General features: G+C 39.6%; 1 long non-coding RNA gene across 1 annotated transcript; it reads left to right on the plus strand.

Annotated features, from left to right (window-relative positions):
- Positions 1-41,859: 41,859 nt before the first annotated feature.
- Positions 41,860-45,301, plus strand: LOC110916608. The gene is made up of 5 exons (XR_002579870.2): positions 41,860-41,948; positions 42,549-42,603; positions 44,794-44,881; positions 44,987-45,086; positions 45,169-45,301. It is a non-coding gene; the product is annotated as an uncharacterized LOC110916608 (long non-coding RNA).
- The last annotated feature ends 16,129 nt before the right edge of the window (positions 45,302-61,430 follow it).

A 61,430-nucleotide genomic window follows, 5' to 3' on the forward strand; every position in this document is an offset into this window, starting at 1 on the left:
CCAGGAAAACCAGTGAACAGTACAGTTTACCTAGCTTCCTCAGTGAGTGCATACCAAATTTCGGGACGAAATTTCCAATTAGTTGGGGATAATGTGACAACTCGAACTTTAGACTCGCTTTGTGTAACGCTACGTGCATATGTGAACTGGATTATATGTTTGGATTTAATAAACGTTTTGTTATTGTGTGCTTTGTATATATATAAATGTTAATAACTCGAACCGCACATCATACACACCACTCGCACAAGGCCGTTTGGGCCTCATTCTTGTACACGGACCCATAGGGCGGTCCATAAGGGGTTCGGCCCACTCCCCTTTCACGTGAACAAACAAAGGGTAAGGGGGTTTTGTTTCTCATTGTGGTTACAAACATATCACACACACACAAGTTCTCGAAACCCTAGCTATCTTTCTCTCTTCTTCGAACCCGACGGCAAGCAACCGAAGATCACTCTCTCTCGACTTGATTCTATCTCACGGTTAGTGTTTGGTTAATTGTTGTAGATGTTTTGATGTGTGTTACAATAGTCATGATGATGATGGGATAGGATTCTTGTTAAACATGATTGATTATGTGGATCGATTGATACATGTTTACTTGTCATGAAACCGGCTCGTATGTACCATATTATAGATTGATTTAGATTGTTAATCACGTGTTGTTTGAAGTAATCGGCTGTATGTGCATGATCGGATCGAACAATAGGAATTGATAGGTTGTTGGCCGTGTTTTGATTATGTGAATCATTGGATTATTGTTCATGTCTTGTTAGGGTTCATATGGATTTAGGAATGATTGCCTTGTTTGATCGAGATTTAGCATGTGTGGTAACTGATTTGGTTGTTGATTGATTAATCATATGGAAACTATTAATTGTTGTAACTGATAGCATAATTCATGGGATTTTGTTAAATGATCGCACAAGACTTCTTGGTGTACAAGAAGTCCAATCACACAAGGTGGTCCACTCGCACAAAGCTGCCTGTCGCACAAGATCCCTCGGATCACACAATGGCAGCTGGATCGTACAAGCCTTCATTGGATCGCACAGGCTCTTTTGGGCCACACATATTCACACGATTTATTAAGATACTTGACTGATTGGGCCGGACAGCCCAAATACCCACTCGCACAAGCACACACTGATCGCACAAGGTCTTGGGCCGATCAAGCTTTTGGACTGTATTTCTGTTTGGGCCGGATAGTCCTTTGGGCTGGGCAGCCCGATCGCACAACCCACATAAGTCGCACAAGCTAGCTGAATCGCACAATGATTGTTAATTGGTTAGTGTTTTGGGCTGTTATGTGTTTAACTGTGGGCCGTAAATGTTTAAACTGATTGTATATGTCTTTGAGGGGCCGGGTATGGTTTGGGCCTAGACTCACCTCGCACAAGATGGTTGGGCTCACACAAGCTCTTTGGCCCAACCATCCGAATAGCACAAGTGGTGTACCTAATGTGTTACGTGCTTACGTGATTGCCATGATGTATACGTGTACTATTTGAACCAAACCTGACTTGTGTGGTAACCCTGTTAGGACGTGGTTGACCACCCTTAGTTCAAGAGTCTTATATTGTGTATCTGCCGAGCAAACCAAGGTGAGTTCACACAGCCAAGGCATGGGATTCCCGGGTTGGGAATTTGGGTTGGATATATTGGATATGGAATGATTACTCGTACTTACGCATATACCAGACTATAGACCATCGTCCTCAGGTTAGTCAGGACACGTTACGTAAAGCCTACGTAACCCCGTATGTTTGCCATTTGTCTCCCGGGTCGGGAGGACACGTTACGTAAAGCCTACGTAACCCAATACCATCCACTGGCTTCCAGGTCGGAAGGCCACGCTGCGTAAAGCCTACGTAGCCCCCACGCGTACCACTGTCCTCGGGGAAGGGCACGTCACGTAAAGCCTACGTGACCCTGTACGTTTTCCTGTTCTCGGTAAAGAAGAACACATGGTCGGAATTAGTCTAGTAAGTACCATAATGAGAAGCCCGTTATAAAGGATAAACGTGAGAATTCCTCACCAATAGAATACACTTGCTTGGGAAGCCTTATTAGATGAACTTACGCATGATTATTACAAACTTATTTCCTGTGAACTCGCTCAACTAGTTTGTTGATTATTTGCTGCATGCCTTGCAGGGCCTTAGGTATACTTGGAGCTTGCACCAGAGGAGAGGCGGGTCGTTGTGGACAAGAACTCGTGAATGCCTATTAAACACTTTTACATTCACACATTGATACTTATGTTTTGGGTTTTACATTTAATGCTTCCGCTACTTAAACAGTGTTTGGTTTTGGAACATCAATCGTATCTTTGATTATTACTAAATACTATGTTTGATATGATTGGTGGCTTGATCCTGGTCAGTCACGCCTCCAAGCGGTGGTACTCCGCATGGTGGATTTTGGGGGTGTGACATCCTCTGCTTGTTACACATTGAACTGAGTCCTTAGAGTCAAAAGACACAACAAGACCTGCTTTGAGCTTCTACACAAACGGAAACCAGATTTGTCATATCTTGAACCATTTGGAGCTCCTTGCACAATGATCGATCGTAATGGATGTTTGAGGACGACGACTTTTTCAATTTGATCAATGTTGAAGCAGTTGAAGAAACTGTTGTGGCAAGGATGTTTTTCGAGAGTGACAACGCAACAGATTCACCATTGGTTCGTCCAATTATTGTCAATCAAGAACCATCTTCAGTGAACAATAATGCTCTCGACAATGATGATTTTCATGATGCAACCGAACTGAACGAATTTTCTGAGGAGGATGAATTTCTAGATGCAGATCAAGAAGCTCCTACATCTGCTGCTCGTGGTACTTCAGAGGCTACACCTCTAGTGGACGCCCCTATATCACCTGAAGCTACTGCGTCATCCTCTTCGTCAGTTCCGGGTATGGTTGTTGATCTCAATCTCAACAATCTGGGTACAAATATTCCGGTTCCGGAAAATCCAGAAACAAGGTTTCACAATACCCATCCTCAACTAAACATCGTCGGTAATGTACAGAGTGGCATTCAAACAAGAAACATGTTGCAAAACAACAACAATGCAGGCCTGTATGCGGCGATTCGAGAATCTGGTCAATAAAACGATTGGTCTTTCGCGTGTTATGTCTCACAGGAAGAGCCAAGAACTTGGAAAGAAGCTTTGAAAGATAACTCTTGGGTTGAAGCAATGCAGGAAGAACTGCAACAATTCCAGAAACTTGGTGTCTAGAAGCTCGTAGAGAAACCTGCTGATTACAAGAAGATTGGTACCCGTTGGGTTTTTAAATGCAAAAAGGATGACCGTGGAATCCTTATTCGCAAAAAAGCAAGATTGGTCGTTCAAGGTTTTCGTCAGATTGAAGGTATAGACTACAACGAAGTCTATGCACCTATTGCACGTCTGGAAGCAATTCAGATCTTTCTGGCTTATGCCTCATTCAAAGGATTCAAGGTTTACCAGATGGATGTCAAAAGTGCATTCTTAGATGGTCTAGTTGAAGAAGAGGTATATGGCGAACAACCTCCAGGTTTTGAAGATCCTTCTATCCCGATAGGGTTTGGTTGCTGAACAAAGCTCTCTATGGTCTACATCAAGCACCGCGAGCTTGGTACGCAACCTTATCTAATTACCTGTTGGAGAATGGATTTCATAGAGGTCTTATCGATTGCACTCTCTTCATAAAAGAACAAGATGGAGATCTTCTACTGGTACAGGTATATGTGGATGATATTATATTTGGTTCTACTAATAATGTTATGTGTAGGGATTTCGAGCATGTAATGCAGGATAAATTCGAGATGAGCGCTATGGGGGAGATGACCTTCTTTTTGGGCTTGCAAGTGCAACAAACAAAGTCTGGGATTTTCATCCATCAGACTAAGTATGTTCAAGATATCTTGAGCTGATTCAAGATGTCTGACACATCGCCCATTGGTACCCCACTGCAGCAAAATCACTGAATCAATCCAGACTTGAAGTGTGAAGTTGTTAGCTCTTCATACTACCGCGCGATGATTGGATCCCTTATGTACCTCACAGCTTCAAGACCAGATATAATGTATCCAACATGCCTGCTAGCCAGATATCAAGTGAACCCGAAGGCCTCACATCTTGCAGCTGTAAAAAGGATTTTTCGTTATTTGAAGGGTTTCCCAGACACCGGTCTATGGTACCCTAAGGATGATAACTTTGATTTAGTCGCTTTCAGTGATTCTGATTTTGGCGGATGCAAAATAGATGTCACACCCCGACCACGTAAAACAACAAAACGTGGCGGAAACATCGGGGAGTGTTGTAACAGAATCATTGTTTCACAACCATGGAATGAACAAATTTTGTTTTATTGAATTAAATGAGTTACAATGTCTTAACAATAAAGAAACATAACAAAATTAACTAGTCTTGCATCTTTTAATGTCACTAAGGCCTCGTCCAATCCTATGTGAGCAGACATCAATATCATCATCAAATATCATCAACTATTGTACCTGAAACACATGTGAAAATACATCAGCATAAAAATGCCGGCGAGTACATAGGTTTTATTGATTTAGGATTCATGACTTATGAGTTTGGAAAAAGAAAGTTGTTTAACAAAAGTCAGTCATGATCCTTGTAAAATGTTTTGTTTTATAAAATCATTTGAAAATCGGTAATAGATATGTATAGTTAAAAAGAATGATGTAAGGTTAAATGAATAACCAAGTAAAAATGAGTTTGTATATAACAAACTGTTTTGTAAAACAATGTCTTGTGAAAAAATATGTTATTTGTGTAAAAATGTATAAATCCAAATGAATGATTCAAATAACGCTACGATATGTAATATAATACAAGCACTTATATATAGGAAGTACCATCGGCGTATCCACCATGCTTGTATCATATTACACACATATCGTTACTTAAATCACTTAAACAAACCACCAAAGCATATAGTTCATGTTCAAACCAATCATCAAATGTTCTTGTCTAAACCATTGTCAATGTTTAAAACCCAAAATGTAGTTATGTAGTTATGTGTAAACAAAAGTTATGTATGGTAAGTAACAAAATGAGAATACTTAACCATAAGTAAAAATGAACCAAAACAAAGTATTTTGAGTAAATCAAAAAGTTATGTTTTGCAAAGTAGAAAACTTGTTTTATTGATACAACATTTATGTGGTAAGTTAAACGCATTACATTCAAGCCTTCAGACAGCAGGATAACCTTAGAGCAAGGATTATCAAAGTAAAATGTTCACGGATTCAGTCATTCCTTACATCCACACCAACCCAGGATGTCAGGAACGGGATTTGTCAAGTCCTATGGTACCATTACTTACTACCGAGCGGCGTAGCTAATGTTAATGAATGTAGTAAAGAACCGTTTATGCATACCAAATGTCATACCAAATGTAAACTAGTTACGTGAAAACAATGTGCTAAGTGTGCTAAGTAACATACAAAGCAGAAAAGTCATGTAGATCAATGTACTAATAGTGTACTAATGAACATAGCAAGTATATGATATGAAAACAAGAAAAGCACGAAAGTAACGAGTAGGCACATGTGTTTCACCCCAAAATGTTTGGAAAACAGTAAAAGAGGGGTCTATGTACTCACTTGAGGGTGCTTAGAAGTCTTGAACAACAACCAAGCAAAGGTAGAGGGATCACGGAATCAAACGGCACCCTATATAGATAACTACATAATTAACCGGACCTAAATCGGGGAATTGGATAGTATGAGGTTTCGTAAACCAAATGAGTATGGGAACTCATATGATATGGTTTAACAAGGCCTACATACTAAAAGGAAACCTAACCTTAGTGCTTTCGACCCATTACGACCCGTTTAGGTAGCTTATGCTACTTTAACGCGTCGTTTGCGTAAAACGCGTTCGGACCGTTTAACTAGTCCTATGACAAGTATTATATGCCTAAACATGCTTAATTATGTTGCTTAATCAGTTAAGTGACAAAAGTTTGGGTTACATATGCTTAATTACCAATTATGTATGAAAATGGCGTTTTGGTAATTTACCTAAGGCATATAAACTACTTATCATACAACTACCTAAACTAGGTTACCATAAGATATAACCTTGGAAGGTTATTCCCTATGCAACTATGGTCCCTAAATATGTTTGGTCGGATCCTAATGATCGACCAAACGGGTCGTGTTCGAAAGTCTAAGCGGGTGTTTAGTCCGCTTGACTTACGACTCTACACAAGCACTAAACTAAAAGTGACGAGCTAAACATGTCGAAACATGTTTAACAAAGTTAGAAAACAGGTTTGGTATCAAAACAAACGGTTTTGACACCTAAAAGTAGCTTGGTTACAGAATACGCGAGAATACGCATTCTGGCCGAAGCTACGGCTCGTCACTGAGCCTAGATAACGTGGTAATCAGTAGGTATAGTCACTAGGGACTATAACCATCGTGATTACGCTCACGTTATGAAGTTCAAACGAACTTCGCATTGACCATAAACTGGTCAATGCAGAAAGTCAAACAAAGTTTGACTTTCGGACTCGAAAAGCAATAAAAGAACGAAAGAATACTTACAACGGGTCCCCGCAAGATTGAATTCCGAGTACTCTCAGGTATGAAGTGTCAAAGCACCCCAACTTAGAGAGCAACCTCAGAATTCAAGTGGGTTTTGCAATGGGGGTGGATGGGTATTTATAGGAAAACCAAGACCGTTAGGATCGTTCCTCGATAAACGTGCTTCGATCTTGGCCATACAACACACACCCACTGAAAATATAAACCCATGGGAGCCCCTAGTATTGATAAAAACCATTTGCAAGTGGTTTGGAGGTGCAAGACAGCTGCAACCAGCTGTTAAAAATATTTTTGCAGAACTGGGGACCTCACGCGGCCCGCCTAAGGAATGCATGAATCTTCACGCGGGCCGCCTGGGCAAAGTTTGACAGATTTGTCACTTTTGGTCCCTGCAGCTTAGAAACATGCGTTTCGGCCCATTTTTGACACGTTTAAGCCCCGTTAACCTCATTTCAAGGCTCTAAAATGAAGTTAAAGTATAGGGAACTCAAAACATGCTCAAAAATATCTCGGATGTCGGTTCGTTTGGTCATACGATCGCGGTGTTCGCTTAATTACGACAGAATGCGCATAAGCGCGAAAAACGATCCAAATTGCGCGACGAATGGATTTTTCTCATGCCAAACACTAATACATAATATTTTAATGCTTACATAAATTTTTGGATGTCCGGAAGTATTCAGAACGTAAGTTATGCGCGAAAGTGCAAACTTATGCACTTTTTGACGCTTTTAGTCCCTGAATGACCAAAAAGTTTATTTTAGCACACCGAATACCTCAAAGCCTATTTCTAAGCTATGCAAAGGATATTTAGGGTATGTTTAACTTATGGTCAAGTTCCGGAATGTTCGTTACAGTTCAAATTGGCATACTTTCGCAGTTTGTCATATTTAGTCCCTGTAAGTGAATAAACTTGATTTTGGCATACCAAATCATCCAAAACTTATTTCTAAGTTATGTAAGGGTTATTTAAGGTATGTTAAGCCAATGTCACTATTCCGGAGTGTTTGTTGCATTAAACTGGTTATATTTACGAATCAGATCGCGTATAACCTTCCAGAAAGTGTTTTAAAGCCCGAAATCGAACAAGAATCAATATGTGCAAACGATACACATATTTATACAAATCCCAAGTATGAAATACACTATTTCATTGGGTTGGTATTTGTTTGATGGCTGAAGTGACACAGGTGTCACAGTCTCCCCTACTTCAGGAAATTTCGTCCCGAAATTTATTTGGAGGAAACTTGTGAGAGCTTGAGACATGAAGTTGAAAAGATCGAACAATCACTGGTTAGAGTCCTGAACTTTTAGTAACTTTAATTAACATCATGCTTGCAATGTGAGAGGGTCACTTATATACAAGTATATAAAGCGTTGTTGGTGCGTCCACCGTACCTCTATCACATTGTTCACATTTCGTTATGGTTGTCACTATCGGTTCTTACACATAATAAGTCTTACCGCGGTTTCCATGCACTGAACTTCATAATTATGTATGCATCCATAATTACGTAATTCCTTGCATAGTCACGTGGTGCATCTTATAATGTGTAGGGGAGGAAAACGATGAACGAGCCTGTGATGATTGTGATTAGACCGTAATGGGGTCCTTTTTAATTGAGTCAATAAATGATCTCCAGACCGCCAAGGAGTCTTTTCAGCTTATATCATCGCATGTCATTCTCAACCAGAATTTGAATCAATCTTTTGACCTAGACCACTAAAAGGGGTCTCTATGAATGATGGAGTGGCACTTATAAAATCCATGGGTCTTAACTATCGCGTAGAAGCCCAATTAAGGATTCGAGATAGTACCTTCGAATATCCCACTACGAATCTCTCATATAAAAATACGAAAGGTTCTATGAGGATTTGGATAACGAATTATCCAGAGTATACAAAATCACAAAATGTATAAAAGAAAACGCAAGATGCATAAACACATAGTCACATAACCACAAAATTGTTTATCTTGATTTTAAACTTATCACGATTTTGTTAATTTGTTCTGCTAATTGAGCACATGCATTTAAAGCACACCAGGCATCCAATCAGTGGATTTTGATTGGTGCTTTAAACATTATCAAGAATCTAACTATGAAGTTAGAAAAGATCTTAAAGAGAAAATTCGATTTCGATTATAAGGAACCGAAATGTTCGAATTAAGGTACACAAAGAATCCAATTAAGGACTCTGATTTGAATGATAATTATGCACAAGGATCTAATTGTAATGATAAGAAGATCCCATATGGATTTTAGAAGTTGAAGATGTTTTGAAACCTTGCATTGGATGTGCTTAAGTCAAAACATGAAGTAAAAATGCTTATGAAGTTGAGATGCTAGATATGCCAAGGCGACACATGAAGCGGAATTTGAAGGTCAAGTCAATGTATGAGGAAAATATTTTGAAAACTATGCATGGGGTTCTAAATGTGTTTAATGTTTTTGAAACCTTATATATAATACTTTTTGAAATCATAAAGTAGATGTATTAGGTAGGTATATTTATAAAAATGTTTAAAAATCATGCAGGATGAATTTGAAATTATGTATAAGGTTTTTGAAAACATGAATGATGCTTTTGAAATCATGCACTTGATATAAGTAATTATACTGTATTAATAACATTTTGAAATCATGAAGGTTGTTTTTGAAAACGTAGACATTGTTTTTGAAATCATGGAGGTTGTTTTTGAAAATACAGACAATGTTTTTGAAATTATGCATATGATATGTTAAGTAAATGCACTATATAAAAAAAACGTTTTTGAACTATATATGAAGATTGTTTTGAAAACTTATGTTATGCATGATGAAAAATCAGAACGTAAAGAGTATGAGATTTGAAATTACCCTTAGTTATCTAACCAAGGATTCAAAGGCTCATGTGCAGAAGCACGATTACTCATAATTTTGCTTTATTTCTTGTACTTTGTCTCCTAGAATGAAACGAGTACTTAAAATTTTGAGGAAATCATGAGCGATCACTTGAAAGGGAGAATCACAAGAGTAGTTCGTAAAGAACAAGGTTCCTTGATGTAGGTATTTATAGAGAAATGCCATACACACATGTAACTACATTTGTACATCAGAATTGTAAATAACAATTTATTTATAAACAAAACGGATTGTTTCACATTACAAGAAAACAAAAGAAACAGAAGCATGAGACAACAATAGCTTCTAATCAGCCAACTGCTTATTCGTGGGTTGAATTTGCCTTAGCAAGCTTTGGGCATTTGTTCCTGAAATGGCTTGTCTCGCCACAGTTGTAGCACGATCCACGGGGAAAGCGAGCTTGAGCAGAATTGACTTGTGGTTGATTTGGACCACCTTGGTTTGGGTTGATTCGACAAACACTCGCCAGGTGACCAACTCGCCCACATGATTCACACAGACGACACTGTAAGTGAGCTTGGTGATGCCCATTACATTTGTCGCATAGTGGTGCCGTTCCCTTGTATTGCTTCTTAGCAGGTGGTGTTGCCTTTTGGCTAGGTCCTGCTGGATTAGGTGCAACTGCTGCGGGTTTCTTTGAAGCCTTACGTTTTCTTGATTTTGGTGCAGGCTTGACTTCTACTTTCCTCAGTGGTTCTTGAGTGGCTCCATTTTTGAGGCGGGACATGGCAATACCTAAGTCCACGGTCTTCAGAACTACTTCACCTATTTGCTGGGCAAGTTTGGCTGCTTGCTTGGACATCTGACCGTTGCTGAGATAAAGGGACATTCTAGAAGAAAATGAAAGACATAGGAAGAAACAAGTGAAAGGTTATCGGGTGATCAAAACAAAATGACAACGCATAGAAATTGCGATCATTTGTTTGTTACCCAAGGCAAACAAATGAGATGGTGAAGAATCAAAGTAAGCAGGTCATAATAATGCATCGCTGAAGACATGCTCGCCTATAAGTGAACACTCACCCAAGAGTTCCCAGGTAAGAGTGACTGGTCCGATATTGCGGATTTGTACGAACACTCTAGCCTTAGACAGAAAACTCAGAGTACAGGCATTCACTCTTCCAGTTTGCACGTGTTCACATTATTTAGACCCAAACTTTGACGAGATTTTGAAAATTCGAAAGGCACTAAGCCAAATATGAGTTAAACTGGTAGGGTTCAAAACCTTATAACAAAGGGTTCAAAACCTGGTAATCAATCATCCTAGAACAGATGATTAGTTTTCAAAGCGGATCAAATTTATGTTCTTGTTGTGGTTGTCACCTAAGGATAAGTGACGGCATTGTTTTATGACTAAACGCAAGTAAACTCGCGTTAGGGTCCTAGGAAGGTTATAGTCTGGGTCAAAGCTTTACTAATAACCTAATTCCCTATAACCATGGGCTCTGATACCAACTTTTTTGTCACACCCCGACCACGTAAAACAACAAAATGTGGCGGAAACGTCGGGGAGTGTTGTAACAGAATCATTGTTTCACAACCATGGAATGAACAAATTTTGTTTTATTGAATTAAATGAGTTACAATGTCTTAACAATAAAGAAACATAACAAAATTAACTAGTCTTGCATCTTTTAATGTCACTAAGGCCTCGTCCAATCCTATGTGAGCAGACATCAATATCATCATCAAATATCATCAACTATTGTACCTGAAACACATGTGAAAATACATCAGCATAAAAATGCCGGCGAGTACATAGGTTTTATTGATTTAGGATTCATGACTTATGAGTTTGGAAAAAGAAAGTTGTTTAACAAAAGTCAGTCATGATCCTTGTAAAATGTTTTGTTTTATAAAATCATTTGAAAATCGGTAATAGATATGTATAGTTAAAAAGAATGATGTAAGGTTAAATGAATAACCAAGTAAAAATGAGTTTGTATATAACAAACTGTTTTGTAAAACAATGTCTTGTGAAAAAATATGTTATTTGTGTAAAAATGTATAAATCCAAATGAATGATTCAAATAACGCTACGATATGTAATATAATACAAGCACTTATATATAGGAAGTACCATCGGCGTATCCACCATGCTTGTATCATATTACACACATATCGTTACTTAAATCACTTAAACAAACCACCAAAGCATATAGTTCATGTTCAAACCAATCATCAAATGTTCTTGTCTAAACCATTGTCAATGTTTAAAACCCAAAATGTAGTTATGTAGTTATGTGTAAACAAAAGTTATGTATGGTAAGTAACAAAATGAGAATACTTAACCATAAGTAAAAATGAACCAAAACAAAGTATTTTGAGTAAATCAAAAAGTTATGTTTTGCAAAGTAGAAAACTTGTTTTATTGATACAATATTTATGTGGTAAGTTAAACGCATTACATTCAAGCCTTGAGACAGCAGGATAACCTTAGAGCAAGGATTATCAAAGTAAAATGTTCACGGATTCAGTCATTCCTTACATCCACACCAACCCAGGATGTCAGGAACGGGATTTGTCAAGTCCTATGGTACCATTACTTACTACCGAGCGGCGTAGCTAATGTTAATGAATGTAGTAAAGAACCGTTTATGCATACCAAATGTCATACCAAATGTAAACTAGTTACGTGAAAACAATGTGCTAAGTGTGCTAAGTAACATACAAAGCAGAAAAGTCATGTAGATCAATGTACTAATAGTGTACTAACGAACATAGCAAGTATATGATATGAAAACAAGAAAAGCACGAAAGTAACGAGTAGGCACATGTGTTTCACCCCAAAATGTTTGGAAAACAGTAAAAGAGGGGTCTATGTACTCACTTGAGGGTGCTTAGAAGTCTTGAACAACAACCAAGCAAAGGTAGAGGGATCACGGAATCAAACGGCACCCTATATAGATAACTACATAATTAACCGGACCTAAATCGGGGAATTGGATAGTATGAGGTTTCGTAAACCAAATGAGTATGGGAACTCATATGATATGGTTTAACAAGGCCTACATACTAAAAGGAAACCTAACCTTAATGCTTTCGACCCATTACGACCCGTTTAGGTAGCTTATGCTACTTTAACGCGTCGTTTGCGTAAAACGCGTTCGGACCGTTTAACTAGTCCTATGACAAGTATTATATGCCTAAACATGCTTAATTATGTTGCTTAATCAGTTAAGTGACAAAAGTTTGGGTTACATATGCTTAATTACCAATTATGTATGAAAAGGGCGTTTTGGTAATTTACCTAAGGCATATAAACTACTTATCATACAACTACCTAAACTAGGTTACCATAAGATATAACCTTGGAAGGTTATTCCCTATGCAACTATGGTCCCTAAATATGTTTGGTCAGATCCTAATGATCGACCAAACGGGTCGTGTTCGAAAGTCTAAGCGGGTGTTTAGTCCGCTTGACTTACGACTCTACACAAGCACTAAACTAAAAGTGACGAGCTAAACATGTCGAAACATGTTTAACAAAGTTAGAAAACAGGTTTGGTATCAAAACAAACGGTTTTGACACCTAAAAGTAGCTTGGTTACAGAATACGCGAGAATACGCATTCTGGCCGAAGCTACGGCTCGTCACTGAGCCTAGATAACGTGGTAATCAGTAGGTATAGTCACTAGGGACTATAACCATCGTGATTACGCTCACGTTATGAAGTTCAAACGAACTACGCATTGACCATAAACTGGTCAATGCAGAAAGTCAAACAAAGTTTGACTTTCGGACTCGAAAAGCAATAAAAGAACGAAAGAATACTTACAACGGGTCCCCGCAAGATTGAATTCCGAGTACTCTCAGGTATGAAGTGTCAAAGCACCCCAACTTAGAGAGCAACCTCAGAATTCAAGTGGGTTTTGCAATGGGGGTGGATGGGTATTTATAGGAAAACCAAGACCGTTAGGATCGTTCCTCGATAAACGTGCTTCGATCTTGGCCATACAACACACACCCACTGAAAATATAAACCCATGGGAGCCCCTAGTATTGATAAAAACCATTTGCAAGTGGTTTGGAGGTGCAAGACAGCTGCAACCAGCTGTTAAAAATATTTTTGCAGAACTGGGGACCTCACGCGGCCCGCCTAAGGAATGCATGAATCTTCACGCGGGCCGCCTGGGCAAAGTTTGACAGATTTGTCACTTTTGGTCCCTGCAGCTTAGAAACATGCGTTTCGGCCCATTTTTGACACGTTTAAGCCCCGTTAACCTCATTTCAAGGCTCTAAAATGAAGTTAAAGTATAGGGAACTCAAAACATGCTCAAAAATATCTCGGATGTCGGTTCGTTTGGTCATACGATCGCGGTGTTCGCTTAATTACGACAGAATGCGCATAAGGGCGAAAAACGATCCAAATTGCGCGACGAATGGATTTTTCTCATGCCAAACACTAATACATAATATTTTAATGCTTACATAAATTTTTGGATGTCCGGAAGTATTCAGAACGTAAGTTATGCGCGAAAGTGCAAACTTATGCACTTTTTGACGCTTTTAGTCCCTGAATGACCAAAAAGTTTATTTTAGCACACCGAATACCTCAAAGCCTATTTCTAAGCTATGCAAAGGATATTTAGGGTATGTTTAACTTATGGTCAAGTTCCGGAATGTTCGTTACAGTTCAAATTGGCATACTTTCGCAGTTTGTCATATTTAGTCCCTGTAAGTGAATAAACTTGATTTTGGCATACCAAATCATCCAAAACTTATTTCTAAGTTATGTAAGGGTTATTTAAGGTATGTTAAGCCAATGTCACTATTCCGGAGTGTTTGTTGCATTAAACTGGTTATATTTACGAATCAGATCGCGTATAACCTTCCAGAAAGTGTTTTAAAGCCCGAAATCGAACAAGAATCAATATGTGCAAACGATACACATATTTATACAAATCCCAAGTATGAAATACACTATTTCATTGGGTTGGTATTTGTTTGATGGCTGAAGTGACACAGGTGTCACAATAGACGGCAAATCCACAACGGCTGGATGCCAGTTTTTAGGAAATCGCCTCGTAACATGGCAGTGCAAGAAGCAGACTTGTGTCGCTACATCAACTTGTGAAGCTGAATACATTGCTGCCTCAAGTTGTTGCTCCCAAGTCCTGCAGATACAACAGCAAATGCGCGATTACGGTTTTGAATTCCTAACTAGTCCAATTTTAGTCGATAATTCTGCTGCCTTATCTATCACTAGAAATCCTGTGCAGCATTCAAAGACCAAACACATCGAAATTAAGTATCACTTCATACGTGATTGCTTTGATAAAAGGCTTATCGATGTTGTTAAAGTCCATACTGATGACCAACGTGCCGACCTTTTTACCAAAGCATTTGACAAATCAAGATTTGACTTGTTATTATTGGTAAACGACATTAAGGTCAAGCAAGAGTAATCCGCATCGGAAAATCGTTTTTTGTAAATATCTTTGTGTTTTTAAAATTATCGTAAGTTTGTTGATTTTAGCGGGAGTAATTCCAAAATTTGAAAATTCAAAAACATCGAAAAATTTCAAAACTCAAAAACAATAGAAAAACAAAAAAAAGTTTCCTGGCGAGCAAAAGAGAAAATGATAGTACATTAGTGGTCTGTCGAAACCTCTTTAAACTGAAATGCAAAATGAAAAATGTTAAGAAGCTCTATATAAGATGTATCGGTAGGCTCACAATCATCTTAAAGTGTGCAGGGTGATATAAACATAAATTGACTGAAGACCAGGTGGGAACCACTCATTGGCATATGGTCATAGTACCGAAATTTCATTTGAGAGATTGTCGAGGTTCTGAGATATGTGGTCTTTATGCTGTTTATCATCTGGGTATCATGGTTGCTTCTTTTACCGAAACAAACGGAGACCAAGTCTAGATCTTCCATGATATCATACATATGTGTACATACTACATACGACCTCAATAAGTGATCAACAATCACATGTCCACAAAACAAGTGATAATATATCACATTCATCCGGGAGTCAAGTTCGTCTCTTTGTTGTACGAAAGTACTGACCTGTTCACGGACTTGCTCCTGTGCCCTCATGCATCTGAAAATCAAGTTCCTCATCATTAAGTGATTCTATCACATAGGGCTTGTTTTCATCAAAATAAGTGAGTTTCTCACATTTTCATACGGTCAAATAGATGATAAATGGTATATTCACCAGTAAGATGAACTCTCGTGCATACTTTGATACGGGAATGTGTCGTGGTGTGGATGAACACCGGTCGGTAAGTATAAATCATACCTTAATGTATCCCCTCACCATGATTACATCTGATAAGTTGAGCTTATGTGGATAACAATACCGATAATTATTATAGGATGCTTATCTAAATGTAAACAAAAAGAACAACAAGAGCGTTTTGACATGACCGTACACTGATATGATTCTCTTACCCTCGAAACTCGCAAAAAGAATGTTTATATGTATATTTACTTTTCTTAGTTTCTGCAACTCTGATTATATTTATTTACTGCTTTCAGTCTTTAAGTTTGAAATAGTCAAAATGCCAAAAAGATTGTAGGTGTGTTTTAATATAAACTTTATAAAAGTCAAAAAGATTTTATTTCTGCTTTAGTTATGATTAACTGATGTTGGAGCTCAAGTCTTTGTTGCCTGAAATCTGATTGAAAACCAAAATGACTGAATCTTCATAAAGAGTCAGAGTTTGCATGTTTTGAAAGTTAATAATCGAAATTGAAAAATCTGTTAAAAAACTAACTGTCGGACGGTAGTTGAATGAGAATTGGTCTCATATGTGTCGTTTGTTTATGTTAACTATATTCCAAGCTGTTGTTCTCATTACGCGTTTAGCTTTCTTCCATGTGCAGATACTAAAGGTGAGGAGAACATGTTCGATGAAAAGCTTCGGAATGTAGACATGACGTAAAGGCACTCAAAAGATAAAGATGATCAAGTTGCCGGTTATCAATCATCAACACCACAAGGATCTCAAGTATTGAAGATCAAAAGATTCACAAGCATAATCAAAGGGGGAGTTTATTGATACACTTCCTAAATGAAAAAGGGAGTTTGTTGATTCACTCTCTATGTGGACTTTGAAGATCCTACGACAAGAATGAATGAACCATCTAGAGATGGAGAACGAGATTATGAACCTCACGAGCAGCATCCAAGGGGAGGTTTGTTGATACATATTATGTGGATACGGCTCGGCTCGGTTCGACTCGGCTACGAAGTGAAGGTCGTAGTCAAGACAACCTCCTGTCTTGACTCGGTATGCGATTTACTTTGCAACGTTTGTGTAGATGCAACTACGTGTGTGCAGTTTGCATTTAGTATAGTTATGTGTTTTATATGTTTGTTGTATTGGCCCAACATTGAAGTCAAGGCCCAAGCCCAAATTACATGTGACTAAATCAGGGGCCCAACAAAGTGATGAAATCCATGTTTGGTGAAAACACCCTTGTGGTGAAAACACCCTTGTGGTGAAAACCAAATGGGATGAAAAGACATGGGACGATCAAGGGATTTCGTCTAGATATTGGATTTCGTCAATGGGTTTTCGTCAGGAACTTGATTTCGTCGATCATCTACTATATATACACTCACAACAGACAGAAACACTTAGAGAAGTCTTAATAGATTTCGGAGCGAACACTGTAAACACACACACACTGAGAGTTTATGAGAGCATCTTGTAAACATTGCTTTGTAACCGTTTTCTAGATTAATACAATGGAGTGTTAATCGGTGAAGCTTGTGTTTTACGTATTCGTAACTTGGTTTAACTTACCCGTTTGGATTCCGCACTTTCGGGTTTGTCGGAAAACAGGGAATAGAGGTTACAAAACAGGGAATAGAGGTTACTCGATCCTCCGGGTGGACCTACAGGCACAGTTACCCGGCAGGAACTGCACTTACAAAATGACAGATAATATATTATTAGATCCAATATATGATTGGATTTATTAATTGAAAGTAGCTTGGATTTCACCTACGTTCAAAGCCGCCAATTATTGGTGAACTATGTGAACTATTTTCTCCTATAACTGTCAAACCACTTGTAATCGAAACATGTTGATTGAAAATCTAAAAGCCAGAATAGTGGAACTGAACCAAGCAATGTTCCCCTCTAGCCCTCTAGGTATAGGTGTGTGATTATGAAATAATTGAATTGAAATGTCATGAACTATAACACATAAGCAGGATGCCCGTGCGATGCGGTGGGAACGACACATCGCATTGCGCTATGTAACTCTCACTCTCCGTTGTTTAACATGCCATTTCATCTACTATTAGGTAACTTCTATAACTTTGAACATGATTACAGTATTACTCTGTATATCAACTTACATCATGGAAACCCTAATACTCTTCCGACTTGCGTACAAACAGAATCTTCAATACAACATCAAATCTCAAAGTGTGCTAAAAATCAACATTAACAATGAGTCATAAAGGCCCACCTTGGACCGAGTCGATTTCAAAGATCAAGGTATACTAGTTACTCGATTTCTAAATAAGATTATCATGCATTAGTTTATGTCCTTTTGTGTTCAGTTTCATTAAATATCTTTTTATTATTCATAAAGAAGATACAATTTGAATTCAGTTGATCAAATCTAGGCTTTAACATAACAAAACTTGATATTTTCATATAATGTGAATTGTACTCTTATATCAACAAATAATTTTTGTTTAATTGTTTCCTTATTTTCTCAAACGATTATAATTAATAATAAATAATTAATTTAAGGATTTTGAAATTGCAAAATCAACATAAAGATCCTTGATGGATTTTGAAATTGCAAAATCAACATCAAGATCATTAAATTTATCCATTCTGTTGATACATATTATGTGGACGCGACTCGGTTTGGTTCGATTTCGTTACGAAGTGAAGACCGTGGTCCGGTATGGTGATTAAACTATGTTTAGTGTAAAACAGTTACATATGAGCAGACTGTTTTATGATAGTGTTCTGTCAAACTGTTGTTTGCATCAAATCTGCAAGTATGTGTCTGCATGCAGCCTGATACGAAGAACTGAGATACTTTGTTATGATGGTTTGCTGAGTATGTTCACTACGAAAAACCATCATCGACGAATAACCTCACTTCAACGAAGAACCTGCTGATAAACAAATTATCCACGAAGAACCATGTCATGTAGACACCCTCTCACGAAGTACCCATGGTCTACATGAAGAACATACTTCGTGAAGGTGTTTGTTGTTTGATGTTGACTCCCACGAAAGACCATCCAGCCGAAGAACCACATGCACAAGATTGGCCGCAGAACCCCTCATGAAGAACTCATGTTCTTCGTGGGATTGACTTCTTCGTGGGCTTTCATAACGGTTATTTGTGAGCGTAGATAAGTTTAGTATATAAAGGCAGCAGTAGCAAACAGGTCTGGGAGAACACACATAGAGCACCTAGAGTGGGTGTATTCAGAGAGTTTGAGAGTTTTCTTGTGAATCTTTGTGTTGTAACTCTTCTGAATATAATACAAGTGAGTTTTAACGTTGAATCTTGTTCTTGTATCTCGTGTTCTTGTCTCAGTTGCATACCCGTTCGGATTCCGCACTTGCGAGTGTGTTCGGTAACAAGGATAAGGTTACCAGATCCTCCTCTAGGGACCTACAAGTGGTATCAGAGCCTCGGCTCTCATGCTTGTTAAAATTGAGCCGTGTGTCGTGTTTTTCGAACTTCTTTTAAGGTTTTTCAGTAAATTCCTGGTCTTTGAAAGTTATATGGGTTAAGTCCTTGAAAAACTGTTGTTTGCTTAAATTTTTCTTAAAAACCATGTTGAAATACATGGAGACATGTTAGTATAGGGTTTTTCTAAAAACTTTTTGCAAAAAAAAATGTTGTTCGAAAAACTTTCCGGTGTGTTGTTTGACCGGAATATTCATCGGAATTGTCTTGATAAGATTAGATTTCAAAAGCTTTCAAAAGGTGATTATTTTTTTTATTTTTTGGTATCATATTAGATCTGCTTTTTTACCAACTTTTACCTACTGACACACCTCTCCATACCTGCGAAAGACCTTGTGTCAACGAACAACCCACCTTGGTGAAGAACTCGATTTTTGTCTTATTTAAGTGAAAGACCTCCTTCACTTCCTTTCTTAATCGCACGAAAAACATGGGTCAATGAAGAACTTCTTTGAGTCAACAATAAACCAATTGTTTTGTCTTATTAGGTGAAGAACATTCTTCATGGCCCATTTGTCTTATTAGGTGAAAAACATTCTTCATGGCCCATTTGTCTTATTAGGTGAAGAACCTCTTATTCAGTGAAAACATTCTTCAGCCACACTCATGAAAAATCTTTGTTCCTTGTTAATTTGATCATTAACGAAGAACCCTATTCTTCGTGGGATATATCTTCCATCTGTCTTGGGTTGGTTTTTTATCCTATATTTTTCATTCACAAACATCCACAAAATATACATATTCTTCGTGAGGTGTAGGCTGGTATTTCACAGTAGGTTCTCAAAAGTTTCACCATTGCCTGTTGAGTTGATTGTTTTCAATCCATTATGACTTCAGATTGGTGGGGTTGGAAACCTGATCCTAATGCGGATATGTATACGAGTAAAGGTTCAGGTCCAGTCCCTTCATGGGCTCAGACTCCCACGTCTTCGTCATCAGCACAATCGAGTTCAATTACAGCAAATCAGTGGGCTTTTGTTACAAACCAAAACCAAAGTATTCAAAGTCTTCTTTTGAGCAAAAATGAAACCGGTAGTAACAACCGCCCACCAAATCTCATGCATATGAACGAGTATCCCGGATGGCAAGAGAGATTTCATACGTATATTCTTGGGCAAAACACGGAGGTGTGGTTGTCTTTTACCACGGAATTCGATCAAGCACTTGAAGAAGCCGGTTCAAATGCTGCGACATTTGCGGATCTTTCAATTGATGATAAGAAGACATATGATTTAGAAAAGAAAGCATTCTCGATTCTAACTCAAGCCTATAAACATAGACATTTATCATCAATTTGTGGGATTCAAAACAACAAAAAGTCTGCGGGATGCACTGAAGGAAAGAGGTCAAGGAAATGCGTCATCACGTAAACTGAGACATGATTTGCTCAAAAAGGAGTTCGACGGCTTCATGTGTATGGAAAGGGAGTCGCTGGGAGACATGACAAGTCGATTTTATCATTTGCTGAATGAGATGGGTAATTTTAAACAGTTATAACTTTTTTACACTAATATTCTTTTAAGTAAATCAAACAACAAATATATGAGTATTTTATTTTCTTTAATTTTATATTATTATAATTATTTTCTAGTTTAAAACAAATATTAAAATGTCATGTGTTCGTTAACGTATGAACACCCCGATACTATTATGCTCTAACTATCTGCACACCCAGTTTACCTATCTGCACACTTAGGGTTTACCTACGCTGCGTATAGGTCTATACGCAGTGTATAGGGTTAACCCTATATGCTACGTATAGGGTTAACCCTATACTTATACGCAGTGTATAGGGTTAACCCTATATGCTACGTATAGGGTTAACCCTATACGCTGCGTATAGAGCTATACTCAGCGTATATAAACCATGGATTTCAGAGCCTTATTAGCAATCATTGCACATAAAACAAGGGTTAACCCTATAGGTGTATATATGTTCCGTATAGGCCTATAGGTGTGGTTTAGGTCCCGTGTAGGGTTATAGGCGTATACAAGACCTACATGGAACCTATATGAGACTTATACTATACACTATACTATACGATACGATACGCTACTATACGATACGATATAACACCTGTATAGGTCTATAGGTGTATATATGTCCCGTATAGGCCTATAGGTGTGGTTTAGGTCCCGTGTAGGCCTATAGGCGTATACAAGACCTACATGGAACCTATACGAGACTTATACTATACACTATACGATATGATGCAGCATGATACGATAATATACGATACGATGCAATACGATACGATAATATACGATATAAACCACACCTATACGATACGATATTTTGATACATTTTTGTGTGGACGCGGCACGTTCGGTTCGAGCCTTTCACAGCATGAAGACCAAGTTGGATATCCTCCTATCCCACTTGGGTCTGACAACTTTATCTCATTTGTTTTGTAACGTTAAACGAACAATGCATGTTGCATTTAGATTATTAGTTGTCTAGGTGTGTGTGTATATAGTCATTGGGCTTTGGAATTCACTTTGGGCCTTGAGTTCACTTGGGCCCAAACATGACCTTGGTGAAACTCCCTGATCATGACGAAACATGATGAAACACAAAGTGTTTCATCACACTAAAGGACAAAACCATGATGAAACAAAGTGTTCATCACACTACTGGACAAAACACGGCGAAACTCCCCTGTTTCGTCATGTGATTGGGTTCTTCAGGCCCAATGTCTGGCCCAATGTTGTTTGCCGAGCCCTTTTGTGTTTCGTCGTAGTTAACGCCCAAGATACTATATAAACAGCTTTCTGGTTTCACTTTGAAACTAGATGAGAGCATACCCTGAGAGTTATTCTGTAAAACTGTGTGTGTATCAGTTGTTCTCGGTTCTCATCCCGTTTAATCAATAGATTGTGTTTCATTGGTTATTCCGTGTTCTTATTATATGTGTTTGGTTTGGCATCGTTACGGGATTCCGCACCCGTAACCGTGTTTGTGATAAACAAGGATTTGGTTTTCGTTATCGATCCTCAGATTTCGGGATCTACAAGTTGTATCAGAGCTTTGGCTCTTATCCTTGTTTAAATTGTGGTTGATTTTCTGAAAACTATTGTTCTTGAAAACTCATCATTTTCTGGAAAATAAACTCTTAAAATCTGTTTGATGTTGTTTGTTTGCTAAAAGCTTTATCAAAAACCTTGTTTGTTTGCATGATTACATAGTAAAACCGGGTTTTTAGTGAAAGTTTTGTGCAAATTTGTTGTTCGGAAAATTTATCGGTCACCGGAATCTTCAAACCTTCATCGTGTTCTTTAGTAATATTCAAAGTGTTCTTCATATTTTCAGCTTTTTGATCTTTAACAAAGTAACTTTGCAACTTGTTTTTGAATTAGAAAATTAGAAGATTTGATTAAATATCGGAACACCATGCTGGTTGGTGAGATAAGCATGTTGTAGTTTGAAATTTGTGTTCATGTGTCAGAACAGATAAGGTTTCATTTAGAAAAATCTAACCAAACACCAACTCCGGACCTTATCCATTCAGTTTCGTCGACCAAAAAGAACATCAGTTTCGTCGTCCATAAAACACATTCACTTTCGTCGCACACAAAGTTCATCAGTTTCGTCGCAGATCAAAGATCATTCAGTTTCGTCGCACCTTTTATCCATTCAGTTTCGTCGACCAAATATGTAAGTGCAGTTCCTGCCGGGTAACTGTGGCTTATCAGTTCTGGTCAACCAAAGCAGAAGTCCAAGTTAACGTCAACGATAATGAATAATTCTAAACTACATGAAGACCATGCACTGATCAAGGGGGAGTGTGTTAATGCACTTTGGGTGAAAAGTGCATGCCTTCCAATTGTTAGGGTCTTTATTGTACATATATTGGAACTTAGTCCAAGGTTTATCCTTGGAAAATTTGACCAAGTTTTGGTCTAGAACTTTGGTCAGGGGTTTGGTTTTTGGTGTAAATTGTTTTGTCTGAGTTTTGTCCCTAGTCTATATATATGTGTTGTATAGGATTTGGGCACGAGGTACGAGAACGACAACGAGAGAAAGAAAGAAGCTTTGTGCACCTCTCCAGAGAGACTATGTGTTAGTGAGAGAAAGCTAGGGTTTAGATCTTTGTGATCTAAATCCAGCTTGTAGATGATGTATACTCCTTTGGTTTGTGTAATATGTGATGACTGATTCATCAATAAAGTGATTCATCTTCTACATATTTCCATCTTGTTCATATTCTGTTCTTCATGTCTTGAATCAAGTGCAATGTTTGATGTTCGTCATCGATCCGGTGCTTTCACAGTGGTTTCAGAGCATGGTTACCGATTCAGAATGGTCTAACCGCCTTCTGAATCACCATTGCTCTTGATTTGATGTTTGTTTCCGCCAAACATCTTGAAGACTTGAAGATTTTGTAGAAAAGTGGAAGAAAATGAAGCTGTTCATGGTTGTTTTGTTCTCCAAGTTGTTGCAGATATGAGGTTTGATTCAAAAATTGCTCTGTCCGAGTTTTTCTTAGTGTTAAACTTGTCTGAGTTTTAAAACTCTGTGTTTGTTGTTTCCGGGGTTTTGGTGAACTAGTGTGAAGTCACACTATGGAGATATTCCGGAGATTGGTTACTGGATCTGAGTTTTGAGAAACTCTTACTTGTTCTGAGTTACAAATCTCCACTCTTGTCCGAATTTTATCCTTGAGTTATTTAGGTCTGAGGTTTATTTGTGGTCCGAAGTTAACTTGTCCGAGTTTCACTTTGTAGAGTCTGAGTTCTATCCCCTTAACTTGGTCCGAATTTTACCTTGATCCTTGAGTCCGACTTTACTTAGTCCGACTTTTACTTGGTTCTATCTCTTAATCCGTCCGACTTTTATTTAAGTCCGACCTCTTAATCCGACTTTTAGTCCGACTTTTACTTGGTTCTATCTCTTAATCCGTCCGAATTTTATTTAAGTCCGACCTCTTAATCCGACTTTTATTTAAGTTCGATTTTTTTAGCTCTTTACTTAATTCATTTGAAGTCTGAGTTTTCATTCAGTATTATTGAGTCCGACTTTTAACCAGTTCCGAACTTTGGTCCGAGTTTCACATGTACAATGGTCCGAGTTTCAATGTTAACCACTTATTTAAGTTCGATTTTTTAGCTCTTTACTTAATTCATTTGAAGTCTGAGTTTTCATTCAGCATTATTGAGTCCGACTTTTAACCAGTTCCGAACTTTGGTCCGACATTCACATGTACAATGGTCCGAGTTTCAATGTTAACCAGTTTCAATGTTAACCAGTTTCACATGTATCAAGCGAGTCCGAGTTTTGAACTATCAAGCGAGTCCAAGTTTACACAGTTCAATATATGTCCGAGTCTTGAGTATACTAGTGTCATTGATGTGGTTCCGAGTTTCAAAAATCGGATCTGTTCCGAGTATAATTCTGCTAAAAAAATCAGATCTGTTCCGAGTTTCTTTAGTAGTTTTGTCCGAGTTTCATAGGATCTGTTCCGAGCTTCATTAACAGTTGTCCGAGTTTCAAAACTCGGAATCTCTTGTGCATCCGGTTTGTTAACAGTTGTCCGAGTTTTGTTTAAACAGATCAAAACTCAGAATCTCTGAAAGGTCAAGTCTGTAAATGTCTCCGATGATTACGTTGAATGTCGGCACACGGTTGTTTCAGGCGACTTATAGTGGTGGCTATGGAGGATGAGATTGAGAATGAACGGAATTTATGGGTTTCGTACGGTGGCGTAGGATGACGGTGCACGATGGAGTATAACGATGGTTCGTTTCCGGCACGTACGGTACTCCGGTGACATGGGAGATTCCAGTTTATGGTGAAGGTACATGGTGGTGCACGATAGAGAATAGCGGCGGTCAAGAGTGTCAGTCGGAAGAAGTTGGCGCCTAGGATTTGATGGGGTTTTCCGGTGATGTCTGGGATCTTTTTGTTGGCGGCTAGGGTTCTGTTTGTTTGCATGGGCTTGATTGAATAATGGGCCAATGTTTCTCACAGTTCTAAAGCTTTAATTACAAGGCCACAATTGGAATGTGAAACATTCTTTTGTTGTGACTGTTTGTGTGGAGCATTTAGGATTTTGAAGTCTGGGCCATGATGTAGCAGACATGCACAAATCAGTTTTGTCTTATTGGATGCACATGGATTATCATTTTAAGCTACAACAATTTGGGGCACCCATTCATCAATTGTTGATTGATTATTCTTTGAGGCTCACATAAAAAAAATAATAATAATTCATGGATTTTAATAGGGGTCACAATGACCAGGTATGAATTAATTTAAAATCCATTAGTTGGATTTTAAAATCATGGTTTGGCCCAATGAATGGTTTGCAAATTTTGCATTAATCCATTTATGGGCTACATATAAGTTGGATTTGGAAGGTTTATCTTGGACCTCATTGTTTGCATCTTGGACCTGGATCGCATGAAAAATGCCCCACGTACACTAGTCTGTATCAGGCCTGGTCTGTGTATTTTTATTAGGCCATACATAGTGTGGTTTACTTCAGATTTGGGTCGCTATTTGTGGGGGCCTCTTTCCATATTCGGCAACTTTATGATATATTTTTTTTGTGTGCCGGGTGTTAAAAGCATTTTGTTTGGACCAAACACCTTTAAACTTGAGTGGGCATTTTCAAGTTGAGTGGGCAAGGTCATGAATTACTAGATAACTGTTGTCTCGCCTTTGGTTAGACCTATTGTTGTTGACCCTCAAGCTTCTTCGTCTGTCAACAATATGGTTCAAAATGAGGTTTATGAAGATGCTGCTGATTATAATGAATCTTCTGAAGATGACGAATATCATGATGCAGCTGAAGGATCTTCGGCTCCAGCTGCTCCTGTTCAAGGTGCTTCTGTTGATACACCTCATATGCAGAATGTAGACACTGCTGAAGGGAATGCATCCACTTCTACACACATTCCTGGTGTGGAGTTGGTTGTTGATCTTAATCTTAACAATTTGGGTATCAATGCTCGTGTGCCAGATAATCCTGAAATGAGGATTCATGATACCCACCCCCAGCAGAATATCATAGGAGATGTCCATCGCGGTGTGCAGACGCGTAATCAGCTGAGAAACAACCGGAATGCTGGTTTGTATTCAGCTATAAGAGAATCTGGTCAACAAAATGACTGGTCCTTCGCGTGTTACGTGTCACAAGAAGAACCAAAATTGTGGAAAGAAGCGCTGAAAGATAGTGCTTGGGTTGAAGCCATGCAGGAAGAATTGCAGCAATTTCAAAAGCTTGGTGTTTGGAAGCTTGTTGAAAGACCTGAGAATTACAAGAAAATTGGCACTCGATGGGTCTTCAAATGCAAGAAAGATGACCGTGGAGTGGTTATTCAAAACAAAGCACGTTTAGTCGTTCAAGGTTTTCGTCAGATAGAAGGGATCGACTACAACGAAGTTTATGCACCTGTTGCACGTCTGGAAGCCATTCGGATCTTTCTGACTTATGCCTCATTCAAAGGATTGAAGGTTTACCAAATGGACGTGAAAAGTGCATTCTTACATGGTGTGGTTGAAGAAGAGGTGTACGTCGAACAGCCTCCAGGTTTTGAAGATCCTGTCCATCCCGATCGGGTTTGGTTGCTCAACAAAGCTCTCTATGGTCTTCATCAAGCGCCACGAGCTTGGTATGCAACCTTATCTACCTATCTGCTGGAGAACGGTTTTCGAAGAGGTCTTATCGATTGTACTCTCTTCATCAAAGAACAAGATGGAGATCTTCTTCTGGTTCAGGTATACGTTGATGATATTATTTTTGGTTCTACTAATGATGTCTTGTGTAGGAATTTCGAGCGCATTATGCAGGATAAATTCGAGATGAGTGCTATGGGGGAAATGACCTTCTTCTTGGGCCTACAAGTGCAACAAACTGAGTCTGGGATATTCATCCATCAGACTAAATATGTTGGCGACATCTTGAGCCGGTTCCAGATGTCTGATGCAACGCCCATTGGTACCCCACTGCCACAAAATCACGGAATTACTCCAGACTTGAAGGGTGAAGCTGTTAGCCCCTCATACTACCGCGCAATGATCGGATCTCTTATGTACCTCACAGCATCAAGGCCAGACATAATGTACCCAACGTGCCTGCTTGCCAGATATCAAGTCAACCCGAAGGCCTCACATCTTGCAGCTGTAAAAAGGATTTTTCGTTATTTGAAGGGTTACCCCGACACCGGTCTATGGTACCCTAGGGATAATAACTTTGACTTAGTCGCATTCAGTGATTCTGATCATGGCGGATGCAAAATCGACGGCAAATCCACAACGGCTGGATGTCAGTTTTTAGGAAATCGCCTAGTCACATGGCAGTGCAAGAAGCAGACGTGCGTCGCTACATCAACATGCGAAGCTGAATACATTGCTGCCTCAAGTTGTTGCTCCCAAGTTCTTTGGATCCAACAACAATTGCGGGACTACGGTTTTGAATTCCTAACTACTCCTATTTACGTTGATAATTCTGCTGCATTACAGATCACTAGAAATCCTGTGCAGCACTCAAAGACCAAACACATCGAAATTAAATATCACTTCATACGTGATTGCTTTGAGAAAAGACTAATCGATGTTGTTAAGGTCCACATCGATGACCAACGTGCCGACCTTTTTACCAAAGCTTTTGACAAATCTAGATTTGACTTTTTATTATTGGTAAACGGCATTAAGGTCAAGCAAGAGTAAACCAATATCGGAAAATCATTTTTGTAAATATCTTTGTGTTTTAAATTTATCTTAGTTTATTGATTTTAGGGGGAGTAAATCCAAAAATCCAAAAATCGGAAAATCCAAAAACATCGAAAAATTTCAAAAACACAAAAACAATAGAAAAACAAAAATGAGTTTCCTGGCGTAAAAAGAGAAAATGATAGTACATCAGTGGTCTTTCTAAACCTCTTTAAACCTTAAAATGAAAAACGATAAGCAGCTCTATATAAGATGTATCGGTAGGCTCACAATCACTTTAAAGTGTGCAGGGTGATATAAATCTTAAATCGACTGAAGACCTGGTGGGAACCATTCATTGGCATATGGTCTTAGTACCGAAATTTCGTTTGAGAGATTGCCGAGGTTCTGAGATATTCGGTCTTTATGCTGCTTATCATCTGGGTATCATGGTTGTATCTTTTACCGAAAAATAACGGGGACGCAAGTCTAGATCTTCCATGATACTATACATACGTGTACATATTACATACTGCATTCGTCCTCAATAAGTGATAAACAATCACATGTCCATATCAAATAAGTGATAAAATATCACATTTATCCGGGAGTCAAGTTCGTCTCTCTGCTGTACGGAAGTACTGACCTGTTCACGGACTTGCTCCTGTGCCCTCATGCATATGAATTTCAAGTTCCTCATCAATAAGTGATTATATCACATAGGGCTTGTTTTCAAATCAAAATAAGTGAGAATCTCACATCATATACGGTCAAACAGATGATAATCAGTATACTCACCGGTAAGATGAATTCTCGTGCATACCTTGATACGGGAATGTGTCGTGATGTGGATGAACACCGGTCGGTAAGTATAAATCATACCTTAACGTATCCCCTCGCCATGATTACATCTGATAAGTTGAGCTTAAGTGGACAACAATACCGATAATTGCTATAGGATGCTTATCTTAATGTTAACTAATTGAACAACAAGAGTGTTTTGGCATGACCGTACACTGATATGATTCTCTTACCCTCGAAACTCGCAAAAAGAATGTCTGTATATATTTATTTACTGCTTAACTTTTATTGTCTTATTTTAAACAGTTTCGTCGTTTGGTGCATATCAGCACGACATTAGCGGTGATGTCGCTTGATAACACTCAAAGGATGTTAAAATTGTTGTCTTTTAATTTATTCAAAAATTCCAAAAAGATTTTAGGTGTGTTTTGATATAAACTTTATAAAAGTCAAAAAGATTTTATTTCTGCTTTATTTTCGATCGTACGATGTTGGAGCTCGAGTCTTCGTTGCCTGAACCTGAACGAAAACCGAATTGACTAAATCTTCATAAACGGTCGAAATTTGCAAGTTTTGAAAGTTGAAATCTAAAATTGATAAATTTGTAAAACTTTCAAACTATCGGACGGTGTTTGATTGTGACATGGTCATACGTGTGTCATTTGTTTATGTTTACTATATTCCAAGCAGTTGTTCTCATTACGCGTTTAGATTTCTTGCATGTGCAGATTCTAAGGGCAAGGAGAACATGGTCGATGACAAGCTTTGGAATGAAGACACGACGTGAAGGCACTCAAGTGATGATAATGATCGAGTTGCCGCGGACCATCATCAACACCACAAGGATCTTAAGCTTTGAAGATCAAGTCCTTCACGAGCATAACTCAAGGGGGAGCTTATGTTAAGGGGGAGTTTGTCAACACACTTCCCACATGATACGGGTAGTTTGTTGATACACTTTCTGCTTTCAAGACGTGAAGACTTTGAAGGATCCTCCGACATTGAAGACTTGAAAGGACATCAGAGTCTTGAAGACATGAAGATCAAGGATGATCAAGGTCAAGACAAATCTACAAACATCGAAGATCGAGACAAAGCTACAGCCAAGGGGGAGTTTGTTGGTGCACTTGTGTCTGTACTTTGTCTGTATTCGGTCACGTTATAAACGATGTCCTTGTTAGTCATGTAAGTTTGACCAAGTCAACTGTCCTCCTAGTTTGACTTGGACAAACAGTTAGAATTATAGATGTGATTGTCTGTCTCGAAGGATGAGAGATCGAAGGATGATGTAGATCCTTCGATCTCATCGAAAGATATGCTTCGATTGATGGACCTCGATAGATCATCCTTCGAGGTCCCTGTAAATCCTTCGATGGCCTTGTAGTCGATAGATGATCCTTCGACCATCTATCGGATTCTTCGGACAAGACAATCTGTGCTGGGTATATATATACCCATGCAGTGTGTGTTAGAAGATAGACAAGAGAGACAGATGCACACATAGAGAGATAGAAAGTTGAGAGCATTCTGTCTGAAACACACACACACCTTGAGAGTTTGCAAAACTGATTTGTGAACATTGTGCTTGTAACAGGAACCTTCATTCGTATTAATACAAGTGGTGTTAATCGGTGAACCTTTGTGTGTTTGTGTTTATACTTGTTTCATCTCGGTTTGCTTGCTAGCTTGGATTCCGCACTCGCTAGTGGGTTTGTATAACAAGGTTTAGGTTCGTCATCCTCCGAGAGGGACCTACACGGGTGTACAAGATCATTAAATGGGCCAAAAGAAAATGTAAAAAAAAAACGAATTTATGGGTTTTTCGGATTTCTTTGCTTGTTCTGAATTTCTTTGTACTCTAAGTACTATTCCGGTGATCTGATTCGAGGTTTCAAGAGCTTTCGGGTTTTACGAGTTCCGAATTTTCTAGAATTCCGGGTTACCTGGGGTACCGGATTTATAGCTAAATTTAGAAGTTTGTGTTGTTCGGAAGTTTCGAGTTGTGCATGTTCCGAGTTTTTCTAGTTATTCCGGGTTACCTGGGGTACCGGATAACTAACTAAGAGTCAAAATTATGTGTAGTTTGGAAACTTGAAGTCGGTTTCGGATTATCGAAAAGTGTTATGGTACTTATGTTGTCCGGGTCAAGTGAGGAGGTGAAGAGAATAAGACTTGCTTGGATTTTTGTATAGTTTACAAAGAAAAAGGGGGAGTAAAAATTTTGAAATTCCTGTTTTCTTTGTAAACGAAAAGCTCGTGGTGCTACATCGAAACAAGTTCATGTTTACTATCTTTGAGATTAACTTAGTGTTAATCTTACCGGTGGCGAAGTGTTTATAACATGAAGCAAGTTAGAGCTAGTGTATGATTGAGTTTTGTCAAGTTTGTTCGCGGTTTAATCAAGTGTTGACGTGATGCAGCAAATTATTCGTTTGGCAAGTAGTTGAAGGTCATGCCTTTATCGTATGCCGGTTAAAGTAGAGAATATTAATCTTCTTGGTACCTCTTCCAAGTTGGTGACTGATCGGATTCTCGAAATAGGGGTTCTTACATTGAGGGGGAGATCAGAGACAAAAGTCATCGGGTAATTGTTGAATTTGTGAAGATACGAGATTGGATCTTGAAGATTCGAGATGAAATGATCTTAGACACTCAGTTGAAGACCTTGATCAAGATGGTGGATGTACTTTTACAAAGTTCAGTTTGTTATTAACTTATCTAACTAAGCTTCATGTCTTTGTGAAGTCTGAAGTGTTCAAGGTTGGGCATTGGAAATCCAATGTTTCTTTCTGCTACCGGTTAGGTTTGAAGATTAATGTATCGAGCGATATTCCTACATGTGGTTGTACGTCGGTTCGCGTTAATTTGATTCGGGAGTAGTTTGAGGGGGAGGATCTACAGTGTTTGATGTTGGATTCTTCGGGTTTCTCAAAGCGGCCTTAAGTGATCGTCAGCAAGTCTTTAATTAGAAGGGTTAAAGATCGCTGTGCTCTACCTAAAAGATCAAGTCTCAGCTTAAGTTGAAAGCATGCTTGATATCATCAGTCAAGGGGGAGTCTGTAAGTGCAGTATCTGGTGATTGAAGATTATCGATGCAACACAGAACTAATGCAACAGTTAAGGGGGAGACTGTAAGTGCAGTTCCTGCCAGGTAACTGTCGCTTATCAGTTCTGGTCAACCAAAGCAGAAGTCCAAGTTAACGTCAACGATAATGAAAAATTCTAGACTACATTAAGACCATGCACTGATCAAGGGGGAGTGTGTTAATGCACTTTGGGTGAAAAGTGCATACCTTCCAATTGTTAGGGTCTTTATTGTACATATCCTGGAACTTAGTCTAAGGTTTATCCTTGGACAATTTGACCAAGTTTTGGTCTAGAACTTTGGTCAGGGGTTTGGTTTTTGGTGTAAATTGTTTTGTCTGAGTTTTGTCCCTAGTCTATATATGTGTTGTATAGGATTAGGGCACGAGGTACGAGAACGACAACGAGAGAAAGAAAGAAGCTTTGTGCACCTCTCCAGAGAGACTATGTGTTAGTGAGAGAAAGCTAGGGTTTAGATCTTTGTGATCTAAATCCAGCTTGTAGATGATGTATACTCCTTTGGTTTGTGTAATATGTGATGACTGATTCATCAATAAAGAGATTCATCTTCTACATATTTCCATCCTGCTCATATTCTATTCTTCATGTCTTGAATCAAGTGCAATGTTTGATGTTCGTCATCGATCCGGTGCTGTCACAAAAAAGAACATCAGTTTCGTCGTCCATAACACACATTCACTTTCGTCGCACACAAAGTTCATCAGTTTCGTTGCAGATCAAAGATCATTCAGTTTCGTCGCACCTTTTATCCATTCAGTTTCATTGCATTATCAAAGATTATTCTTGTTTCGTCGATCCATCAATACAGAACAGTTTCATCGACATTTCATATATCATTCAGTTTCGTCGCATAACAAACACTTTTGAGTTTCGTCGTTCATTAACATCAGAGTTTCGTCGAGAAACTTATCAAATTTCAACAGAGGACTTGTAAAAGTGTTTTAACAGTTTTTTATTAAGTGTGTGACCAGGTTTTCAATTTCATACACCAATCATGAGTTGTACTAGCCCTTGGGATTGGAGTACGGACTCACGACCGAGTCAAAATCAGATTTCGATGGCCGAATATTTAGCGAACTCCATACCTAAACAACAACAGTCAATAAGTGCAAGTCAATGGGCATTGGTGGCGAATCAAAATCAAAGCATTCAAAATCTATTGCTTAGTGAGAGTGAGACGGGTAGCAACAATCGCCCGCTAAAGTTAAATCACATGAACGACTATCCATCATGGAAGGGTCGCTTCCTTAATTACGTTCAAGGGCAAAACACAGAATTGTGGACGTGTTTCACCTCTGAATATGATCAAGCTCTTGAAGACAATTTTCAATAATATGCAAGAAGCCGAGAAAAAGGCATATGATCTGGAGAAGAAGACGTATGCTATTCTCACTCAAGCACTTCACAAAGACATCTTTCATAAATTCTCTTATTATAAGAACATGAAAGGTTTATGGGATGTATTGGTAGCGAGAGGAGAAGGAAATGTAGCTTCTAGAAAGACACGCCATGATTTATTAAAGAAGGAGTTTGAATCATTTCAATTCTTGGATAATGAAACTCTAAATGATATGACTTGTCGCTTTTATCATTTGATTAGTGAAATGTGTTCATATAATGTTGCCGCAACTCATCAGGAAATGATTGCACGGTTTGCTGATGCTCTACCTCCTAAGTGGAGTCCATTAATTGAACTTCTAAAATGTTGCACCTCCTCATAACCCAGAAACGCATTTGCCTGGTTTTGGTCCTTCAGCTAGTTCTAGTTCCATTCAGCAACCAAAGATTCAAACGGCGTTTGTGTCCAATACAAGCTCATATCCGTTTCCACAGTTTAATCAAGCCCAACCACAGTGGGATCAAAGTGCTTATCTTTCGCAATCCATACCTCCACCTCAAGTTACCACTACTCAACAACAGTGGAATCAAAGTGCTTATCTTTCACAATCTATACCTAAACCTCAAGCCCTACCACAACAACAACAAGCACATTATACCAACAATCCTTTACCCCAAAACACCAACACTATCAGAGTTGATACTTCCAATCTTTCAAAAGTCAGTGTAGAAGCTGCAAAGGAACATTTGGAACTTCTTAACACAATGTTCAGTTCATACTGTGGATTGGTAGTAGGTCAAATTGGAAACATCAATATGACCAATGAAGATTATCAGCAGATAGACCGTGATGAAATGGAGCTAATGTATATCAAGTGGGCATTTGCAAGTGCTGTTAGAAGGGCAAAGGATTTCATGACTCGAACTGGAAGAAATTCGTTGGAAAGTAAGAAGGATACGAAGTACGGGTTTGATAAAGATGCGGTTACATATTTCAATTGTGGCGAAAAGGGTAACTTCAAACGTGAGTGCACCCGACCAAGCAAACAAGGCAATCGGAATCAATTTAGAAATCAGACGAGTACTTCTAATGCAAATCAAGACAATCGTGAACGAAGGATAGTAGCTGTAAACAACAACCAGAACCAGTCTGGACCATCAAACACCAACAGAGCATTAGTTGTTCAAGCTGATGAAGGGTGTAATTGGTCTGTACAATTCAGAGATAATGATTAAGGAGGAGGAACAGCTTATTATGCAAAGATCATCAATCACATCAAGCATGTTCAAAAGGAAGAATTTTCTGAAAGTGATGATAGCTCGGGTTATAGCAGGAGTTAAGATGAAGAAAGCTCGAATGCGGGAGATTATAATTCTGAAGATGGATCTTTTTCTTATCAGACTGCCTTTATGGCGAATGTCTCGGCCTCGACAAGTCAGGTAAATTCTGATCCTCCTACTCCTAGTGTTTGTAATGCTTGTGCAGAATTGAAAGAGGATTCTGAAAAGGTTCACATTTATAATCAAAGTTTAGTGATTGAGCTGTCAAAGTGCAAAGAGGCAAACATGGCCTTAGCTCGCAATGAAAAGGATTTCAAATCAGTAATCGAAACTTTAAAAAAAAGTGTTTCCGAATTAACAAAAACTGTTTTTAACAAACAAATTGGTATTAGTAACTACATTAATATCATTGAGGAAACAAAGAAGGAGCTAGCCGTTGCCAAGTGTGAGCATGATGCGATCAAGCTCAAATTGTATCCTACAACTGCTTCGTGCATTGCAAGGAATCTGAGCGCTCTCGCAAACTGGATATCCACCCGGTGTGGACTTCAAAGTGGATTTTTCTAGCTACTGAGAAATCTCTTCACAACAACAAGATCATAGACCTCTGGGTCCGGCTGGTCTTCCACATTGCACCAGCGAAGGTCTTTGTCTTTCTCTTTCAGAAGTAGTGCGCGGTTATTCAATCCAAGCCAAGGCATCCGCACACCCGGTCGGTTTGTTCAACAACATATTTTCTTGAATTACACCGCGAAGAAATGTACACTTGCACGTTTACCTTGTGAATTTTTGAACTTCAGACGTGCTACAGGTGCGTACATTTTGTTTGAATCTATCCTGGGGACCCGATCAAATTCATTAACAATCAAACTTTGGAATGATTTTCATTTTGTCGAAGCTTTTCAATCTCTTCATCAGACTTTTCTTTCACTTCTTTTCTTTTTCTTCTCTCCATCAAAGGCAACAATATCTTTTGTCGCCAATCTTGTGCGTGAACATTCCACTATCAACAATCCTATGACTGTCGATAGTTGGGGAGGGGGACCCCAGCCTTCACAGACTTGGGTTGCCCCTGAGAATCAAGAAATGTAATTTCAATTTCCTGATGATTTTCAAACACAGCACCTCCCCCTGAACTTTCACCCGATTTTGGTTTCCAAGTTTATTTTTGTTTACCTATTTGATTCTTATAAAAAGATTTTGAAATTTCTGGTTTTGAAGATTGTGATGAACTTGGTTCTCTATTAACATATTTGACTTCAGATTTTAAAGCCTTTTCAACTGCTTTGACGTTTTGACGTCGTTGTTTTGTTTCTTGCTCTTTAACAGTTCTTTTATCATGTTTTGGTGAAACAGGACGACGTTGTGGGTGAACCTTTTAAGGTGGTGCTCTTTCAACAAATTTCTCTTTGGGAGTATTTGTACAATTTTTAATGATATGTTCAAACTCCCCACACTTAAAACACGTTCTCCTTTCAACAAACTTAGGAGAATCTGATCGACCAACAGATGTCGAACCCGAAGAACCTGAGGTACTTGCTTTTTCATCACACCCGTTTGTATGTTGAGTGTAATTGTTTTGACTGTTACGTTTTAAAATCTTGACTTGTTGTACAAAATCGGTGTTTGATTTGTTTTCAAAAGTCTCAATTTTATCAGTACCATTTGATGCTACAAATTTAACATCATTGCTTTTCTTCTGATAACGAGCTCCTTTTGTTTCATATTTTTATTTAGAAACATTAGGCCTTTGAGCTCGTTGAACTGGTTGTTTGCCCTTAGGAGCAAAAGGTTGTTGCTTTGTTGGTGATTTTTGACTTCCAAATTCTTTTCTGACTTCGGATTTTGGAATGGGATCACATTGAGTTACAACAACTCCAGTGATCATCTTTCCCAAAAATTTGCTTGTATTATCTTCAAAAATTTTGTCAATTAAAGATGGATTGACGTTTTTAATTGGATAATCCTTGTCTGAATAAATTTTGGTATCACCAACCAAAGTATACAACACATTGTTACTCTTAACGGTAGACACAAATTCTTTTACTTCCTTGACATGATTAATCACTTGTTTGGCAACTTGTTGCACAACAGGAATAGGAGGATCACAAAGAATGTGATACTCAAATGGAATTTCTATTCCCTTCTTCTTATCAAGTGATTCATCCTCGTCATTCATATCTGATTCTGATTCATCATCATCGGGCATTCTGATTCATCATCATCCGCCCCCTTTGAGACACAACTTTACCAGAATACCCGATGATGATGAATCAGAATCAGATATGAATGACCAGGATGAATCACTTGATAAGAAGAAGGGAACATAAATTCCAATTGAGTATCACATTCTTTGTGATCCTCCTATTCCTGTTGTGCAACAAGTTGCCAAACAAGTGATTAATCATGTCAAGGAAGTAAAAGAATTTGTGTCTACCGTTAAGAGTAACAATGTGTTGTATACTTTGGTTGGTGATACCAAAATTTATTCAGACAAGGATTATCCAATTAAAAACGTCAATCCATCTTTAATTCACAAAATTTTTGAAGATAATACAAGCAAATTTTTGGGAAAGATGATCACTGGAGTTGTTGTAACTCAATGTGATCCCATTCCAAAATCCGAAGTCAGATAACAATTTGGAAGTCAAAAATCACCAACAAAGCAACAACCTTTTGCTCCTAAGGGCAAACAACCAGTTCAACGAGCTCAAAGGCCTAATGTTTCTAAATAAAAATATGAAACAAAAGGAGCTCGTTATCAGAAGAAAAGCAATGATGTTAAATTTGTAGCATCAAATGGTACTGATAAAATTGAGACTTTTGAAAACAAACCAAACACCGATTTTGTACAACAAGTCAAGATTTTAAAACGTAACAGTCAAAACAATTACACTCAACATACAAACGGGTGTGATGAAAAAGCAAGTACCTCAGGTTCTTCGGGTTCGACATATGTTGGTCGATCAGATTCTCCTAAGTTTGTTGAAAGGAGAACGTGTTTTAAGTGTGGGGAGTTTGAACATATCATTAAAAATTGTACAAATACTCCCAAAGAGAAATTTGTTGAAAGAGCACCACCTTAAAAGGTTCACCCACAACGTCGTCCTGTTTCACCAAAACATGATAAAAGAACTGTTAAAGAGCAAGAAACAAAACAACGACGTCAAAACGTCAAAGCAGTTGAAAAGGCTTTAAAATCTGAAGTCAAATCTGTTAATAGGGAACCAAGTTCATCACAATCTTCAAAACCAGAAATTTCAAAATCTTTTTATAAGAATCAAATAGGTAAACAAAAATAAACTTGGAAACCAAAATCGGGTGAAAGTTCAGGGGGGAGGTGCTGTGTTTGAAAATCATCAGGAAATTGAAATTACATTTCTTGATTCTCAGGGGCAACCCAAGTCTGTGAAGGCTGGGGTCCCCCTCCCCAACTAATCTCTGAGTGAGTGTGTAGGATGTTCGAGGAGGAACTATCGATAGTCATAGGATTGTTGATAGTGGAATGTTCACGCACAAGATTGGCGACAAAAGATATTGTTGCCTTTGATGGAGAGAAGAAAAAGAAAAGAAGTGAAAGAAAAGTCTGATGAAGAGATTGAAAAGCTTCAACAAAATGAAAATCATTCCAAAGTTTGATTGTTAATGGCTTTGATCGGGTCCCCAGGATAGATTCAAACAAAATGTACGCACCTGTAGCACGTCTGAAGTTCAAAAATTCACAAGATAAACGTGCAAGTGTACATTTCTTCGCGGTGTAATTCAAGAAAATATGTTGTTGAACAAACCGACCGAGTGTGCGGATGCCTTGGCTTGGATTGAACAACCGCACACTACTTCTGAAAGAGTAAGACAAAGACCTTCGCTGGGCAATGTGGAAGACCAGCCGGACCCAGGGTCTATGATCTTGTTGCTGTGAAGAGATTTCTCAGTAGCTAGAAAAATCCACTTTGAAGTTCACACCGGGTGGATATCCAGTTTGGGAGAGCGCTCAGATTCCTTGCAATGCACGAAGCAGTTGTAGGATACGGTTTTGAACTTCTAATCTCTCCTATCTTTGTCGATATTTAAGCTGCTTTATGAATTATTATCATCTCGTACAGCACTCTTTGGCCAGACACTTTGAACTCGAATATCACCTCGCACGTGATCGTTTCAATATGAAACTCATCAATGTTGTCATGGTCCGCACCGCTTACCGACGTGCCAACTCATTTTCCCAAAATTCAATAAATCATTTTTTATTAAAATTAATTTTGGTAAACGACATTGAGGTAAAACATGAGTTAATCTGACATCGGGAAATCGTTTTTGTAAATACCTTTGTGTTTTTTAAAATTTATCATAGTTTGTTGATTTTATGGGGAGTAAATCCAAATTTGAAAATTCAAAAACATCGAAAAATTTCAAAAACACAAAAACAATAGAAAAACAAAAATGAGTTTCCTAGTGAGCAAAAGAGAAAATGATAGTACATCAGTGGTCTGTCCAAATCATTTTAAACCTTAAATGAAAAATGTTAAGCAGCTCTATATAAGATGTATCGGTAGGCTCACAATCATTTTAAAGTGTGCAGGGTTATATAAACCTTAAATCGAATGAGGACCAGGTGGGAACCATTCATTGGCATATGGTCTTAGTACCGAAATTTCGTTTGAGAGATTGTCGAGGTTTTGAGATATTCGGTCTTTATGCTGTCTTATCATCTGGGTATCATGGTTGTATCTTTTACCAAAAAATTATGGAGACGAAGTCTAGATCTTCCATGATACTATACATACGTGTGCATACTGCATACGACCTCAATAAGTGATCAACAATCACATGTCCCTCAAATAAGTGATAATATATCACATTTATCCGGGAGTCAAGTTCGTGTCTCTGCTGTACGAAAGTACTGACCTGTTCACGGACTTACTCTTGTGCCCTTCATGCATCGAAAATCAAGTTCCTCATCAATAAGTGATTCTATCACATAGGGCTTGGTTTCAATCAAAATAAGTGAGAATCTCACATCATATACGGTCAAACAGATGATAAACGGTATACTCACCGGTAAGATGAACCCTCGTGCATACCTTGATACGGGAATGTGTCGTGTGTGGATGAACACTGGTCGGTAAGTATAATTCATACCTTAATGTATCCCCTCGCCATGATTACATTTGATAAGTTGAGCTTATGTGGATAACAATACCGATAATCGTTATAGGATGCTTATCTAAATGTTAACTAATTGAACATCAAGAGCGTTCTGGCATGACCGTACACTGATATGATTCTCTTACCCTCGAAACTCGCAAAAAGAATGTCTGTAAATATTTGTTTACTGCCTTTACTTTATGCATCTTTGTATATATTTATTTATTGTTTTCCGTCTTTACATCTAATAAGTTGAGCTTATGTGGAACTCGAGTCTATCCTACCCAAAATCCTGATTGTAAGCCGGAAAACAATTGCACCTTCATAATCTGTCGAAGTTAACAGATCTTGAAAGTTAAAGGATTAAAAATGATCATTTTTTAAACTTTCAAATTGTTGTTGGTCGGTGTTTGATTGAGATATGGTCACATAGGTATCATTTGTTTAAATTTTAACTATATTCCAAGCGGTTGTTCTCATTATGCGTTTAGATTTCTTTCGTGTGCAGATGCTAAAGGCAAGGAGAACATGTTCGGTGACAAGCTTTGGAATGAAGACACGACGTGAAGGCACTCAAAAGAGAAAAATGATCGAGTTGCCGCTGACCCTTCATCAACACCACAAGGATCTGAAGAATTGACAAGTCAAAAGATTCACGAGCATGACTCAATGGAGACTTCATTCTAAGGGGGGATTTTGTTAACGCACTTTCTAAATGAAATGGGGAGTTTGTTGATACACTTTCTTATTAAGACGCGTGTAGACTTTGAAGATCCTCCGACATGAAAGACATGGAAGTCGAACCATCACAGCAACGTCCAAGGGGGAGTTTGTTGATACATTTTTGTGTGGAGGCGGCACGTTCGGTTCGAGCCTTTCACAGCATAAAGACCAAGTCGGATATCCTCCTATCCCACTTGGGTCCGACAACTTTATCTCATTTGTTTTGTAACGTTAAACGAACAATGCATGTTGCATTTAGATTATTAGTTGTCTAGGTGTGTGTATATAGTCATTGGGCTTTGGAATTCACTTTAGGCCTTGACTTCACTTGGGCCCAAACATGACCTAGGTGAAACTCCCTGATCATGACGAAACATGATGAAACACAAAGTGTTTCATCACACTAAAGGATAAAACCATGATGAAACAAAGTGTTTCATCACACTACAGGACAAAACACGGCGAAACTCCCCTGTTTCGTCGTGTGATTGGGTTTCTTCAGGCCCAATGTCTGGCCTAATGTTGTTTCGTCGAGTCCTTTTGTGTTTCGTCGTAGTTAAGGCCCAGGATACTATATAAACAGCTTTCTAGTTTCACTTTGAAACTAGAGGAGAGCATACCCTGAGAGTTATTCTGTAAAACTGTGTGTGTATCAGTTGTTCTCGGTTCTCATCCCGTTTAATCAATAGATTGTGTTTCATTGGTTATTCCGTGTTCTTATTATCTGTGTTTGGTTTGGCATCGTTATGGGGATTCCGCACCCGTGACCGTGTTTGTGTTTGTGATAAACAAGGATTTGGTTTTCGTTATCGATCCTCAGATTTCAGGACCTACAGATATCACACTTATAGGCTTATACGAGGTCAATACGGGACCTAATATTTGTATTATTTTTAATTTTTATAATTAATAATATTTGTATTATTTTTAATAATATTGTTTTCTTATAAATAAACATGGAAATACCCCAAAATACACACAATTAATGTTCTTTTTTTATAAATAAAAAAAGGAATACACAAAAAATACAAAAATGGAGCTTTATATACGCTGTGTGTAGATCCCTACGCAGCGTATTAGACAAAAATTACAAAACTACCCTTGTATTTGGCTTCGTATAACCTCAACATAAGAGTATAAAAGACATTTTCAGACCTTTATATATGCTGCGTATAGGTCTATACGCAGCGTATTTAAACTTTGTGAAAAAATGATCACTCAAACCTACTAAAATGACCCAAAAAAATCTAATGGTTTATATACGCTGCGTATAGACCTATACGCAACGTATATGACCCTTGTTTTCTGTGCAATGATTGGTTATTAGGCACTGAGATCCATGGTTTATCTACGCAGCGTATAGGTCAATACGCAGCGTATAGCGTTAACCCTATACGCTGCGTATTGACCAATACGCTGCGTAGATAAACCCTAATTTTAGTAGGGTTTGGTGTGCCAATAGGCGCAAAAATATGCTTATTATAGGTCAATACGCAGCGTATAGGGTTAACCCTATACGCTGCGTATTGACCAATACGATGCGTAAATAAACCCTAATTTTAGTAGGGTTTGGTGTGCTAATAGGCACAATAGTGTGCCAATAGGCACACCGTTATTTATATAAGGCTCTCTAGCCTGATTTGTCTGGGCCCTAATTTCCAGTCGCTATTTGCCATTGTCGCGACTGTTCCATCAACGTCTCCATTTTCAGCGCCGCTTGTTTGCGATTGCAGGTATTTGTTCGTTCATGGTTTCTCTGTTTGAATGTTTCCACTTTGCTTGTTTTCTTCCATAGATCTATCCGTTAAATCTTTTGGCCTTATTTTCTTTCTGATTTAGGGTTACAAAGTCTAGTTTCATTGTTACGCATTCAATTTCACATTTTACCTATTTTCGTCTACAAATCGGATATTTTATTCCAAAATCTTATTATTTTGCCTAAGTTTGGGTTAAGTTAGTTTGACTCTTGTGTATCTCTAACCTACCTAATCGCTGTTTGCTATTGTCGCAAACACTGTGTTTTTTCTTTTCTTGTTGACTTAGCTTCCACAGGTTTCTCAGTTAAAACCTGCTGACTTTTTTTTTTAGATTTAGGGTTACAAAATTTAGTTTAATTGTTGCAGTTACAATGTAACATCTTACCGATTTCCGTCTATGAATAGGATATTTTAATCTGAACTCTGATTATTTTGCCTAAATTATGGTTTAACCTAGTCTTACATGATTTTAGTTTGTGCTCTTCTTGATTCAGTGAGATCTAATCGGTTTGATTTGGTTTATTAAATTTGCCTAAATTTGGTTTATACGATATTTGATTTTCATGGACGCCGCAGCCTGCTCTAATACAGTAACTTTAGGGCAAGATGAGATATCCGATTCAGTGTCCATGTAAGTCATTTTCCGATTGTTATCTAACTATACATCATGTGCGTTACGAGTTCAACTATAATCTTTGGTATACATGTATCAAAATAGCGACTTGTTTTCAAAACCCTCTGATCTGGCGATTTTTGCTTTTCGTAATTTAAAGGAATACATGTATAGATTTTATTTTTACGTTTTCTAATGTGTTTGTTTTAGGATTGTCGGTTTTCTAAATTAAATGTGTTGGCTAATTGAAAACATTATAATTCACGATTTGGTCTGAGGGTTTTCTGTGTTGGATAATCTTGATGTGATGGGTCGACCGGGTACGGGTCAGCGGGCCGGATCTAAACTGGGTTGGATAGAAAAATGACCGTGGGTCAAGTGAGGAATTGGTCAGCCGATTTAGGTGGAATATGGCTCGTTTATTTAGCAAGTAAATTGGGGAACACGTGGGATAGTGGAAGACTTGGAGGTTGTTTTCTTTACGTACATGTAGGACTAGTTGTTGCATGTTTATTTTTCTATTTAAGTTGAAGTCCAAGTCTAAATAGATGTAGCTCTCATAATTATTTTTCAGTTAATACAAAAATAGTCGAACACTTTGTTCAAGTGTGTGTGTTTATAACCAGGGCCTGAACCAACAATTGGTATCAGAGCAAGGTCGTCAAGCTACGAGTGCTGGTTTGAGAGTCGTGTTCGGAGAAGGGGGTGCAGCCCTCTAAACCGCAGAGAAAGAAATGCATAGGCCGGGCTGAAGAATGAAAAGAAAGAAGAAAGAGGCGATTCAATCGCTAGAAAGAAAGTGCTGATCTAGGTCAGCGAAACAGAAAGAAAGAATGGCTGATTGAAATCAGCAAAGTAAGAAGAAAGAAGTCGCGAACGACGTGAGAAAGAAGAGTCGTCGCCAGAAAGAAAGAACGCGAACGACGTGAGAAAGAAGAGTCGTCGCCAGAAAGAAAGAATGCGAAAGAAGACCGTAGCAGCGCCGCGAGAAAGAGAAAGAGGATAGTGGCTGCTGCCGACCAGACCGAAAGAACGTAAGACCAAGAGAGACCATTGCCGGAAAGGAGATACCGGCATAAGAAAGAAGAGACCAGTGAGAAAAGACCGAAGCCGTAATAGACCGAATGGCTTGAAAGAAAGACCGAAGAACTCGCTGGTGAAAAGAAAGAGAAGACCGTTGTTACTGGAGAAGAAGAACGAAAGCCGTAACAGACCGAACGGCCAAGATCGAAGCAGTTCTTCTTGCCGGAAGAGAAAGAACGTAGACCGAAACAAAGTGTTTCTTTCAGGAAGAAAGCTTATACCAAGACCGTAGGAGAATACCGTGACCGCGGTTTGTTCGAGAAAAAGCCAGATCGAACCTTCAAAGAAAGAAGACTGAGAAGAAGAAGGTACATGCAAAGAGGTGGTGATAAAAAAAAGAGAGACGTGGCTGATGTGTGCTGTTGTTTTCAAAGGAGAACAATGGTGGTGTTTGTATGGTGTATGAAAAGAAAAAATCAAAGTTCATTTGAATTTTGGTAATAGCCATGAAACAACAAAACAAAAGGTTGGTTGGAAAATTCCAATCGAACATTAGCAAGAAAATGAAAGCAAGGAAGAGCAAGAACTAACTGCAAGAGGCAGGCATGTTTTAGCAAGAAGTTAGCAAGTTAAGCAAGTAATCTGACCCGTCTGGTTCGAATAGCATGTCAGCAAGGAGATTCGAAACAATTAGCAAGAAAGAATCACAATGATCCCGATAGAAAGAGAAGCATGAACGAGAGCTAGAAAGAACCAACATCAAGATTATGGGGGTGAATGTTGGATAATCTTGATGTGATGGGTCGACCGGGTACGGGTCAGCGGGCCGGATCTAAACTGGGTTGGATAGAAAAATGACCGTGGGTCAAGTGAGGAATTGGTCAGCCGATTTAGGTGGAATATGGCTCGTTTATTTAGCAAGTAAATTGGGGAACACGTGGGATAGTGGAAGACTTGGAGGTTGTTTTCTTTACGTACATGTAGGACTAGTTGTTGCATGTTTATTTTTCTATTTAAGTTGAAGTCCAAGTCTAAATAGATGTAGCTCTCATAATTATTTTTCAGTTAATACAAAAATAGTCGAACACTTTGTTCAAGTGTGTGTGTTTATAACCAGGGCCTGAACCAACATTCTGTCACGCACGTGTTCTGATTATAAAAGTATATATTTTTTTTGTGTGTTAGCCATCAATCCACTCAGGGTAGACATTGATTTCACTCTTGTCCGAGGATTGGATCATAACATGTTGCTTGTTCATGGGGTATCTCTCAGGTATTATAAATTCAAATGTCCATATCCTTGTTATATGATTTTTTTTTTCTTTTCAGATTATGATTTTGTATTTTTGAATGTTAAATATGCGCTATTATAAATCAGATGTGTACGTACACGGAAACACTATGCGACGTGGCGTACTATTCCATGCATCTTATGCCATGAACACAAGAACTAACCTGGAAGTAATCTACCATCCTAGGTATCCTTCTCTACCCCAACACCTCTTCACTTAAATGCAAATGGTCTCATCGTATGTAATTAAACATAAAAATTTACTGCAGGATGTGTGCTTCTGCTTTTATAGTTCCCTATGATAAGGTCATGGAAGCACTTAACGTTAATTATTCTCCCGGAATGTGTTTTGAAATGCTTGTTGATGAAGGAGAAGACCCTGAACATATACGGAATAAGTTGTTGCTTCTTGCTTTTAGATTTGAGTAGAGATGGCAATAGCGTGGATGGTGCCATAGTCACTGATTAAAGCTTTGAGACTATGTTTTCTCAAAATTAAAGTTTATTCTATTGAGATTTTGCTTTCTTACCTATATGAAAGGTACTATTAAAGTTTTGAGATTTTGCTTTCTTACCTATACGAAAGGTACTATTAAAGTTTTGAGATTTTGCTAACCCCGCCCTGACACCGCTAAAAATGAAGAATTTGTTGACGTCACATGTCTTGCTTCCAGAATTTGGAATTTTGGGTGAAAAGCTGTTCATGACGGGTTACCGGCCATTCGATCCATTCCTTGTTGAAGTTGACGTTGACGAAATGAGATGGGTGATTAAAGAACCAGAATTGTGCGGGGATCATCACATGCTATTCGGGTGGGTTAGTTACCTTAATCGCAGTGGTAAAGGTAGAAAAATGCGCGTGATAGACATGCCGTACTTCCCTCATGAATGTTGGGATGCTAATATCCTACATGAGTGATTGTTCTCTCTGTTTTTTGTCGAGTTTTGCATGTCTTCCAACTTTTTCAATCCATACCTATGTCTAAGATATTTGAGAACCACCATATATGGATTTGTATCTTTGTATTTTTGGTTTGAACAGTCATGTCTCGCATTATTTGTTTTAGGTGTGCAGAGCTGTTACGTTTACACTTTTAGCCAGGTGCAGAAAAATCGAATCATGACAACAATTGATTGAGAAAATCAGACAAAATCGAATTTTCTTGAATCCACCTACTTAATTAACTGAACCGAACCGTATCAACATAAAAAACACCATTATTTTTTATAAATAGTATGTTATGTGTCCAAGATATGATTGTGATTTAGATATATTAACTCGATTATGAGCAGTTTGGCTTATTCAATGTCGGTGAATTAACTGAACTATTTTCTCCAACAACTGAATTAAGCAGATTGTTTGTAATCTAATCATATTGGTTATGAAATCTATACTATAATATACTGTGCTGTGCTGTGCTGTGCTCTGTACTGTGCTGCACTGCACTGTACTGTACTACACTGTACTGTACTGTACTAAACTATAATATACTATACGGTACTACACAATACTATACGGTACTATATTGTACTATTACACAATGTGATACAATACTATACTACACAACACGACACTATACTGTACTGTACTATACGATCTTATACGGTACAAACAACACAACACTGTACTGTACTATACGGCACGGCACGGCACGACACGACACCACACGACACGACACGACACGACACGACACCACACCACACCACACCACTCCATATAGTATACTATACTGTATTATACTGTATACGATACTATATTGTACGATGCGATACGATCTATACTATACAACACAACATTATACTATTCTATACTATGCTATACTATACTGTACTGTACTATAATGTACTGTACTGTACTAGTTGATACATGATTTGTGGACGCAACTCGGCTCAACGTGATTCGGTTTAAGTCACGATATTCCTCCGTCGTGCACATCAACACATGGTTAAATGCTTTAAGCACTGGACCAGATTACAAGATCTGGGCTGAAACCAAGTCGACGAAACAAGTCTTGGGCCTCAACTGTTTGGGCCAAATCCGAAGTCGACGAAACACAGCTGATGTCGACGAAACAAGCCTGTTTCGTCGACCTTGATCTTGTTTCGTCGACTGCCCTTCTGTTTCGTCGATGATCATGCGTTTCGCCAAGTCTGTTTCGCCGAGATTCTATTTCGTCGATACTGCACATTTGTGACTATATATACAGACACAAGACAGAAGTGAGATACAGAACACACACACGAGAGCATACCAGAGAGTTTGTGAGATTTTAATGTTGTAATCTTTTATCAAACTTTCTGGTGTTAATATATTTGAGCTTTAAACCGTTGAATATTCGTGTTCTTGTCGTGTTCGATCTCAGTTTGCTATCTCGGTTGGATTCCGCACAACCGGGTTGGTTTGTACACAAGGATTAGGCGACTAGATTTTCCCCTAGCCGGACCTACAAGTGGTATCAGAGCCTTGGCTCTTCTCCTTGTTAAAACCGAGTGGTTTTGGGTTGTTTTTCGGGTTTGTGAAGTTTATGTTTTCTTGAAAAATCTGTCTAAAACTTCAAAAATCCTTTGTAGTTTGCTGTTAGTTCTTATAAAAACCATCTTTTTCTTCATAATCACATATTAAACTTTGGTTTTTAGTGAAGTTTCAAGCAAAATCGTGTTTCGGAAATTTGTCGGTTCACCGGAAAACTCATAAGTTTACCGGAAAACTCATATTTCTGGGTTGTGTTCTTCATATATTCAAGAAACATTCAAAGTGTTCTTGAATATTCATTGAATTTAAATTTAAAATTAAACCACAAAAGAATTAAAATGATTTAAAAAAATTGTTGCCATACTTTGGTTGGTAAATAGAGCATGGTGTAAGTTTGAAAAGTTGTGTCAAGTGTCAGTTAGGATAAGGTCAAGTCGAAAAGTATCACCAACTTTTCACCAACTCTCTGTTACTTTATCGACGAAACCGGTTACGGTGAATCGGACAGGCGACGAAACAAAAGTGTTTCGCCAAAAGGCCTCTTCGACGAATCAAAAGTGTTTCGCCAAAGGGCCTCTTTGACGAATCCCAAGCGTTTCGTCAAAAGCATCTTTGACGAAACAAAAGCGTTTCGCCAAAAGAGCCTTCGACGAAACACAAAGTGATTCGTCATAAATTGTTTCGACGAAACAAAGTTTGTTTCGTGGAAACTGTTTCGTCGAGTGTGTTGTTATTTTTAAACAAAAGGTTTGCATAAGTGTTTTTAACTGTTTGTTTCAAGTGTTTTGATAAGGTATTCATTCTTAGATATTCAAAATGAATCCGGATTGGTGGGGTAATCCGTCTATAGCAGAAAGTAAGTATAGAAGTACGGGTTTGTCGCCATTGTGGGCCGAATCTCCCGCACCTGTTTCTTCGCAAGTGAATCCAGTTTCGACAGGTCAATGGGCGTTTGTTTTGAATCAAACTCCAAGTATTAAAAGCATTCTCCTAAGCGAAAGCGAGACCGGAAGTCTAAATCACCCACCGAAATTGATGCACATAAACGAATATCCTGGATGGGTAGATAGATTCCATACATACATCTTGGGCAAAACACGGAATTCTTGTTACGTTTTACCACAGATTTTGATCAAGCTCTTGAGGTTGCCACTTCAACTGCCGCGACATTTGCCGATCTTTCGGAAGATCAGAAAAAGGCATATGATTTAGAAAAGAAGGCATATGCTATTCTAACTCAGGCGTTGAGCAAAGATATCTATCATCATTTTGTCAGCTTCAAAACCACAAAGCGATTATGGGATGCGTTGAAGTCGAGAGGTGTAGGAAACGAAGCGACTCGCCAATTGCGACACGACATACTCAAGAAAGAGTTTGATGGCTTCACGTGTATGGAAAAGGAATCCTTGGGAGACTTGACTAGTCGGTTTTATCACTTGCTGACTGAATTGGGTAATTATGGGGTAGTAACAACTCCAGCCGAAGTAGTCACAAAGTTTGCCGATGCATTGCCACCCCAATGGAATAGTTTCTTGGAAATCCTGAAATACAATGGCATATTGGCTGCGACAAACATCAATGACTTCGTTCAGCTCTTGGAAAACAAAGATCAGGAAGAAACCCTAAAGGCGAAAAGGGTTCCAGTGCCACAAAATCCTGATATGTATTATGGAACTTCCAACACTTCTTCTGCAAGACCAGTTTCACATGCTCCACTTCAAATGGCGTTTGTCACAAGCACAAATTTATATGGCAATCAGATACAAGTTCCAGTAAAGCCAGCTCGAACAAAAGACTTATATGGAAATCCTCTACAACCAACTCCACAACAGCAGGTCTATCGGCCATCTACCGTAGCAACTGACTTATACGGGAATCCACTTCCTGCACAACAACAAGCTTGTTATGGAAGCACATCATCTGCTGGTCAGCCATCTATGCCAAATACAGTACGGCTTGACACTTCAAGCTTCTCGAAAGTAACTGTTGAAGTAGCAAAGGAACATATGGAGCTACTGAACACCTTAGTGAGCGCGTATTATGGGTTAGTAGAAGGTCAGATCAGAAACATCAATCTGACACAAGAAGATTATTAGCAGATCCATAAGGAGGAAATGGATTTGATGGATATCAAATGGGCTTTCGCAAGTGCTGTGTCACACCCCAACCGATGGCGGAATCATCGGGGCGCGGCACTGAGCGAAACAGATTGTTCAGAAGTTTCCACAACAACTATCATACAATTCAGTTATATAACACGTCCCATACCGTGTCCCAAATAATATCAAGTTATCATAGAAATCAACTAAACAATATGGGAACTGTTCCGACAACTCAAATCTTAATTATTACAGACCAAATTAAAATATTGTTTTAAGACTTCTAGACGGCTAACTGTAAATCTTACTGACTACAGGTGCCAGTACAAGATCTACAGATAATTATGACCCTGGAGCAGGTATGTGGACACTGTCCTAAGGTCACAGGCTCCTAGAAGCTTATTATTGCCTCGCTTCCCTAGCACGCTAGTAGCTTAAACACCTGTCACATACGTTAAAATAAAAGTCAATACATATAATGTAAAGGTGAGTACACAAGTTTGATATAGCATATAGAGTTCGAATAGTTTACGCATAACCAAGCACGTACACAAGGGCAAACGATGCATGTAAATTATCAACATGGGACCATCGATACCAACGACTTCAAGTTGACTGTCCGAGACAGTTCGCAATACATGATTACCACTGTAATCCATGCAAGTAATTGTCCTTAGCAACCCCCGTGTGAACGGGTGCTGAGTCCAAACTATAGTACTACGTTGCTAAAGCAGGCAGATAGCACTCCACGTGTAAACATAATAAACAGCAATCATTTAGACAAGTAATACATGCAAGTAGGTTAGCGTTCAATAGTTTGTGTTGTTTGTGAATTTGATAGATTACGTATGTAACACCCAAAAGTGCTGAAAGCAAAAAGGGATCGAGTATACTCACAGTGGTTGATCGTGGATTGAAAGGAGCACTGAGAATAGGGTAGCCTGAATAGTTCGATAACACAACGATGAGTAACGCGGAAAAAGTAAACAATGTACTTGGATCGAGTAGGCCATTCGATCGGACAGCAGTTCGATCGAGTGGGCTGTTCGATTGGTTTGAAAGTCCGTTCGAACATCCATTCGATCGGCCGGCTGGCTCGATCGGCTGGTTCCTTCAAGTGGATTGTTTCTTCCTTTGATGTGAAGGATGTGTTTGTGTATGATGGTTTGTACTACCTTTCAGGTTGGCCGATCGAACAGCTGTTCGATCGGTTAGCCCAACCGATCGGCTAGCACTTCAATGTTTTCAAATATGTCACTCGATCGGTTGGCATGCTCGATCGGATGACATTCCAATGTTTCGAAAAGTCTAAGTGTTTTGAAGTGTAGTATCTCATGATTCGAGTAGTGATGATCACAATCGAGTGGCTCGATCGATCGAATAGAACTCTGTCAATATTACACTTCATGAGTTTGTGGGACTAAGTGCTAGTCGATCGGTTAGCCTAGTCGATCGGCTGGCATAGTCGTTCGGTTGGGCTGTTCGATCGAACAGCCTAGCCGTTCGGCCAGCTTCTCGATTCGGTTAACCTATCACTTAACACTTGGTTATTCCCGTTAATTGTTGATGTTTTAGAGATATTTTGACTACGAGTTGAACCACAAAACTGAAGTCCCCACTTAGCCTACTGACTCGAGCAGGAATCACCCAAACTCGGTCAGAGACGGTTTGGAACCCAAGTTTAACGTTTAACCCGAAATCGGTATATCTCTCGGTAGAACCCGAATCTTGAACCATGTGTTTGTTTAGATTGATTTGTAAGTCGGTTCAAGTCTCGTTTTCACCTTTTTGAGTGTAAAAGAGTTGAAAGATAGATGAAAACCCATCTTCCAATCCTTTTCCACCGTGAAATGTTAAGATCTTTGGAAGATTTTAGGTTATTTATGTGGAAATCGGTTAGATCTAAGTTATTCATGGTGGAATGATGCCAAAACTTAGTGTTCTTGAAGAACACATGATGACATCACCCAAGAACACCTAGATCTTGGTGATTTCATGGATGAAATTCAGATTTTGAAAGATAGAAAGATGTAGAATCGATTAATGAACAAAAACGTACAAGGATTAGAGCGAAATACTTACCGGTTTGAGAGAAATCTGAGATTTAGTGAGAAGAAGAGGCTGGTCGGTCAGAGCTTTTCCAAAAGTGGAAAGTTTGACAAGGACAGCCCTATTTATAGGCTTCCAAAAGAGGAAAGGGTCAGCTGATCGAACAGCATCCCTGATCGAGCAGCTGCCCGATCGAACAGCCTGTTCGATCGGCTAGCCTGTTCGATCAGGTTGCCCTGTTCGATCGGCTTGCCTGTTCGATCAGGTTGCCCTGTTCGATCGGCTTGCCTGGTTTAGAGTGTTTCGCGACGATTTTTGATATTTCGACTTCGATGAACGATGATTTGAGAATGATAGAATTCCTAATCAAATTACTTTTAGTCTCAACTACTATATCTAACATACGAACATCCTTACAACCATTTCGGGTTCGATTTCCATTGAGTTTGATTCACCTTTGATTCTTGATTGATTTTGATTGATTCACCACACACTTTAACATAAAGTAAACATGCACAAGCAACACATAAGGCACACACACACGTATAAAAAGTACTAAAATCCCCACACTTGAGTTTGATGATTGATTTGATTAGCTTGATTATTGATTGACTAGCTTTATTGCATTGTTACTTCCTATCATTCACAGTCGGTCGTTGATTCACAGTTCGATTATCGGCCGATTAGTTTGATTATACAACACTTACTCCAAATAATATGGAAATCAAAATGAAACTAAAATGAAATAAATCTTTATTGATCTTTAATTCCAATAACAGTCAACTCTTGACTTTGACTTTTGGAAAACACGGGGTGTTACAGTCTCCCCTCCTTTAGGGAATTTCGTCCCGAAATTAGGCCGAGAACCGTACATCGCCGTGTGATTTTACCAATTTGATGCTTCAGATCTATCTGAACAACTGCGGGTACTTGGCCTTCATGTCACTTTCGAGTTCCCAAGTGAACTCCGCGCCTCGTTTGCCTTCCCATCGTACTTTTACAATAGGAATGCGAGAGCGTCTGAGTTGCTTGGTCTGTCGGTCCATGATTTCGACAGGCTTTTCCACGAAGTGTAGCGTCTCGTTGACCTGAAGATCGTCGAGTGGTATTATTGCGTCGTGGTCGGCTACGCATTTTCGAAGGTTTGAAATATGGAAAGTCGGGTGGACATTGCTGAGTTCCTCCGGTAATTCGAGTTTGTAGGCAACTTTACCGATCCTTTCCAAAATCTTAAAAGGTCCAACAAATCGAGGCGCAAGTTTCCCTCTTTTGCCGAATCGGACTACTCCCTTCCAAGGTGATACCTTTAGGAGCACGTAGTCGCCAACTGCAAATTCGCGGGGCCTGCGTCGTTTATCGGCGTACATCTTTTGTCTGTCCCGGGCCTTCACCAAGTTTTCCCTTATCTGGTGGATTTTGTCAGTCGTTTCTTGCAGAATCTCGGGCCCAGTCAATTGTGAATGGCCGACCTCGTGCCATACAATAGGCGAGCGACATCTCCTACCATACAAGGCTTCGAAAGGTGCCATTTCGATGCTGGAGTGATAGCTATTATTGTACGAAAATTCGACTAACGGTAGGTGTTTGCTCCAACTACCACCAAAATCGATAACACACGCACGGAGCATGTCTTCAATAGTACGAATCGTTCTTTCAGTCTGCCCGTCGGTTTGCGGGTGGAATGCGGTACTCAAATTCAGCGTCGTACCAAGAGCTGCTTGAAAAGTTTCCCACAATCTCGATGTAAACCGAGCATCGCGATCAGAAATGATGTCTCGAGGCGTACCATGATTCTTAATGATCTCGTCGGTGTAGATTTGGGCTAGCTTGGCCACCTTATAGTCCTCTCGTATTGGCAGAAAGTGGGCTGATTTGGTTAGACGGTCGACTATAACCCAAATACTGTCGTGACCTGATGGCGTGGTCGGAAGCTTAGTTATGAAATCCATAGCTATGCTTTCCCACTTCCATACGGGTATCGGCGGTTGTTCGAGTAAGCCTGAAGGTCTTTGGTGTTCAGCCTTGACTCTTGCACAAGTTAAACAGCTACCAACATATAGAGCAATATCCCTTTTCATCCCAGGCCACCAGTACTTGTAGCGAAGGTCCTGGTACATTTTGTCCGCACCGGGATGAATGGAATATCGGGATTTGTGGGCTTCGTTCATGATGATCTTTCGCAAATCTGTCCTCCTCGGAACCCAGATTCGGTCCAGATAATAGAATATCCCGTTGGCTTTGCTCACGAGCTGAGTTCCATCGTGATAGATTCGTTCTTTCTTCAACGTACGCTCGTTAAAGCATGCGTGTTGTGCTTCGCGGATGAGAGCTTCGAGGTTATACTGAGCCTGGATGTTTCGAACACCTATCACGTAATTCTTTCTGCTGAGGGCGTCTGCAACTACATTCGCCTTGCCTGGGTGATAACGGATCTCACAGTCGTAATCGTTGAGAAGTTCTACCCATCGGCGTTGACGCATATTGAGTTCTCTCTGGTTAAAGATATGTTGTAGGCTCTTGTGATCGGTGAAGATCGTACACCTTGTACCATACAGGTAGTGTCGCCAAATCTTTAAGGCAAAGACAACTGCGCCTAGCTCAAGGTCATGGGTTGTATAGTTCTTCTCGTGGATTTTGAGCTGTCGAGATGCGTAAGCTATAACCTTGTCTCGTTGCATGAGAACACAGCCAAGTCCAAGGTTTGAAGCATCGCAATAGACAACGAAGTCATCGCTTCCGTCCGGCAGTGTAAGAACTGGTGCATGGCACAGCATGTGTTTGAGGGTTTGGAAGGCAGTCTCCTGCGCGGTTCCCCACACAAAAGGCTTGTCTTTATGGGTAAGGGAGGTAAGCGGTACAGCAATCTTTGAGAACCCTTCGATGAATCGCCGATAGTAACCGGCTAATCCGAGAAAAGAGCGAACTTCTGACGGATTCTTTGGCGTAACCCATCCCTTAACTGCCTCAATCTTTGCAGGATCAACGTGTATACCCCGACTATTCACAATATGACCCAGAAATTGAACCTCCTCCAACCAGAACTCACACTTGGAGAATTTGGCGTAGAGTTGGTTTCCCTGAAGCAACTCGAGAACCAATCGCAAATGCTGCGCATGTTCGGCCCTCGATCTGGAATAGATCAGGACATCGTCGATAAATACAATGACGAAACGGTCTAAGAACGGTTTACACACGCGATTCATCAGATCCATAAAGACCGCGGGTGCGTTGGTCAAACCAAAAGGCATGACAACAAATTCGTAGTGGCCGTATCGGGTTCGAAAAGCGGTTTTGGGTATGTCTTCCTCTTGAATCCGCAACTGATGGTAGCCTGAACGTAAATCAATCTTGGAGAAACACTGAGCACCTTGTAATTGGTCAAACAGATCATCGATTCTTGGTAAGGGGTATCGGTTCTTGATGGTCAGCTTGTTCAATTCCCGGTAATCGATGCACATTCGGAACGACCCGTCCTTCTTTTTGACGAAAAGGACTGGTGCGCCCCATGGAGAAGTGCTCGGGCGAATGAAGCCTTTTTCAAGTAACTCTTGGAGTTGGTTCGAGAGTTCTCGCATCTCAGATGGAGCGAGTCGATACGGAGCTTTGGCCACTGGGTTGGCTCCTGGAATAAGGTCGATTCGAAAGTCGATATCACGACTTGGAGGTAATCCAGGAAGATCATCAGGGAACACCTGAGGAAATTCTCGGACAACAGGAACATCCTTGACTTCAACTTTCCTTTCCTTGTCCGTCTCTGCTACAACAATGTTGGCCAAGAAGGCTCGATATTCCTTGCGGAGATATTTGCGAGCTTGAAGACATGACATGAGCTTGAGATCTTTTGCAGTAGTTTCACCATAAACACATAAAATATCACCACTAGCTAGCACAAAACGAATCATCTTATCGGAACACACAACTTCAGCACGGTTTTCACGAAGAAAGTCCATGCCTACTATGACATCGAAACTTCCGAGCTGCATTGGAATGAGATTAATCGGAAATATATGATTGTTGAGCTCGAGAGTACAATCACGGAGCACAGAATTGACAGCAATGGTTCTTCCGGTAGCGACTTCTACTTCGAAGGGTGACGAAAGATAAGAGCGCTTACGTCTAAGAAGCTTCTCAAATTCAAATGACACAAAGCAGTTATCGGCTCCAGTATCAAACAAACATGATGCATAAATACCATTCACAAGAAACGTACCATTGACCACGTTGTTATCAGCTTGAGCCTGGCGTGCGTTGATGTTGAAAGTTCTGGCGTGAGCGGCTTGTTGTTGAGGCTGCTGTTGTTGTTGCTGGGGTTGTTGGGCTTCTTGTTTCACCACCCTGTTCGGGCACCGGTTTGCGAAGTGGTTAGGGTCACCACATGCAAAGCAGGTCCGAACATTGTTTGCCGGGGCCTGTGCAGCTTGAGGAGCTTGAGGAGCAGGTAGCAGGGCTTGGTTAACAGCGGCTTGAGCTTGCGTTTGACGAGGACCATAGCGGCAATTCGCAGTGAAATGCCCGTAAACGTTGCAGTGGACACAGAAACGGCAGGCCACACCCACCGGGTGATGATAAGAACATGTAGCACAGAGTGGGTGGGGGCCGGTGTACGCACGCTTAGCCGGCGGCGCATTGATCACTGGCGCTGTGCGCTGTGGTTGCTGCTGTTGAGGCGGTACTGACTGAAGAGGAGCAGCATTGGTTGCGGCGGCACAACTCTTGTTCTTCTTTCTTCTTCTCGAGGACTTGGAGGCTTGAGCAGTAGGGTTGTCGGTTGATGCGGCAGTAACTTGATGCAACGACTTGGATGGCTTATCCCAGACACCAGCCTTAACTCGCTTGTCGTTAATCTCGGCAGCGAGTAGGTAGGTTTCCTCGATTGATGCGGGTTTGGCGGCGAACACATAATCTGCAACACAATCCGGAAGAGCACGGATGTATTTCTTGATGGTCATCTCGGGAGTCTTGACCTGGTCTGGACAGATAATGCTCAGTTGTTTGAAGCGGGCGGTGAGACCAGCGTTGTCGCCCTCCTTCTGCTTGATGGTCCAGAACTCATCCTCCAACTTTTGGCGTTCGTGGGGAGGACAGAACTCGTCCAGCATGATAGCCTTCAGTTCCTCCCACGTCAGCTCGTAGGCAGCGTCGTTCCCGCGCTTATTTCTTTCAGCTGTCCACCAGTCCAATGCCCGTGACTGGAAGACACCGGTAGCATTGAGAGTTCGAAGATGATCCGGGCATCCGCTTTGACGAAGGGTAACTTCCACAGAGTCAAACCAGTGAAATAAGCCTGTAGGGCCCTCTTCACCGGTGAACTCCTTCGGTCCACACGCCTTAAATTGCTTGAAACTGAACGGAGCTTTGCTGGGTTCAGTGAGGGTTCGGGATTCTTCCGACGACTTGCTGGTGTTTTCGTACACCTCACTGACAGCTTTTGCTACAGACCTTGAGATGAGCTTGGCGAGACGTCGGTCTCTCTTTTCCTGACGGGTAAGGTTTTGGCGAGTTCTTGATGATGACGACATGGTCTGCAATAGACATCGCCATAGGGCTCAACACAACGAATTCGAATCTCGCACGTCTTAGTTTACTAAAGCTTAGAATCACGTCGCATCTCACGTCACGTAACACATATAAACACATAATCATGGAGGCACATAAGCACAGAAGCAATTAGAGCACATAAGCAATTAAGCAAGTAGAGCACTTAATTTCCTAAACACGTACGCACTTTTATCACAGAGGCAATTAATGTCACGTAATTCCTCCTAACAGTACGCGGTAGCACACTTAGTTTCCTAACAGCCTCTAAGTTTTGAATATAGCGGTCACATACAACACATCGAGTAGCATGGTATGGCGTAGCGTAGCATAGCACACTGGTTTCGTTTAGATCACATCAACAGGGGTTTGTATCGAGATAGGATAGCAACAAAGGTCACGCAGATTGATAACAAATGGAACAATCAACGAATCTTAGAACACGTAAACAGGTAAGTCATATAAAATCAACAAAGCGACACTCAAAATCGGAAAATGGATTGTCTGCGGCTACTAGACTTCGACTAACCATGGCAACTTAACTATTCACAGCTGACTTGTCGTCACTTTCGACTCTAGGGGACATGTTTCTGCCTCGATTCTTGGGCATTATGCATGCGCATTCTAGGTCATACTCGTGAGTTCAGGTCGTTGGAGTCCGTCAATTGCCTTGGCGAGATAAAATAAAGTGGGAATAACTGCCAAGGTTAGGGTTTCACCCCTAGCTCAGCAATTTCTTCCTTGTTTTAAGAAAATTTAGAGGAAAGTTTTCATCAAATTACGGGTTTCAGCCCTGATTTGGTATAATTCTCCCCCGTTTGTTGATAGAAAATTTGCACAAAATATTTGGCAAGAATTTGTAATTTAGGCAGGAATTTGCGGGTTTCACTCCTAATCCCGTCCAAATTACAAAATTTGGCTCGGAGTTCGGATGTAATGATGGAATAGAAGGGAACAACATAAAATAAGCACATAATCTTGGTCTCTTGGTTCCTAACTATAGTCTAGGTTTCTAAGACAGCGATCCGGACTAGATCGTGTCTAACCTAATTCCCTATAGTTATGGCTCTGATACCAATCTGTCACACCCCAACCGATGGCGGAATCATCGGGGCGCGGCACTGAGCGAAACAGATTGTTCAGAAGTTTCCACAACAACTATCATACAATTCAGTTATATAACACGTCCCATACCGTGTCCCAAATAATATCAAGTTATCATAGAAATCAACTAAACAATATGGGAACTGTTCCGACAACTCAAATCTTAATTATTACAGACCAAATTAAAATATTGTTTTAAGACTTCTAGACGGCTAACTGTAGATCTTACTGACTACAGGTGCCAGTACAAGATCTACAGATAATTATGACCCTGGAGCAGGTATGTGGACACTGTCCTAAGGTCACAGGCTCCTAGAAGCTTATTATTGCCTCGCTTCCCTAGCACGCTAGTAGCTTAAACACCTGTCACATACGTTAAAATAAAAGTCAATACATATAATGTAAAGGTGAGTACACAAGTTTGATATAGCATATAGAGTTCGAATAGTTTACGCATAACCAAGCACGTACACAAGGGCAAACGATGCATGTAAATTATCAACATGGGACCATCGATACCAACGACTTCAAGTTGACTGTCCGAGACAGTTCGCAATACATGATTACCACTGTAATCCATGCAAGTAATTGTCCTTAGCAACCCCCGTGTGAACGGGTGCTGAGTCCAAACTATAGTACTACGTTGCTAAAGCAGGCAGATAGCACTCCACGTGTAAACATAATAAACAGCAATCATTTAGACAAGTAATACATGCAAGTAGGTTAGCGTTCAATAGTTTGTGTTGTTTGTGAATTTGATAGATTACGTATGTAACACCCAAAAGTGCTGAAAGCAAAAAGGGATCGAGTATACTCACAGTGGTTGATCGTGGATTGAAAGGAGCACTGAGAATAGGGTAGCCTGAATAGTTCGATAACACAACGATGAGTAACGCGGAAAAAGTAAACAATGTACTTGGATCGAGTAGGCCATTCGATCGGACAGCAGTTCGATCGAGTGGGCTGTTCGATTGGTTTGAAAGTCCGTTCGAACATCCATTCGATCGGCCGGCTGGCTCGATCGGCTGGTTCCTTCAAGTGGATTGTTTCTTCCTTTGATGTGAAGGATGTGTTTGTGTATGATGGTTTGTACTACCTTTCAGGTTGGCCGATCGAACAGCTGTTCGATCGGTTAGCCCAACCGATCGGCTAGCACTTCAATGTTTTCAAATATGTCACTCGATCGGTTGGCATGCTCGATCGGATGACATTCCAATGTTTCGAAAAGTCTAAGTGTTTTGAAGTGTAGTATCTCATGATTCGAGTAGTGATGATCACAATCGAGTGGCTCGATCGATCGAATAGAACTCTGTCAATATTACACTTCATGAGTTTGTGGGACTAAGTGCTAGTCGATCGGTTAGCCTAGTCGATCGGCTGGCATAGTCGTTCGGTTGGGCTGTTCGATCGAACAGCCTAGCCGTTCGGCCAGCTTCTCGATTCGGTTAACCTATCACTTAACACTTGGTTATTCCCGTTAATTGTTGATGTTTTAGAGATATTTTGACTACGAGTTGAACCACAAAACTGAAGTCCCCACTTAGCCTACTGACTCGAGCAGGAATCACCCAAACTCGGTCAGAGACGGTTTGGAACCCAAGTTTAACGTTTAACCCGAAATCGGTATATCTCTCGGTAGAACCCGAATCTTGAACCATGTGTTTGTTTAGATTGATTTGTAAGTCGGTTCAAGTCTCGTTTTCACCTTTTTGAGTGTAAAAGAGTTGAAAGATAGATGAAAACCCATCTTCCAATCCTTTTCCACCGTGAAATGTTAAGATCTTTGGAAGATTTTAGGTTATTTATGTGGAAATCGGTTAGATCTAAGTTATTCATGGTGGAATGATGCCAAAACTTAGTGTTCTTGAAGAACACATGATGACATCACCCAAGAACACCTAGATCTTGGTGATTTCATGGATGAAATTCAGATTTTGAAAGATAAAAAGATGTAGAATCGATTAATGAACAAAAACGTACAAGGATTAGAGCGAAATACTTACCGGTTTGAGAGAAATCTGAGATTTAGTGAGAAGAAGAGGCTGGTCGGTCAGAGCTTTTCCAAAAGTGGAAAGTTTGACAAGGACAGCCCTATTTATAGGCTTCCAAAAGAGGAAAGGGTCAGCTGATCGAACAGCATCCCTGATCGAGCAGCTGCCCGATCGAACAGCCTGTTCGATCGGCTAGCATGTTCGATCAGGTTGCCCTGTTCGATCGGCTTGCCTGTTCGATCAGGTTGCCCTGTTCGATCGGCTTGCCTGTTCGATCAGGTTGCCCTGTTCGATCGGCTTGCCTGGTTTAGAGTGTTTCGCGACGATTTTTGATATTTCGACTTCGATGAACGATGATTTGAGAATGATAGAATTCCTAATCAAATTACTTTTAGTCTCAACTACTATATCTAACATACGAACATCCTTACAACCATTTCGGGTTCGATTTCCATTGAGTTTGATTCACCTTTGATTCTTGATTGATTTTGATTGATTCACCACACACTTTAACATATAGTAAACATGCACAAGCAACACATAAGGCACACACACACGTATAAAAAGTACTAAAATCCCCACACTTGAGTTTGATGATTGATTTGATTAGCTTGATTATTGATTGACTAGCTTTATTGCATTGTTACTTCCTATCATTCACAGTCGGTCGTTGATTCACAGTTCGATTATCGGCCGATTAGTTTGATTATACAACACTTACTCCAAATAATATGGAAATCAAAATGAAACTAAAATGAAATAAATCTTTATTGATCTTTAATTCCAATAACAGTCAACTCTTGACTTTGACTTTTGGAAAACACGGGGTGTTACATGCTGTAAGGCGGGCAAATGATTTTATGGAAAGGACTGGTAGAACCAGCTTGGAAAGCAAGAAAGACACAAAGTATGGGTTCGATAAGCAGTCTGTTAAGTGCTTCAACTGTGGTGAGCGAGGTCACATCAAGAGAGAATGTACAAAGCCAGCTCAGCATGGGAACCAGAATCCGTTCAGGAATCAAGGCAATCAAGGCAACCAACAGAATCAGAACAGGAATAACGAGCGTACGTTGATACCTGTTAACAACCCAAGTCAAGCAGGACCAACCAATGCCAACCAGGCTCTTGTGGTACAAGTAGATGAAGGTTGTGATTGGTCAATTCAGTTGGGAAATGATACTCCGGATGGAACAGCTTGTTTTGCTGAGGTTGTCAAGGATCTAAATCACGCCAGTGGTGGAGAATCTTCCGCCAATGGTGGTGAATCTTCTGAAGATGAA

Source organism: Helianthus annuus, chromosome 16, assembly GCF_002127325.2.
Source record: "Helianthus annuus cultivar XRQ/B chromosome 16, HanXRQr2.0-SUNRISE, whole genome shotgun sequence".
NCBI lineage: Eukaryota > Viridiplantae > Streptophyta > Magnoliopsida > Asterales > Asteraceae > Helianthus > Helianthus annuus.